This window comes from Quercus suber, unplaced genomic scaffold (genome assembly GCF_002906115.3).
Source record: "Quercus suber isolate HL8 unplaced genomic scaffold, Cork oak 2.0 scaffold_258, whole genome shotgun sequence".
In the NCBI taxonomy this organism is placed as follows: Eukaryota; Viridiplantae; Streptophyta; class Magnoliopsida; order Fagales; family Fagaceae; genus Quercus; species Quercus suber.
Window position 1 is genome coordinate 728,180 of NW_027069714.1, and position 71,824 is coordinate 800,003.

The 71,824-nt window shown below is 39.9% G+C and overlaps 5 protein-coding genes across 9 annotated transcripts; 3 read left to right on the plus strand and 2 right to left on the minus strand.

Moving 5' to 3' along the window:
* Positions 1 to 7,211: 7,211 nt before the first annotated feature.
* LOC136070774 (uncharacterized) lies at positions 7,212 to 7,835 on the plus strand. The gene has a single exon (XM_065781197.1). The coding sequence runs from the start codon at positions 7,212 to 7,214 to the stop codon at positions 7,833 to 7,835; it is 624 nt and encodes a 207-aa protein (XP_065637269.1).
* Positions 7,836 to 18,392: 10,557 nt separating this feature from the next.
* LOC112000313 (probable aminotransferase TAT2) lies at positions 18,393 to 50,886 on the minus strand. 5 transcript variants are annotated; one of them, XM_024032412.2, is made up of 8 exons: positions 50,727 to 50,881; positions 22,983 to 23,355; positions 21,328 to 21,667; positions 20,993 to 21,211; positions 20,442 to 20,501; positions 19,897 to 20,052; positions 19,711 to 19,804; positions 18,393 to 18,667 (listed from the first exon to the last, which is right to left on the minus strand). In XM_024032412.2, exons 2-8 carry the CDS (start codon positions 23,237 to 23,239, stop codon positions 18,540 to 18,542), a joined length of 1,254 nt encoding a protein of 417 aa, XP_023888180.1. In that variant the 5' UTR covers positions 23,240 to 23,355; positions 50,727 to 50,881; the 3' UTR covers positions 18,393 to 18,539. The 5 variants fall into 5 exon arrangements, with proteins under 5 accessions (XP_023888180.1, XP_065637262.1, XP_023888181.1 ...); XM_065781190.1 differs by lacking the exon at positions 50,727 to 50,881 and adding an exon at positions 23,690 to 23,773; XM_024032414.2 differs by having other exon boundaries at positions 18,505 to 18,667; positions 19,711 to 19,776; positions 50,727 to 50,886.
* Positions 26,941 to 27,888, plus strand: LOC112000309 (uncharacterized). Its single transcript, XM_024032408.1, has one exon. The coding sequence runs from the start codon at positions 26,941 to 26,943 to the stop codon at positions 27,886 to 27,888; it is 948 nt and encodes a 315-aa protein (XP_023888176.1).
* Positions 39,955 to 44,301, minus strand: LOC136070775 (uncharacterized). The gene has a single exon (XM_065781198.1). It carries the CDS (start codon positions 44,299 to 44,301, stop codon positions 39,955 to 39,957), a length of 4,347 nt encoding a protein of 1,448 aa, XP_065637270.1.
* Positions 50,887 to 53,972: 3,086 nt separating the features above from the next.
* On the plus strand, positions 53,973 to 55,553 carry LOC136070776 (uncharacterized). Its single transcript, XM_065781199.1, has 3 exons — positions 53,973 to 54,510; positions 54,646 to 54,893; positions 55,335 to 55,553. The coding sequence occupies exons 1-3, from the start codon at positions 53,973 to 53,975 to the stop codon at positions 55,551 to 55,553; spliced, it is 1,005 nt and encodes a 334-aa protein (XP_065637271.1).
* The last annotated feature ends 16,271 nt before the right edge of the window (positions 55,554 to 71,824 follow it).

The window sequence follows — 71,824 nt, forward strand, 5'->3', positions numbered from 1 at the left end:
CGCATAAATTAACAACTCGACGAAAGCTGTCCATTTGGCTTTGAGAACGCTGAGCACCCCCTGATTTTTCATTCATAGATAGAATTTCATTAAAATCTCCGCAACAAAACCAAGGCAAATTAAATTGATTACAAAGGAAAGAAAGTAGTTTCCAAGATTCTTCCCTAAGATGGGTTTCCGGGTGCCTATAGAAACCAGTGAACCTCCAAGAGAAACCATTCCCAGACTCAATTATAACTGCATCAATGTGGTGTCGTGAAAAACTCTTGATTTCTAAATTTACATCCTTAGACCAGAGCAGAGCAAAACCCCCGCTTCAACCTCGGCTAGGAACAATAAGCCCATTTGAATAACCCAGTCTGAATTTTACAATCTCCATACGTCTGTTCTTTAATTTAGTCTCCGAGAGGAAGACTAACTTGGGATTTCATCGCCTGACATAATCGCCAAGCGCACGAACTGTCCGGGGGTTCCCAATTCCCCGGTAGTTCCAGCAGAGGGAATTCATTGCTTCCGGCGGTGCTGCTCAGCAGTCACCGCCGATCTCTCTTGGTTGTCATTTACATCAGTATGGACTGAGCTACGTAATATTTTTTGAGGCTTACCTTCATCTTCCTCCATAAAATCAAGTCTGCCTGATCTTTTAATGCCTAAAAGCCCAGACACGTTTTGTGTTTGTGGGTTAGTCTCTTGAGGTTTTTTCCCTTGGGCCCTGGCTAATCTTTTCCAACTTCCTCTTTTTGGGCTCAGAGGTGCGTTATTTGTCTCAAGGTTAATGGGGTTCTCTTTTAAAGACTTCAATGGGCTAGTAACTTCATGGGCCTCGGTGGGGGAGAGCTTTGATTGGCCCACTACAGAAGATTCTTCTCCCACGTTCTTTCCGGATTCATAGATTTTACGAAGATCACTTGCGTGCTTATCAGAAAAAGACTCAAGGCTCAAGGAGCGTACCTTGTCAGTTTTTCCGGATTTTTCTGTTGACTGCTCCACTGATGTGCCATCTTGTCTCTGGTTCAAATTCAAAATTTAGGAATTTGAAAAATCTGGTGAAGCAGATGGACCCGCCCGTTTCGCCTCCATGTCCGTCGGAATAGAAGTCGATGGAGTTTGATGCTCTCCAGAACCTTCATCTTTCCGTTCTTCAACCCCATTACTATTGAACTTTCTAACTTTTTCAGAGCCAAACTTGGGACTTCCATTTGCTCTTAACCAGTCCCCGTACTGTCTGGGGGCTTCAGAATTACTTAGGAACATAGTGCAGTGTTTCTCATCATGACCAAGAATGCCACAGTAAAAACAAAAACAAGGAAGCCTTTCATACTTAAAAGAAACCCAATATTTCTCCCCATCTGAATCGATGATATTTCCACCCCTTCGCAGCGGTTTATTAATGGGTAGATCCACACGTATTCTCATAAACTTGGCTTGCTCCGATAGCCAAGATCGTTTGTCCGTCTCTATATATTCCCCAATTTTGCTGCCAAGATCTCTACCAACCTCCTCAGACATACTTTCAAAGGGCAGACCCCATATTTGAATCCAGAATGGAGAATGAGTGAACAAAATATTATTAACTGATAACCCTTTTTTCCACCTGCACAAGAGTAATAGATTGTTGTCAAAATTCCATGGACCATTGCGTTCAACCCACTCCATTTGGTATTTGGAATTAAACTTGAACTGAAGAATATTTTTCCCAACATCAACGATCCTTAAATCCGAACCCATCTTCCAAGCTGATCTCAAGGTACTTTTCAAAGCTCTCATATTTTGATGCCGATCAGCAAGAAGCCGACCAAACAAACTCAGAGCACACTCCTCTAATAGATCTGATCTGCCAGTGGTTGAGATTGAGATACTTTCTTCTTCTTCTTTGGTGAGCTGGAGGTGCTGAAAACCATTGATGATTGATTGATCCATATCCATGGAGGTAATCTAGCCCCCTGGGCTTAGGAAACCCAGCGAAGACCCTTAACAGAGCAGGGAGAACAGACTCGTGCAAAGCGAGAAGAAGACACTCGTGCGTGCGAGAGAGAACAGACTCCTACGGAGGGAGAGAAAAAGAGCTGCTTTTACATACATGCGAACTTTATTAAGTAGCAATTATTATAGAACAAGAGGATCTAAAGTCTTATCCATCTACAAAACATCCGATCTATCTTGTTGTTTCAAGATGAAAAACTATCATATTTTTATCTTACAAAATATCTAAGACCATATACCGTTTTTCACACCATTTGTTACAATTATCTAATTGTGAGCAATGGAGAAAAAATGGTGAGTAAATGTGAAAGTGACAAATAGCTAGTCACAGTTTGCTACAAAATAATTATGGAAAAGAGTCCAGTAAAAGTTGTAATTATAGAATAACTCTTTATCTAATTCTTACAAGGCGAGATATTGTCGTATGAATTAGAAATCACTAGGAAAATGCTTGCTTTCTTTCTTTTTAAAAACAGTGAGTTACAGGAAAGTGTTTAGTAAACCACAAAATCAAGCTAGCTAACACAATAAAGTACATATTGTCGCAGCAAACTACATCCCTTCCAAACTCAAAATTTTAAAACACATCCCTTCCAAGATTATTATTTTTATTTATTTTAATTTTAGTATTCTCATACGCATGTTATCACAACAAACTAGTTTTAACTAGCAAAAATATCATATGCTCTGGCCTACTTTGTGGAATCCAGCTTTCAAATAATCTATTGAATCACTGTTCTCTTTATATGTAGTTTTTGTTTTTTTGCTGACTTTTTTTTTTATGAAGATGATAGTGTGAGATTATGTCACACATACTTATCTCTAAACATCTCTTCAAACTTTAAAGTTCTTAAGGCACCAATAGGATTTTAAAGTTTGGAGAATCATTGTTGATAAAGGGTGCCTTTCATTGTCTATTGAGAACAGAGAATTATTGATGCCAGCTTATAAATCATTTAGATACTTTGAAGTAGGATGTTTGCTTATAAAACATGTTACACGTACTATATATATGTACAGAAAACTCTCACATATGAACTATGCATGCATAACACAAACTTACAGTATAATTCACTTGAAACGACATGCTACTAATGATTTTCAGCATCAAAATTGGGTTCAGCAGGCTTCTGTGGCAGCAGTGGTAGCAATCTTTGTGGCACTCTAGTTATGTGTGCACCATTTTGTCGCAAGGTTCGAAGTGCATTTGCAGCAAACCTTGATGCATAAATAGTAGCACCAAGACTTGGCGAGGTCCCAACTTCATTTGCCAAAGCATCTTGCAGTCTGTCTTCTGCTTCACGCAAAGACTTATCAAGCTAATGTAGAACAGACAGCACATGCTTTCTTGGAGCAGCAGGAGCGTAGGAAGTCACGACGCAAGATCAAAGGGGGTGTCAGTAAGGGCCATCAGGGGTAACAGTGTCGAAATTGCATGAAATTTGGTAGATTGAAGGGAAACAGTGTTTTGATCCAGATTCATGTCATGAATGTTGCCAAAATTTAGGCAAATTCCTTCATTAAGGCCCTGAAAACAGTGTTTTTGCTATTTATAGTAATATTTGTTTTTCCTTAATAACTTTTAGTTTAAAAGTCAGAATAAGGTCCCGTCTGTTTTGGGATGACCCTTAAGGTCAATAGTTTATGATTCTGCATTTAACTCAATTTTTTCCATTTTTGGTAAAATTCGGTAATTTTGTCACCTAATTGCTTAATTTGTGCAAATTAAGGTTTTAAATGTTTTTTCTCCATATTTATATGTTTTGTAGCCATCAGAGGCAAAGCAAACTATTATCAATAAACATAGAAGTTTTATCAAATTTTCTTCTGGTGGATTCAAGAAAACCCCTCGTGAATTCAAAGTTTATTACCAGAAACTAACAGTTTAGTTTCTATTCCATCAAGAGAGTATTGTGTGTGCTTTTCTTCAGGCTTCCGCGACATCAATTAGTATCAGAGCCTTGACTTACCCTGATCTGATGGCTAACCGACGAGACGGTGACCACTATAACAATGACGGCGGTGACAATGTCAACAACCCAGTCCTTACTAGGGCTGAGTTCCTTGATTTTCGTGATGAAAATCAACAATTTCGTGATTCAACCCAGCAGACTCTAGACTAGATTCAAGAAGCACTTGCCACCTTGCTTAACCAAAACCCTAATCGCGATGACGGAGAGCGACTTGATAACCGAACGCGTGGCCCTCTCTATCGTGGTCCAAATTAGAACAGGCAGCAAGACTACAATGAAGAAGACAGTGAAGACGAGTATACAGAGAGAGTCCTTGGAAATCATCGTGGTCCCACAAGGGATAATGGCTGAGAGTATCAGGAGCAGAGGGACTCTCGGATGAAAGTAGAGTTACCATCCTTTAATGGTAATGTCCACATTGAAGAGTATCTAGATTGGGTCAGTGAAGTGGAAAAGTTTTTCGATTATATTGGTACAGCAGATGAGAAACAGGTGTGTTTGGTGGCCTGCAAATTAAAGGGAGAAGCATCTGCCTAGTGGGATCATGTTCAATTAAGTCGTACTCGTGAAAGAAAGCTTCCAATATGATCATGGAGGAGAATGAAAAGATTAATCGCAGATCGGTTCTTACCACCAGATTACCAGCAAGAGTTATTCAGACAGTACCAGGATTGCAAACAGGGTACTCAAACAATTAATGAGTACATGGAGGAGTTTGACAGGTTGGCGAATCGCAATGATTTAGAGGAAACTAAAGATCAACGGATATTCAGATTTGTACACGGGTTACGAGTTTCCATCCAAGATCAGGTATCCTTACAAACCCTATATACTTTGAATGAGGTTGTAACCTTATCCAAGAAAATAGAATATCAGCATCTCAGGGCAGGTTCGAAGTTTTCCAACTGCAGTTTGGAGTCCTCTAGTTCCACTGCCAACAAAGGTAAACAGCCCATGTTTACACCACGATCACAACCCGTGGTTAGGAAGAATAGTGGTGTCAACCAATCCACAATGGCAGTAGTAAGTTCCATAGCCCAGCCGATAGCGAATGCCAACCTCTATGCTAGGCCAACTGGGACTAAGCGCTACAGGTGTGAAGAACCAAGACATCAATCTAGTACTTGTCCTAATTGAGCCATAGTGAATCTGGTGCTGGCAGAAGAAGGTGAGGTAAAAGGTGAACAGGAGGGTGAAGAGGTGTATAATGATGCGGATTCGTATGCCTATGATCCTAATGAGGTCCAAGAGGACAAGGAAAGCGTGCCATTAAGGTGGTCTTTGGTGATTCAGAGGTTATTGCTCACACCAAAGGTGGAATACGGTGATCAGCGGAATGAGATCTTCCGAGCACGATGCACCATCAGTAAGAGGGTCTGTAATCCACCTTGAAACAGTACTTGTAATCCGAAAGATCCAAAAATAATGATTCCTTGCAAGTTCAATATATGATGCATTATAGCAAAAGTGTTAAAACAGAGTCTGGGCATTTCATATCTGATGCAATTATTAGCTTGCCTTGGGTCCATATCCCCATAAATCATTGTCCCCTTGATCCCACATTCAAAAACTAAGCCCAAAACCAATGCCATTTATTCCTAAGTGCAGATTGTTTGACCACTTTTCCAATCTATCACCAAAAAAAAAAAATGTTATTCCAAAGTGTCTATTCCTAGCTTGATATGCAGAAGCAAAAAGGCAATGGTCCCCTGCATTTTGTCAACTAACAAGTTCCACCAAAAACCTTTTTCTCATTTTTGCAAACTCAAAAGACTCTAAGCTCAATATTTCCATAACAAAATGAGAGTCTAAAGCATGACCTGATGATATCTTTAGGCAAGCATTTACATTAATTTCAAACTGCTTGTAATAGAATAAAAGTAAAACTGTACCCTAACACCATTAAATGTTTCTTTGTTGCTTTTCCCTCTAGCATTTGTGGAATAAGATACAGTTGAGGCAACACCAGTAATGGTTGGAAATATTTATTTACCTCATTGATCACAAGAAGGATTGCTGAACATGAAATGAAAAAAAGGAAGTGAAAGGGGGAAAATGTACAGCTACGATACCTAGTATGACGGAACGGGCTGATTATGGTTCGTGGGTTGAAAGGTAGACGAGCCCGTTATGTGCAAAGCCTATTGAGGATGAATCCGGAGTGGACGGATGAGAGAGGAACAGACTGATTGGCCATGGACCTGCTAAACCTCTTGATGGGAATACTTGTGGCCCATTCTCAGAAATTCTTAAACAAAATCCTAGTGCAAAGTGGATTCTAGAGATTACGTATATTGGTGAAGATCTTCCCTATAAGGAAAAGACTTGTCCACCACGTTTGGAACTCTTAAAGAAGATTTCTACAAGGAAAGGACTTCGACTCCAAGTAAAAGAGTTCAACTCTCGATTACTATAAAAGCCCCAATACCCTCATAAATCAAGGTACGCGTAATTAACCCTCTCTAGCACTCTGGAGTTGTAAAAGGTTCTAACTTGACCTTCTGAGGGCATTTGGCCGGCACCACACCAGTGCTCTCAGTAGGTTTTTTCTCTTCCTTATTGTGCAGGAGATTTCTGGAGCGTGTAAGCGACGTGTAATTCATTGGTGATTTTCTCAACATCATCAGTTGGCACCGTCTGTGGGAAACTCGACTTGAAGTGATCAAACGTTGCTTTATCCTTGAGACAGAAGGGTTGCATGGTGCTCACTCGCTCGATGGCAACCACCAACGACATCTAAGGAGAGGAACCACCCACAATTGCACTCGAGAGACAGGTTCGAACTCTCACTGCGGCCGTGGAGCGCCTTACCAAAAAAAATCACGACCTAGAATAACAGTTGTGTCAGAAGAACACAGCACCTAACAACAAAATGGAGGATCAAGAAGGTACCAGTGTCATGCAAAGAGATTGAAAAGGGCCTGAAGAGAGCAATGCCCCAAGCAGGCCAGAACGGTAAAACGCAAGCCTCTCATCCCTTATGAACATGACTCCACCGCCTATTTTCGCAGAGATGCAAGCGATGAAGGAACAGATGGTGGTCATGATGAACGCCCTTAAGGGACGAGTGTCCAGCGATCTTGACAACCTAGTGAACCGGACCGACTCTCCATTCACCGCCCCCGTCAATTCCTTTCCCCTACCGCATATGTTTCGGATGCCACAGATAGAGAGTTACGATGGAGTCAAGGACCCCTAGATCACTTGGAGACATTCAAAACCCTGATGCACCTACAAGGGGTACTGGAAGAAATCATGTGTAGGGCCTTCCCCACAACACTGAAGGGCCCCACGAGAATATGGTTCAGTTGGCTGACGCCAAACTCCATCAGCACTTTCAAAGAGTTGAGCGCTAAGTTCACCTCACACTTCATAGGGGGACGCAGATACAAGAAATCCACGGCATGCTTAATGAGCATCAGGCAAAAAGAGGACGAGACGTTAAGATCCTACATAACCCGCTTCAATAAGGAAGCGCTTTTGATCGATGAAGTCGACGACAAAATACTGGAAGCAGCCTTCACAAACGAGTTGCGAAAGGGCAAGTTTTTGTTCTCACTGTACAAAAACGACCCCAAGACCATATCAGAGGTACTTTACAGGGCCACTAAGTACATGAACGCAGAAGACGCGCTACTAGCCCGGGAGGAAAAACCCAGGAAGAGAGAGCGACAGGGGGACATACGGCAGGATCAAGGGCAAAAGAGACCAAGGATAGAAGGCAAAAGGGACGAAAGACGCCTTAGACCCCCGGGAGGGAGGTTTACAAGCTTCACACCACTGAACGCCCCAATAGACCAAGTTTTGATGCAAATCAAGGACGAGGGGGTGCTGACGTTCCCAGGGAGACTAAAGAGCGACCCAAGCAAACGACCTTGAGATAAGTACTGTCGTTTCCACCGAGATCACGGTCATGACACGGCCGATTGCTATGACTTGAAGCAGCAGATTGAGGCCCTCATCAAACAAGGGAAGTTGCAGAAATTCATCAACAAAGAGAGAGCGGATCCTAATCACTAAGGGTAGGCCCTTCGACGGGATAATGAGCGTCCTAGACCCCCTATCGGAGACATAAGGATGATTGTGGGAGGAGCCGCAACTACTGGCTCCTCCAAAAAAGCTCGAAAGACGTACCTCAAGATGGTCCAGAATATCCAGCTAACAGGCTCTGCACCTAATACAGCACGGAAGGAAAACCCTATCATTGGATTCTTCGAGGAAGACGCAAGGAGACTCCACCATCCACATGATGACGCGCTAGTTGTCAGCGTATGTGTGGGGGACTATAATGTTCACCAAGTATTAATCGACAACGGCAGCTCGGCAGACATTCTATACTATCCAGCATTCCAGCAAATGGGAATCGACAGAACGCGATTGATACCAACGAGTGCTCCACTTGTCGGTTTTGGAGGAACAAGGGTATTCCCAATAGGCTCAATCACACTCTCGGTAACGATAGGCGATTATCCACAAGAACTCACTAGGGATGTAACGTTCCTTGTGGTGAACTGCTCGTCTGCCTACAACGGTATTCTCGAACGACCCACACTTAACTCGAGGAAAGCGGCAACATCGACGTACCACCTAATGATCAAGTTCCCTACGAACCATGGGATTGGGGAGTTGCGAGGAAACTAGGTGGCCGCCCGGGAATGCTACATTACCATGCTAGAAATGGAAGATCACCATCAGATAATGTGTATAGAAGACCAGCAGACCGTCGCAGAACCGGTTGAAGAGCTGGAAGAGATAATACTCGATGAATCAAAGCCTGAACAAATGACTAGGATAGGGACCTTAGCTAGCCAGCCAGTGCATCAAGCCCTCGCAGCATTCTTCAAAAGGAACCAAGATGTATTCGCACGGAGCCACGAGGACATGCCCGAGATCGATCCCTCTGTCATGGTACATGAGCTTAACGTGAACCCTGTATCCCTACCCGTTCTGCAGAAAAAGTGAGTGTTCGCTCAGGAACGAGACTGAGCGATAGCGGAAGAGGTCAGAAAACTACTTGAGGCGGATTTCATTCGGGAAGTATATTACCCAGAATGATTGGCAAACGTAGTCATGGTCAAAAAGGCTAACGGGAAGTGGCGAATGTGCGTCGATTTCATGGACCTCAACAAGGCATGCCCGAAGGACAGTTACCTCCTCCTGCGGATAGATGCTCTGGTCGACTCAATGGCTAGACACCAGCTCCTAAGTTTTATGGATGCCTTTTCAAGCTATAATCAGATTAAGATGAAGGAAGCTGATCAAGAGAAAACGTCTTTCGTCACCAGACAAGGACTTTTTTCCTATAAGGTAATGCCATTCGGACTCAAGAACGCAGGGGCAACGTACCAAAGATTAATGAACAAAATGTTCGTGCACCAGATTGGGAGGAACGTACAAGTACATGTTGATGACATGCTGGTCAAGAGCCTGCATGAAAATGATCACCTAAACGACCTCCAGGAGACATTCGATACCCTTCGATCATACAACATGAAGGTAAATCCAAGCAAGTGCGTGTTCGGAGTAACGACGGGAAAGTTCTTGGGATTTATGGTATCCCAAAGAGGAATAGAGATCAACCCAGAAAAGATACGGGCTATCATGAAGCTAGAACCGCCAAGGACGGTAAAAGATGTGTAAAGCTTGAATGGCAAAGTTGCGGCCTTGAACAGGTTCGTCTCTAAAGCAACGGACAAATGTCTACCGTTCTTCTGCATCTTAAGGAAATCATTTGAGTGGACGGATGAGTGTCAGAAGGCATTTGAAGACCTAAAAAAATACCTTACCTATCCCCCATTACTCAGCCCGTCTAAACTGGGAGAAAAACTCTATTTGTACCTAGCAGTTTCGCGGGTAGCGGTGAGCACGGCCTTAGTAAGAGAAGAGGAAGGAACTCAGCGACCCGTCTATTTCATAAGTAGGGGATTCCAGGGGGCAGAAAAAAGGTACCCCCAGATGGAGTAGCTCGCCTTCACGCTGGTAACTGCAGCCCGAAAACTTAAACCGTACTTCTAGGCCCATACTATCATCGTCTTGATAGATCAACCACTGAAAAGAGCAATGAGCAGCCCTGAAGCTGCCGGACGAATGTCTCTATGGGCAATAGAGCTAAGCGAGTTTGACATACATTATCGACCGCAAACTACAATAAAAGGACAAGCAGTGGCAGACTTCATTACCGAGTACACCCAAACGAAAGACAAGGGGGCACACGCCCTCAGACAACGGAACATCCACATGGACGGATCTTCAAACAAGCAAGTTGGAGGTGTCGGTGTGTTAATTCAAACCCATGACGGAGATAAAATCAAGTGTATGATTCGGCGAGACTTCCCAACAACCAACAATGAGGTCGAGTATGAAGCATTGGTGGCAGGATTAGACCTAGCAAAGGCAATAGGTGCCGAGGACATGGTTGTACATTGCGATTCGCAGGTAATAACCAGTCAGATTAGCGGCATCTATGAGTGTAGGAGTGAAAGGATGAAGAAATACCTGGAAGAGGTCAGGAGTCGGATCGGCACCCTCAAAGTCACATTCGTCCAAATCCTAAGGAAGGAGAACGAATGTGCTGATCGTCTTGCAAAAGTGGCCTCCGCAGAGTTTATGACGGTCCCCGATCAGGTATTGTCGTTTGTCCAAAATTCCTCAATTATTAACAATGGAACAAAAGTGCAAGAAATGAATCCTGAAAACAACTAGACTACGCCGTTAATAGTATACCTGAAGACAGGCACGCTACTAGACGAAAGAGATGCAGCAAGAAAACTAAAAGTTCGAGCCTCGTGATTTATTATGATCAATGATGTCTTATACAAAAGGAGATTCTCACGACCGTACCTAAGGTGTTTAGGCCACGAAGAAGCAGACTATGTGATGAGAGAAGTCCACGAGGGTATCTGCGGAAACCATTTGGGGGCACGATCTTTAGCACACAAACTGATCCGAGCAGGGTACTATTGGCCTACAATGCAGAAGGACACACAAGCCTACGTCAAGACTTGCGACAAATGTCAAAAGTTCAATAACCTAATCAGGCAACCAACCGAGGAGATGACACCCATGACGGCCCCTTGGCCGTTCGCCCAATGGGGACTAGACATTATGGGCCCCTTCCCGACGGCAGCAAGACAGCTGAAATTCCTGGTAGTAAGGATCGACTATTTCACTAAGTGGGTGGAGGCAGAAGCCCTGGCAACTATCACGGAGAGGAACATCTGAAGTTTTGTATGGAGAAATATCATATGCAGGTTTTGGATACCAAAAGTGCTCATCTCCAACAACGGAAAGCAGTTCGACAACAAGGCATTCCAAGATTTCTGTTCGGAGCTTGGCATCAGGAATCACTACTCGTCACCCGCACATGCACAGGCCAATGGGTAAGTCGAAGTGACGAACCGGTCCTTACTCAAAATCATCAAGACCCGGCTCGAAGGGGCAAAGGGCATCTAGCCTAACGAGCTACCAAGTGTCTTATAGGCATATCGTATTATAGCAAGAACGCCCACTGGAGAAACACCGTTTAGACTAGCATACGGAAGTGAAGCTGTCATTCTAGCAGAAATAGGGCTTACGAGCTATCGAGTGGAAAGCTACAACAAAGATAAGAACGAAAAGGCTTTGCGGCTACAGCTAGACCTGGTGGACGAAGTCCGGGCTATAGCAGAGCAGAGGTTGGCTCAATACCAGAACCTCATGGCAAAATACTACAACTCCAATGTCAAACACAGAGATTTTCAAATCGGAGACCCTGTGCTACGAAAGGTGATGGGAGCAGCTAAAGATCCTTTACAAGAAAAACTTGGCCCCAACTGGGAAGGACCCTACAAGATCTCGTTATGGCAGAGGAAGGGGACCTACTGCCTCGAAACCATGGACGGACGAAAGCTATAACACCCATGGAACACGGAGCACCTTCAAAAATACTACCAGTAGAGACGGTGTGAAGATATGAAGAACATCAGCATTCCCCATTTTTCCTAGTTTTTTCATTTTCCTAGTTTTTACTTCAAACAGTTCTTTCTATAAGTACCTTTTTAAGCCCAAGGGGGCAGGTTTTTTTTAACTTATTACAAACATATGGTTTTCATTTAATTAATAAGAGAATTATTCAAACTCGACTATGTTTATTGACTATGGACGGAGATAAATTAAGTCCACAAGATGGAATCATCCTAAAAGGATAATGACTCTTAATGTCCAAATAATGGACGGACAAGAAACTAAGTCCACAAGCTAGACGGATCATCCTAAAAGGATGATAACTCTTAAATGTCCAAAGAATGGATGGATCATCCTAAAAGGATGATAACTCTTAAAGTCCATAAGATGGACGGATCATCCTAAAAGGATAATAACTCTTAAAGTCCAAATAATGGACGGACAAGAAACTAAGTCTACAAGCTGGACGGATCATCCTAAAAGGATGATAACTCTTAAAAGTCCAAAGAATGGACGAATCATCCTATAGGGTGACAACCCTTAAAAGACCAAAGAATGGACGGAGGAAAAACTAAGTCCACAAGACTGGACGGATTGTCCCAATAGAATAAGAGGAGAACGGACGAAGCACATAAACTAAACAGAATCCATCGAATAGTGTTAATATCCAAAAATATGCTCAAAGTAAAATGACTGCATTTCACAAAAATAAAATGAAGGTCAACGGACCTTGTAGAGTTCAACAAATATACAAAGAAAAAACCCAGAAGGGCAATGTTCAAAAGCCCCAAAACATGACGGGGCATTAGAAATTGTTCTGCACTTCAACAAAAAAAAAAAAACTAAAAAACTAAATTATTACAAATCTTCCACAGGTATCTCTCTCTCTTCCCATGACGGTCCTGATCCTCCTTAGCTGGCTTTCACGACGTCTGTCAACAAGAGCTTCACGGATGGGAAGGTTCTCTCAAAGAGAGCTCTGTATCTTCTGATGGAGGTTGAACAAATGTTGGCTCGGGGCAGTATAGTGACGGCTGACAAGTCCACCTCCGGTGCAAAGCTTCACCTGAGAATGGCATCATCAAAACCGTCGTTATACCAAGACTCAATTCGTGATAGGGTGTGGAGTCAGATACTCGGTATCGCGACCTCCTTCACCTTACGGGCCTCATTGTCTTTTTCCTCTAAAGCTTTCTTGAGACGATCCGTCAGCTTGATACATTCGTTCCGAGCCATCTCAGCCATCTTAAGTTTCTGCTCCTGGACGACCTTCCAGGCCTTAAGCTCGAGCAACTCGTCCTCTAGCACCTTGGCCTTCTCACGTACACGACCAAGGGTCGTCTCATGGTTGAGACACCGTCCCATTATGCCCTTCATCATTATCATGGCTTGAAAAACAATAAAAAACATAAGTAAAATATCAAAGGCAAAAAGAAAGGGGTGAAAGGACGGACCATATGACGACGGATGAGTTACCTGCGCAATACTGAAAAGGTCTGTTTCTCCCATTGCCTCCGCCGAGTGGTTCCCCAAGTCCTCGTAGTCATCAGTGGTAATGATGGACGACAGCCTCTCAAGAGCGTACTTGGAGTCCTCACGGAGTAGGTCGGGGGGCTTCTTATGGCTACTAGACGGACCCGTCATTAGGCCCTTACCAGCCCCATGCTTCACAGAGGTGACCGTCTTATTCCCCCCAGCCATCAAGCCAACAACGGGCTCCAGGGAAACCTTGGGCTTTTTGGGTGCACGATCACCCTTTACGAGCTGTTTCCTCTTAAGTGTTTGTTTGTTGGAGCTCGTCCCCATAGAGTCCGTTCCTGCTTCTTTGTTTTTGGCAGCTCGAAGTCTGATAGCCGCTCGCCTTTTAGCGTTGTCCATCTCTGAAAGAGGTAGACGGGTGTCCCAAAAAAAAAAAAAAAAAAAAAGATCAAGAAGGAACGACGGACTTACGTTGACAGGTGCGCTTCTCGTACTTAAGTGCCACTAGAGTTGGCCCGGGCCCGGCACAATACCAGTGAATGGTGTTGAGGATGACGAACTTAGCCTAGGTCCGTTCCTCAGGTTTTGTCTTTGCAAAAAATTTCTCAAGGAAGCTAAATTCCTCAAGAGTGATTTGTGGACGTCGTCGAACTGTGCCAAAGAAGACGGACGTTAAAAAACACAATAAATATTAAATAAACTTAGTGGTTGCTACACGACGAGCCATACCATATGGGTTTAAAATGCCCCAAACTGTGTCGACGTGCATGTAATCCGTTTCCCCTGGATAACACATCCAACCGTTTCCCTCGATGAAGAAATAACGGCTCTTCCAGTCTCTGTTTGAGTCTGGGGTTTCATATATCACTTTTAGGACAGGGCTCCTAGGAACAAAGCTATACATTCCCCTTGATTTATCTATCTCGTCTGGACGGTAGCAGTGAAGGAACTCCCTTATCCTAAGCCTTCTTCTACCGTCCGACATAGCTCCGTACAGGACCTCCATTGCTATAAAGACCCTCCAGGTGTTAGGAGATACCTGGCTGACGGATAAACCTAGGTATTTAAGGAGTTCACGATGAAGAGAATTTAGAGGGAACCTTAGGCCTGCCTTGAGCATCTGTTCATACACCCCTACGCCGTCCATTCCTTCATAATAGCATTTTTCTGACATGTAGGGCAGACAGAGTGGGATGTGATCTGGGATTTGGTAACGGGCCCTAAGGGTATTAAAGTGAGGTTCTTTAATGGTGGATGTAAAGGCATGCACCGTCCACTCTGGAAGCATGATGAACTCCCTAAGTCCATTAGCTCCCACGACGGATCTAACTATTGGCTCTTCGTCGTCAGCTGAACCCTCCTCTATTTCAATCATCTCCATATCCTCATTTGTTGAGGACGGGGAGGATGAAGACGGACTACTCTCCTCGCTCAGAGCGTCTTGGTCTTTGGGACCTGACGGGTATACCTCTTCGTAGTTTACCTCGTCACGGACGACCGACTGGTTACTTGACGCACTAGACATGGCCTACATGTAATGACAAAACCTAAGACTCTGACAGGTTTGGAAAGAGCGACGGGGGCATAAAGTCTAAAAAAATATATATTACTAAAAAGTAAATAAAAATTAAAAAGAGGACGGAGAGAGGATTGCTTACCAAAATTACGGAATGAACAAAAGAGGTCGCAGACAACGGGTATAAGAGTGAACGGAGTACTCTCTAACAGGTGTGACGAACTCGCTCTGACAATATTTTCTAGTGAAAAGTGGAAAAATGAGAGATGGAGGGGTCGATATTTATAGAAGATGTGCACAGAAGACGAAACGACACCTCGTTCTAAAACAACGACCATTGAAGGGGTGACACTTGGCATGGGTCATAAATGTGTTACTTCTAACCTGTCAGTGTACGGAGATAAGTTCACGGGGCTAGTTATCATAGTCAATTGATCGAGGTTTTAAAACCGTCACCCCATGGGTCCGTCTGCTTAGGTATGACAGATCCATCGGGTGAGGGGGCAACTAAAAGGGGAAAAATGTACGGCTACGATACCTAGTATGACGGAACGAGCTGATTATGGTTCGTGGGCTGAAAGGCAGGCGAGCCTGTTATGTGCAAGGCCTGTTGAGGACGAATCTAGAGTGGACGGATGAGAAAGGAACAGACTGATCGGCCATGGGCCTGCTGGACCTCTTAATGGGAATACTCGTGGCCTATTCTCAGAAAGTCTTAAACAGAGTCCTAGTACAAAGTAGATTCTAGAGATTACGTATATTGGTGAAGATCTTCCCTATAAGGAAAAGACTTGTCCACCACGTTTTGGACTCTTAAAGATGATTTCTACAAGGAAAGGACTTCGACTCCAAGTAAAAGAGTTCAACTTTCGACTACTATAAAAGCTCAAATACCCTCACAAATCAAGGTACACGTAATTGACCCTCTTTAGCACTCTGGAGTTGTAAAAAGTTCTAACTTGACCTTCGGAGGGCATTTGGCCGGCACCACACCGGTGCTCTCAGTAGGTTTTTTCTCTTCCTTATTGTGCAGGTGATTTTTGGAGCGTGTGAGCGACGTGTAATTCATTGGTGATTTTTCAGACATCATCACCCACCATTTCCAATGTAATTCACGATATTCTTCATCTCTGGCAGTACTTCAAGTGTAGCAAAATTCTGCATGTAGACAAGCTAACAAACGAGAACATATTTTCATTCGTCACTTTTTTAACTTGGTTAGAACAAATTACATGTATAAATGACACTACAGTGTCTCTTAATGTATTGAATTTATCTTCTATTGAATAAAAGTTACAAACTTCCTTTTAATTTTTTTTTTTTTTTTTAAAGAAAGTCAAGCCTTTGGGGCTCTTAAGGCTCAAGTTGTTTGTTAGAAATATTGGGCTAGTTGGCCCGCCTGAGCTTGTCGCCTCATCTCGTTTGTTGATTTATTGGGTCAAAAGTTCAGTAGGGTTAGTGTAATCTTTTGGGAATTGGGCTTGTAGAATTGAATTTGGACCAATAAGCCCTTTCAAGGCCCAAGAAAAGAGTCCCGGAGAGATATTATAAAAAATGTCTAATTGAAAAGGCATTAGAAACTCTCTTCAAACTGCATTTTCTGTACCATGAGATGCCCCTTTAGCCTGAATGTCACTATTGTAGCTTGTTGCTTGTGTTGAATCACTTGACATACTTTTTGTTTCTTGAATAAAAGCTCTCGGTCTTTTTTTTTTTAAGGTACGTGGCTTTTAAAAGCCTTTGCTACTCATATCTATCGACTATCAGCTCAAAGGTCCATTTTCTTTGCTACAATTTGTCTACCATGACTTTGGGTACGTACAATTCCAGCTACAGTTTTGAGTATATAAATTTAGTCCTTATATAATTTGCATTATCTTCATTGAATGCTTTTCTAATTTTTTGAGTAAAACTTGATTCTAGAATTCTTCAAATTTTGCCATTTTAGAAAATTATCAGACTTGTGGAAACTAGTATAAGAAAAACAGTTTTTGAAGTCCGAGTAGAAGTTTTTCTTCCTTGATGCAGGTCTTAGAACACAGTCACACACCCCATTAATATATGCTGTATACGTGCCTACGAGTGAAATTATAGGCACCAAAGTTCACACTGTTATTAGACTATTTTAAGCTTAAAAAAAACATATTTAATTAGGCTTGACGCTGATATGATGAAACCTCTTCTGATTGCACGATACTCTCTTATTGTTCGATTTAAAATGAGATATATTCATATGGAACTAATATTGCTCTTCAATCTAAAAGAAAGGAGGAAAAAAAAAAACTAAAAATATTGTGTTTGAGTACAAACTAGATTTTATGTTGCTTTTGATTGGAAATCACTCAAAAACACTTTTTCAACTTAGATAAAGAGGATATGAGTTTGGTAATGCCTAACTTAATAGAACTTTTGAAAAATGCACAAGTTTAAGATGAGAATGAAAAAAAAAAAGTGCACATATGATCAAACAAGAAATGTAAATATTACAACTCACTTGATTAAATAAGAACACAAGTACAAAGGGAATTACAAGCCTAAATTAACAAAGCCTAATGACTGCTTGCCTACATTGATAGTCATGCAATGCGAGAGGCAACAACATCCCTACAAGCATGGATTGATATCTTTTGATAGAGGTCTACATTTATGGGTGATGTTGGAGAGTTTTTTTGTATAATCGTGTCTTCCATTTTTAGGCAATAGATACCCTACAAATCAAGGAGGGGACGGTTACTTGTAGTAAATAACCATTTATAAGTATCGTCTTTTTTGCCAAATATTTCCACTTGGCATAAGTGACCATAAATATTTATTTTCCTACAAACAGACCTAAAATTACCCGTTTTAAAAAGTCTATTTTCAGTTGATGTGAAAATAGGACTATTAAAAAGTAGTTCCAAACACTATGTTTTCCCCATATTTAAATTTAACACACACACACACGCAGACACACTTCTGATAAATCCTATTTCAAATAACTAGAAATGGACATTTTCAATCAGCAATCTCTCTCAAAACACAAGGAACATCATTTGTGACATTTACTTTGAAGGGACTCTTATATAACATATTTTCTATTTTCAAAGAAAACTAGCTATCCTTGCAAAAGTTCCAAAGTAATTGGCATACCTATATTTGGCATCAAAGGGGCTCTAGCTAGTTACCAACCTTGAAGAAGCTTTGACAAAAACAGAACCTCCTAGCTAATAGAGATGGCTACTATGGAGCGGACAATGCAGCTCCAATTCTACCTAATCACCTAAAAAGGAAGAGGAATGGAGAAAAAAATCCATGGAGATTCACTGTACTGGCAAAGAATTGTTGTACACAATCATGCATGTAAATGTAGCTTTTGCTTTTAGCTTGTAGCAAATATTAATCACGTAACAAGTGAGCAAGATTTACCACATCATGTATTAGAATCAATAATATAGCATATTGATTATTATAACTGAAGCGATGTGATGTACAACTTCAAAGGAGACAGTTTACACTATACATAAATGTCAACAATATCTGATATATTTTTACTGATTAACTTTGCCCTGTATAAGTGTATAACAAAATTTATATGTCAGGAAATTTTGGGAGAAATTTTAATGACAAGACCAATGACTTAAGCATCACACTTTATTGACTTCAGTAGTTTAGTATCTTTGTAACTGTTTTGCATGTCTTTGACAAAAGGATTTCGTCCTCCTTAAACCTTCTTCAAGAAAAGAAGAATCAACAGCGAAAGTAATACGAAGCCAATTTTTTAGCCCCACAGTAATTCCTAAAAAAAAAAAAAAAAAAAAAAGGGGTTAGATCCATTTGTTAGTAGTTACTTAGAGCTTCTAGTCAGCGTACTACACTGAAAAGTGTAATGAATTCCGAGGAAACTGAACATAAGACAATTACTTTTGTTGTACTAAAATGTAATATGAAATCTCAGTGATGTTTTCTCTGTAGGATAAACAATATTTTAAAATAGAAATGCCAATTGAATGCATTCTGCGAATGCTTGATATGCCCTATTTCTCACAGGAATTCATGAACCTAACTTTTGATAAGTTGCTCAACTATATGATGTGCATTCCATCTCTGCGAGTATGTCCCACATGCTCATTTGCATGAATGTATGTTAAGCTTTAATGATAGTGTAATCAGCTTTTTATTGGATTCCTAGATGCTAAAATGAGTGATATTAAGTCAAATTTCTTCAGAAAAATAAGTTGTAATTAGACTTAGAATTACCGTAACATCTTCAACAAATGGGAACTTTGGACAACCTTGTTAAGTATGTGATTTGGGAAAGATCCTTGATATTCAGAACTTCATATAATATTTGAAAAGAACATTAATGAAGTTAATTGAAAGTACATATAAACTTTAACTTAACATAAATATAGCTATTGATGGACTCCTTTTTTGGTCCAGAAGCAAGCATGAGATAATGCACCTTTTTATCATAAGACATGAAAAATGAAATGTAATGAGAATGTGGGAATCTCATACTAGCCTCATGTATACACCTTATTGAGAACGGAAGAAATCAGAATTGAAATTATGTAGTTGGGAATGTGGAAGATTTTAGAGGTTCATAAAATCTCAGGTGTTTAAGACCATCATCCTTTAGAATATAGGGGATAGAATTTGAGTTTAGTTGAAGGAAAGAATGAGGTTTCCTGGAAAACAACGGGACCAATTCTCCCACATTAGAAAATGCAGCAGATGCAGCACAAGTAGATTTTGTTTCAGCAACTGAAAATGAATTTCCTAAGGAAATAAGAAAATATTTTGAATTAATAAATACACAATGAATGTATCAAGTCATACCTGGAAGAATGACAACTGATTCCTCTTTGGCCAGCTTGAAACAGAAATCAATATCATCACTGATGTCTTCCAGTAGCGAAATATTCAATTTCACCTGTAACATATGTAATAAATAAAAAAGCAACTACATATCTCTATGAATCCATTATTTTAAGCACGAAGATAACTGCAAAGTGTCAATCTCACCATTACTGCCATAGATCCCTCAGGTTTTAGCGGACAAGTAATGCAAGGGATCTCCTTTATGGTATCACAGAGAATATCTGACGCATTCTTTAGCAAATTAATAGTTTTCTTGAAGAAAGCCTCATCAGTTTGCTCAAGGATGCGGGGAACTGCTGCCTAACACGCCAAAATATGTATGAATAAGTAGATGGATTATAGGCACAAAGAAAATCAGCAGCTACATGTTTTTAGTTAAAGATAAAAGTTTAGACATTTCAAGGCAGAAGAATCAATTCCCAACTTATCATCACAGGTCAAATACTTTGAGTTCAAGCATTAACCAAGAAGTGGCAGCACCATAGAACTTTTTCTAACTCAAGTTCAGCATATTTATTGATACTATGGCAAAAATTCAGTTTGCAACTATGTATAAATAATTAATTTCAGTTGGAGAAGCTATGAGCTACATCATCTTATTGTAGGCAATTCTATCAATGAAAAAGAAAAAAATGTATGTTTTCATTCTAGAAATTCAAAACAAGCATATAAAATATAAATAAAAAAACCTGAATGAAGGTTGCAGGGCCCCCCAGAATATCAAAATACTTCTTAATACGCTCGACAGTCTGAGGGGAAAAAAAAAGTAGTAAGATGGTTTAGCAACAAAAAGATTTAATGTAAATTGTATGATACGAAAATCATGAACAGTTTATAATCAGCAGTACATATTGGACCACAGTTATCCAGATGAACAGAAGCCAAAAGCCCAAAGCTGGTTATTTCATATCTTTTTAATAATTAAAGCCCTTGGTTGCACCATAAATAAAGAATTTTGATTGAATGTAAACGAGAATTTGAAATAACAAATGAAACAGAAACAAAAAATTGTGTTCAAGACTAATTAATCTTTAGAACATTCCATATACAGCTATAATGCATTGCCGTGAAATGTTGTGGGAGGAAAACCATGCTAGCCAAACAAAAACATATTTTCTAGAGCAATTTACATCTCTAAATCACTTTTAGACAACTGAATCCATCAGTGAAAAGATTTACAAAGCATTATTGAAGGTATACAATGAGAATTTCACACATTAGAGAGAGATAGAGAGAGAACCTTGGGTTCCCGATACATGCCACTTGGATCACTTGTCACAAACCAACCAAGTCGCCATCCAGGAACTATCCATCTCTTTGATAGAGACCCAAGTGTGAGAACAGGAACTTCAGATCCAACAACTCCCATTGGCACAAATGGATTTTTCCCAAAAGCAAGGTGCCCATATACTTCGTCAGCAATTATAAGAATTTTATGCTTTTTTGCAGTTTCTGCGATCTAGGTGAAGTACACAAACAATGAATAACATTAAATCTTTATATAATGCCAACTATTTATAGTCACCATATGTACAAAATTTTATGGCACTTGAAGCCATATCCTGGACTACTGACCTTCTTTAGATGTTTGTAACTGTATACATTTCCACAAGGATTCCCAGGGTTTATAACTACCAATGCAACAGTGTTCTGATCTGCAAGAGCATCAACGGCATCAAGATCAACCTCCCAGCCTTTATCAGGGAGAAGATCAACATACCGAACTTCAAGATGCCTAAATCCAGCACAAAGTTCATAAATTGGGAAGCCTGGCCTTGGAAGCAAGATATTTGCACCAGGGCGGGCAAGCATTGCCAACGAAACATCAATGGCTTGTGTGCAACCAGAGGTGATAAAAACATCATCAGATGATAACTTGTATGGAAGATCACGAGACAAATATTCAGCAATTGCTCTGTTCATTTTAAAATAGAAGAAAATTAGTGAAGAAAATTCACAACTAATATATTGTTAAATTCACCATTTTCTAACAGGTTAAACTTTTGGAACAATTGATAATTTTTCATGTTATCAAAGCAAAAGATCCTACGTTCGATTTCTGTCTCCACTCTATCTCCCATTTAAAATGTCAGTAATTTATCAATTACTCTAGCTCTAATAGTGGTTGGCAGGATCAGATTGGGATAGAGATAACATTTACTGACAAGAGTATTACATAATTTGCTATTATTCATAGACAAATTTCTCTAATGAGTACAAACTCATACATTTATTTATTCAGAAGACATATTTCTCTAGGATGAATCATGCCTGCATCGAAGTTGAAGATTTAAAGGAAGAACAAGGATACTTTCATCATGTATTGCTTTAATTCAATGGACAAAACAAAGATCTAAAAATTTATTAAATTAGAAAAATAGAGAAGAAGACGTACATCCACCACAAGAAAAGAAAAAATCCCAAAAGGTGAGAGAAAGCAATAGTGACACAGACTGCTATTATACAAGCTGTTGAAATAGAAGCTAGAATAAAATAGTATTTTAAACTACTTTTGATTGCAACTCCAAACAGATAAGTAATTAGAGCTGATTGAAACAGGATCAAATTACTTGGCAAAAAGAAATAGGCTCAATCAGTTTTAAATTTCAACTGTGACAGTAATATATAAGAATCAAACCCAGATTGTTACTTCTAAATTAACTGCAGTTTTAAAGAATTAAATGATTAGTTGAGAAGAAGGTAATGAAAAGCGAAGTTTTTCTATTTAACTTCCTCAAAACAGTAAGAAATATTACGCAAATTCAATGTAATTAGATGAATTTCAAAACATGTTAGTACAATGTTTTACTGAAAATTGGTAGCAGAAGTCATAATTTGAAAGCACAAGTAAAACAATAACTAAGAAGTGTGAACACATTTGAAAGAAAAAAAAAAAAAAAAATCCCCAAAATCAAAGAGAAGTTGTCAGACACCCAGATTACATTTGAACTCTACTTGTGGAAAAAAATTAAATTTAAAGCCAAAAGAACCGATTGACAACTATATTGCAATTATAAACTATAAACTGCAACTGTTATTTTTTAATGGATAAAGTAGCTCCAAATTGAAACTGCCACAAAAATCCCGAATCTAGTGGAGAGCCACAACCCCAAGTTTATAGTTTGAAGATAAACTAGGAACAAATTCCAGAAAACTGAGGGCACGAAAAAACTGATGAAACATTACAACAAAAATTGAAAAAGGAAATAGTCTAAAAGAATAAGAATTACCTTCTAGTTTGAGGAAGACCAACAGTTGGTGCATAACCATTGAACTTGTCAGATTGGAGAGCATCAACAACAGCCTCTTGAGCAACATGGGTAGTGTGAAAGCAGGAATAAGCAGAAGGGTCGCCCATGCCTAGAGAAATCACCCTCTTGTCACTAGTTTGTTCATCAATAATATTTTGCATTAACAGGCTAAGAATGCCTTTGATGGTGATGGTCGAACCCGTGTCCACACCATGGTTGAGAGTTCCATTCTCCATGTTTATTCTTGGCTGCTATTTGGTAGAAATTAAGAGGCTAGGCTCCAATTTATATTTATAATAATTAGCGATTGGCGAACATGCACAGAGACCACTCGTTGAAGTTCCACGGCCGGCTTCGCATGCAAACAAAATAAGGCAGTTACGTGGTGGACAACATTAATTAAACCATACAATGAAGCATGAACAACGCAAACTACTCTGTGCAATCTTTTTCAGGAAGTATCTCTACTCCAACTGCCCAGCCCACTTGTTTTGTATTAACCCAAACAAACATGAATGTTTATTAATATTAGATTTAGGGAGGGCCACACACCGCCACCGGTGTGTCATCTCGTGATAAGATTTTTGTCACTATCAAGGCTTTTTATTCACAATAGTAGTAGTAAATAGTAATGGCTTGAAATAATTAATTAAAAGTAATTATATGAAATGAAATGAAAAAAGTACCTAAACAATTTATTGTGTACTACATATCCTGTTCTTCAAAATTCTCCAGGTAAAAATTGAGAGGGGAAGAAAGGTGAAGATATATGTATTTGTGGCTTAAACTTTGTTTCTTTGAATCTTATATTTGGATTAGAATCAAAAGACAATTGAAGAATAGTGGTTTTTTATCATAAGACACGGTCATATATATGTATTATTTTTTATCTCTATCTATATTACTATTTAAGGGTTTTTTCTGTTTGGAATGAACTTTTTGATACTTTAAAAATATTCCTATGCCTTTAGTTTAAGCAGGGACAAAATTAGAGGATAACAATATAATAATATATTTTTAACTTCCACTAAAACATTATCCACAAAATAAGACAACCCTGATTTTTTATATTCTCAAACAAAAACAAAAAAAAAAAATCATATAAAAAAATAAAACAAACACATTCTCTCTATCTCTTCATCATCCAAGTCTGCCGCCAAACCCAACAAAGTCCTTGGTAAGTCTCTGTTTCTCTTCCACCAGCCATATTTTTTTTCTTTTTCTTTCGTTGATTTTGGTTATTGGGTACTTTACTTTGCAATATTCTTCAAATTACTTTTGTTTTTATTTTCTCTTTGGATCATATCAATGTTTAACTCTTTTATTGACCTGACAAATTAACATTCACAATTTCCTGATTGAATCTAGCACATTTGATACTCCACTCAACTAGGCTTGATTACAATTTACAACCCTATTCTGCTTGATTCAAAGAACAAAAGCACAATACAAGCCTCACCAAGGACGTTAAAGATTGTAATACATTTTATATTGTAATTTTTCTTATCTATTATAATTTTTCTTATCAAATACGGGCAGAACAACGCTACACGAACTAATTAGATATCCCTATGGCCTATATATCGACCACAAATATTCTTTACTATAAAAAATAAAAATAAAAAACTAATGGTAATATTATTAGAATGCCTTTAATGTCTATCGAAAACAAACGGTCAAAAGTTAAAAAATATATATATATAATCAAGCAGATCGTAACGCAAGGATGTCACACATATTTGGAGATAAAGCCACACAAAAAAGGTTAAATAGTGACACAAGATTATTTTATTTTTATTTTTTTAAACCAGTGTAATGCTGATGCACAGAGAAAATTTAACAAAATAAGATTTTTTTTTTTTCTCTCTTTTTTACTTTTTTCTAAATCTAAAATACAATAATTATGGGAGTTATTAGTACTCTTTTGTTTTTTGTCTAAACATAAAATTTAATAAATACGGTAGTTATTAATAATCTTTTATTTTTGTATAAATGAAAAATATTTATGAGAACTGTCATAGATACCTAATTTTTCACACAAACTCTATCTCCCTATACTGTTTTTTTACCTTCTACCCAGCGGGGAAAAAGCGTTGGTGTAGGACGAGTTTTTTTGTAGTGAATAGGCTAGTTTTCATAAATATTTTCTCAAAAATTTTTAATTGAAAATATTTAACTCTAAACTAATTTAGAACTATCTTTCTCCAACCCATTATATAGGAATATCAACTATGTGTCATTTTAGTCACAAAACTCTTTAATAAATTAAGTGTGACTTGATTAAATAATACACATTAAAGTCTTATAAATAGAGGTATTTACCAAACCACATAAACTGCAAAAACCGCACCAAAACTGCCCGCAAAATGGCATAACCACACCGCACCACAAGTAAATATTGCACTACACTGCACCACACTGCATGATGCAGTGCAATTTGCAATTTTATAATAAGAAAACTGTACAAACCACACTCTCTCTATATATTAATATATTTAATTATTTTTAATATTAAATGTATTACTAATAGTTTAATAACCCTAGTTTTCAAAAAAAAAAAAAAAATAGTTTGATAATCCTAGCAAGTGTTGATTAGGAAAGCCAACCCAAAATAAAGAAAAACTAACTCAATAGTTTAAAACTTGGACCAAAACAAAGGGAAAAATTATTTTTGAGTTGGGTAAAAAAAGCCCAAAATTTGAAAAATATACCAATTTCAAATCATTCAAATTGCATCTTATACACCGCACTGCATATGTGACCGCAAAAATGAGGTGCAGTGCTGTTATAGTTTTGGCTAAACTTTAAACTGCACCGCATCACACCGCACTGCACTGTGATCGCAAAAATAAAGTGCGGTGCAGTTATAGTTTTAGCTAAACCGCACCGTAAAATGTGATGCTAAAAATGGCCCAAAACCACACCACACCGCACCACAAACACCCCTACTTATAAATCATCACTTGTTGCCTACTAGAGGAGAAAATGCAATTTGCTCACAAACAATTATCATTCATAAAATACATGCTATAAGTTAGCATGTATACTAGAGTGTACTAAAGTGGAGAGTGAAATTGTGAACCGATAAAACCAAATTTTTGAAAAAGAAATGTTACGTGACAAGGTTGTTAACGCCTATTATTGATAAGTAAAAAAGTAATTTAAGTGATGTATTCAAATTAGAACTAATAATTATATAAAAAAAAATTAGAACTAATAATAACTTACTACTAAAAATTTGTTGTGGGCATGCTACTTCTATTTTAAAAAAAAAAATCTATTTATATTTTTCAAAACTATCTCAAAACTCGCCAGTTGAATCAATCAAATCAATTGACTTTCACTAGTACGATCTAGAGGTGGGGGGATTAGGGTCTAGATAGGGAGAAATTATACAGTCCTCTGGTAGACCACATTACTTGTCCACCATTCCACTAAAAGGCTCCTACTTGTTTAAAATTAATGAGTCAGTAATTAGTTTTTGTTTAAAAAAAAAATTAATTCAATCATTTTAAATAGATGTAAGTCTTTTAATACAATGGTAGACCACAGGAATGACAAGTTATTGTTAGGATAGAATTCCTTTGTGCTTCTGATCACGTTCTCAATCTCACCTCACCTTTGCTTGGTTGTTGTCCACGCACACAATTGACATATAGAAATGAATGCTCATTATTAAAGATTAAAGAAACATAAAATTGATAGTGGAACAATGAAGAGTAATGTGAAAGTTCAATAGTGTAGCTCTCTCCTAACACTACGCTTGGTCCAAGGGAAAAGAAACAAATCCCTTATTTGGATGGGTGGAAATGAAGGGGAGAGAAATAAAATGGAAATTTTTTGTTTCCCTCCAAATCCGTTGTTCACTTTCCATGTAAATTGGAAAGTGATGGAGATTCAGAGATTTTAGACAGTCTCGGTAACATAGATAACGTTAATGAGTTCACAGGAAAGCTCTCGTGCTCTCTCTAAGGAGGAACAGGAGGAACTTGTGCGTAGTACGAAAAAAGTTAAAGACGTTAGTCATGTGGGCTTCCAAGAAGGGCTGGATTCAGCTGCTTCTTCTCCAAGGAATGGTAGAGATGTTTGGAGTAGAAACATGTCCTTCAAAGACAAATTGGTCGGTGATATTCCTGGTGCCTTCACGCAAGCCTTCAACTTTGGAAACCTCATGGAAGATGATGCTGATTTTGATGAAGAGGTCGAAGGTCTGAGGGAAGGATTGGTGGCAGTGAAGTTCTCTAAGGAGCTAAAACAGAAGATCCGTAGCCCCTGGTACAAAGCCCTCATAGTCAAGGTCTATGGGAGGCCCGTGGGTTTAAGCTTTCAACAAAATAAACTGTTATCCCTGTGGAGGCCGGCTGGAAGACTGGATTGTGTAGATTTAAGCCATGGTTTCTTCCTTACAAGATTTTCTTTGAGAGAAGATTATGAAGTTACGCTGAAAAGGGGACCTTGGTTTATTGGAGAGCACTTCTTATCCATAAGGCCTTGGGAACCAGATTTTTCACCGGCGACGGCAAATGTGTCTTCAGTGGCTGTGTGGATAAGGTTGAACGAACTCCCGATAGAATATTACCATGCGGAGGCATTACTTCAGATAGGTAAAGCGATTGGTAATGTGTTGAGAGTGGATACTCACACGGCCTCAGAGACTAAAGGTAGATTTGCCCGGCTTTGTGTACAGGTCGATGTCGAGAAGCCTCTTGTTACGGCCATATTGATAGGGAAACGTGAGCAGCCGGTGTGCTATGAAGGAATCCATAAGCTGTGTTTCGGGTGTGGAAGATTAGGACACCGTAAGGAGCAATGTCCGTATGTCATCCGCCAACCTTCACCGCCGAGTCAGGAAGCTAACCAATCTGATGGCGCGTCTGAGACGTAGGCATGCAACTTGCATGATCCTGTAAAAGCCAAGGAAAATGTGGGGCCCAGCCTGAACATGCATGGTAGTGCGCAAGAGGATGTACCCGAGAGTAAGTACGGTCCGTGGATTATGGTAGTGCACAAGAAACAAGGGCCAAATCAGCAGAAAGTTTATGGGACCATGATGAAGTTGGCGCATGGCCAGCCACGAGCAGGAAAGGAGACACGGTCTTACATGCCGTTAGAGTCACTAGTTGTGAGCACTGGGCCGAGTAGAGATTTTAAGAGAAAGCTAACTCCCCAGAGAACCATTGATGGGCTTCAAATCACTAATGCAATTCAGTGCTTGGTGAAGGAGAGACTAAAGCCAGCTATTGAAGTTAAAGTTACAGGCCCAAGTTTGCTTCATATTGAGAAGGACGAGTTTAGGCCTGGGAAGGAGGCAAACTCATTTAAGCCCAATGATATAGGCAGCCCAGCTGGTGTAATGCTCAAGCCCAATAAATCCAACCCGTTAGCTTCAGTTAAGGGCAAGAAGGGTAAGGCACGAAACAAGACAACTTAGTCTCTTCGTGCTAGCGCCGATGAGGGAGATATGCTTGCTGGTTCGCCTCAGTCTCAAAGTGCTCAGGTAAGGCGCGTGAATGAAGATCGCTTGTATGGAGAAGAGAAAGGCAGTGGCAGTCCGAGTACCCACTCTCAATTCCAGTTTTCTAATGGATCGAACTCTCTTGTGGGTTATCAATTCAGAGGTGGGACCAGCGGTGATAACGGCGCTTGTAACTCTGACCATGGGTGGTTTCAACAAGATATTGAAGCTGGTATGGAAGCACAACCTACTTCGACTGGAGAGGAGAGCGAGGGAGGGCGAGTTGTATCTCCTAGAGCAGGTGTGGGAGGCAGTGAGGAAGCAATGGTGGGTGTTTATGGTGGATCTGTGGAAGGTGGAAGAGATAATAGGACTGAATTGGGAGTAGATACTCCAAATAGCATCAATGGAGTGTCCAACCATGAGACAGCCAACAGAGAAGGTGATCTGGATCGAATGGAGCTTGAGGGAGGAGGTGGAGGCACTCCGTCCTGTTGATGTAAGGTTTTCTTTAGAGCACTTGATTATTATGAATATAATTTCTTGGAATTGTAGGGGCGCTCTGAAGCCCTCTTTTCAGAGACATGTTAGGGAGCTGATTCGGTGTCGTAATCCAGCAATTTTGGTAGTAATGGAAACTAGAGTTGGAGGGGAGAGGACCAAGGAAATTACAGATAGGCTACCGTTTGATGGTGCTATCCACACAGAGACTATTGGTTATGCGGGTGGTTTATGGTTGATGTGGAATTCTGACAGGGTGGAGGTTACGGCATTAGCCAACACTGAACAGGAAATTCATACCGTTGTAAAGGTACGAAATTCTAACTCTAGCTGGTTGTTTACTGCATTATATGCAAGTACTAGAATGGCAGAAAGACATGTTTTATGGGATAATTTAATTAAAGTTGCTGAGATGCATGATATGCCTTGGGTTTTAGCTGGTGATTTTAATGAGCCCCTTTTGGGGGGTGATAAATTTGGGGGTAGGGCTGTCAGTGTTAGTAGATCGCTTCTGTTTAAAGAGTGCTTAGATAAATGCAGTATGATTGACATTGGGTTCTCTGGGCCGCGGTTCACGTGGACTAATAAAAGAAATGTTCAAACTCTCATTCAAGAGAGGATTGACAGATTTTTTGTTAACCCCAGCTGGTGCCTTATGTACCCTGAAGCTAAAGTGATTCACCTGACTAGATGCCACTCTGATCATTGCCCTGTGCTGTTGGATATACAGCCAAGAGCAGTTGTTAATAGGAAGAAACCTTTTAAGTTCCAAACTTGTTGGCTATCTGACCCAACTTTTCCTAACATAGTCTCTCATGCATGGAGACAGTACCCCATGCTTGCGGATGCTATAGATTCGTTCTCTAAAGAGGCTGAAAAGTGGAATAGAACCCATTTCGGGAATGTGTTTGCTAGGAAAAACAATATTATGGCTCGTTTGAATGGTATTCAGCGGGCTATAGCGATCAGACCATCAAACTTCCTTCTTAATCTTGAAAGTGACTTGCTTAAAGAGCTTGATAATGTGCTAAATCAGGAGGAAGAAATTTGGGCTCTAAAGTCTAGAGTTAATTGGATGATTCAAGGAGATAGAAATACTGCATTTTATCATGTGTCTACCTTGGTTAGGAGAAAGAGGAATAAGATTTTGCCGATTAAAGATTCAGTAGGGGAGTGGTTGTATGAGGAAGAGGAAATTAAAAATGTCATTTGGAGTGGGTTCAACGAAGTGTACGCCTCATCTCTCTCTAGCTCTTCTTGGTCTATTCCTTTAACCACTTGTTGGCAAGGCCAATTGTCAGATGAGGAAAGGGAGAGTATTAGCGGGGGTGCTTCGGTGGAGGAGATTAAAAATGCCTTATGGTCTCTTAAGGCATTTAAGGCCCCAGGGCCGGATGGCTTGCATGCGGGGTTTTTTCACAGATTTTGGTTGATTGTTGGCAACTCGGTCATTGATTTGGTGAAGAAAGTTTTTGTTGAGAGGAAAGTGCCAGAATTCTTGAATATGACTCACATTGTTCTTATTCCTAAGATTCAAGGACCGGAGACTTTGGGCAACTATAGGCCTATTAGCTTATGCAATACAGTCTATAAAGTGATTACTAAGATTATTGTTACTAGACTGAGGCCTTTTTTGGAGAAGCTCATATCCACTCTTCAAGCTGCCTTTGTTTCGGGAAGGAAAGGCATGGACAATGCGATTATTGTGCAGGAAATTGTTCACACCCTTAGCAAGAAGAAGGAGAAAGTGGGCTATATGGCCATTAAAGTGGACCTAGAGAAAGCGTATGATAAGCTTGAGTGGAGCTTTATAAGAGACATGCTTATTAGAGCAAATCTGCCTTCTGATTTGATTGAGATCATTATGAGCTGCGTTTCTACAGTTATAACCTCAATCTTGGTGAATGGAGAAGCTTTGGACCCCATTTACCCATCGAGAGGAATTAGGCAAGGAGACCCGTTATCCCCATACTTGTTTATATTATGTATGGACTTCCTTGGTCAACTTATTCAAGAAAAATGTGAGGAAAAACTGTGGCAGCCTGTTAAGGCTTCTCAGAGTGGGCCATCCTTTTCGCATTTATTCTTTGCGGATGATTTAGTGTTATTTGGAAGGGCTGATGGGAGGAGTTGTGCTGTTATTAGAGATGTTCTTAATGAATTTTGTAGCATGTCGGGACAATCTGTGAGCATTACCAAATCAAGAGTGTATTTTTCTCCTAATGTGGATAGGGATACAAGAGAATCCCTTTGTGATATTCTTGGGTTTTCCTCCACGGCCTCTCTTGGCAAATACCTTGGTTTTCCCATCAAGCATCCGGGGTCCACCGCTTAAGATTTTAATTTTATCTTGGATAGAGTCAAACAAAAATTGGCCGGGTGGAAAGCTAACATGCTCTCCTTGGTTGGCCGGGCTGTCTTGATCCAAGCATCCTCGTCAACTATCCCTTCTTACGTCATGCAAGGCACTTATTTACTAGGAAGAATTTTGGATGGCATAGACCGGATTAATAGAAATTTCTTGTGGGGTTCCTCAGAAACTACTAGGAAAATCCACTGGGTTGGCTGGCAAAAAGTAACAAAACCTAAAGATGAAGGCGGGCTGGGTTTGCATAAGGCAAAGGGTAGAAACACCGCACTTCTTGCCAAGTTGAATTGGAGGTTTCATACGGAAGAAGATGCCTTGTGGGTGAGAGTGCTGAGGGGAAAATATTGCAGCAATAGGAGATTAAGTTCTGTGAATATGGACAGGCTGCCTTGCTCTCAAGTTTGGAGAGGCATTAAGAAGGGCAGGGAAACTTTTAACAAAGGCAGTATGTGGGTGGTCCATAGAGGCAGCACGCTCAGCTTTTGGCTGGATAATTGGACTTGTAAAGGGCCTATCCGTAGTCTTATTCATGGTCCTTTAACCCATGAAGCAAGTCAATGGAAGATTAAAGATGTTTTGGTGAGCGGAGTTTGGGATTGGAATCGAATTCCTTTTGAGCTTACACCTGAAATTAAATCAATCATCCAAGCCATTCCCATTTCTTTAGCGGATGGAGGAAGGGATAGGATAGGATGGAGAGGTAATGCTAGAGGTTGTTTTGATATCAAAAGTGCTTACTCCTTTGCTAGAGAGGTGGATGATGTGGAGGATGTGGGAATAGTAGATGCTGATTGGGTTTGGAAATTAGATACACTCCCTAGAATTAAAACTTTCCTGTGGAGATGTTCTCATAAGCTTGCCTTGCTAGAAGAGGTTTTATGGAAGATGAAGGGTGTCCTTTTTGTCATAGAGAACCGGAAACCATTTTGCATGCCTTTAGAGATTGTCCAAGAGTAAAGCAAATATGGAGTCAGCTGGGTGTGAAGGGCAATAATAGTGATTTTTGGAAAAGTAACCTGCATAGTTGGCTGCAAAGCAATGGGAAAATGAGATGTAGTCTCATTCAAGGGAAGCCACCTTGGGGAATTCTTTTTAACTTTGCTGTGTGGTGCATATGGAAGAGCAGAAATTCTTTTGTTTTTAATAGAAAAAGCCCAAACCCGAACTTATATAGGGAGATTTACAACCAAACTGCAGAGTTTATGTTTTGTGTCACTTCTCCACGTAATCCTGTCAGAAAAGTCAGCAAGGAAATTAGATGGGAGAAACCGCCCTTAGGGTGGAAAAAATCGAACACGGATGGCTCGGTTATAGGGTGTATGGAGCGGGCGGGTTGTGGAGGGGTTGTGAGGGATGAGCATGGGAATTGGGTTACTGGTTTCACAAGGCATGTAGGAGCAACCAATAGTTTTGCTGCTGAACTTTGGGGATTGAGGGACGGCCTTCTGCTGTGTAGGAGCTTAAATATCTCTTGTCTTGTTGTTGAGATAGATGCCAAAGTGATTGTGGATGTCATAAAAAATTCTGCTTATGTAAATCAGATTATATCTCCCATTTTGGACGATTGCAGGCAGTTGATGACCAATTTTTAGCAAGTTCAGCTGAAGCATTGTTTCCGGCAAGCTAACCGATGTGCAGATCAAATGGCTAGATTAGGGGCTGACCAAGAACTAGATTACATTTTATTTTCCAGTCCGCCTGTGGACTTAGCTATGGCCTTGGAGGATGATTGTAATGGGGTTGCCTTCAATAGAGTTTGTACTGAACCATATGTAACTTTCTGATTTATATGATATCGTCGTTCATCAAAAAAAAAAAAAAAAAAAAAAAAGATGGAGATTCAGAGAGATATTGAAATAGGAAATTTTAATTTTAATTTTTTTAATAATAAATTTGAAATCATTTCCTTGTATACGGAATATATACTATGGTATTGTTTGGTATTGTGAATTCATTTTTCCTTTTATTTTCTATACTCATTTTCTATTTTCTCAAATCTTGTACTCATTTTCTATTTTCAATTCATTATATATAAATAACATCCTTTTTTTTGGCAGGTTGGACCCAAGCGGCCAAGCCTAAACACGTAAGCACGTATTTGATGTACCAATCACAAGGAAATTCTATAATGACTGAAATTCTACCAATCAGTATTTGATTTTTGTCTTTTCACCTGAAACTGAAAGCTTGACAAGTTTATCCCAAAAAAAAAAACAAAAAGCTTGACAAGTGCTCTTGCTTGCAAACAAGGAAGTAAAAGCACCACGTGTCTACATGTTACACTCCAAGTTTAACACGGAACTCTGATTGGTATTTGATTTTAACTTAATAATTAATATCACATCTTTGTCATTTCCTTTTTTTTAATATATAAAAAATAATCCTTTTCTGCACATCTGAACGTGGCTTCATATTGTACAATAAACAATTATTGTCTTTTATCTCTTGAAAAAGTATTTTGTAATCAAATAATATTATATTATTTAGATTAAAATTCAATAAATAAAAAATATGTATGTAAAAATAACTACCCACTAACACATGTCTTTTATTTATTAGTGAAATAATTATTTTTTACTGATATGTCTCACTCTTATTAAATTTTAATACTATTAATATGATATCATTTGATACCAAATAACTTACCTCCCAAACTATTTGTAATAAATGGTATCAGTTCCACGTGCAGATGTGCCATTTAACAACACATTAAGGCCAATCAGTATCATTCTGACTAAAACTAGTTCCTACAATTAAATTCAGAGACGCCACATGTAGGCCCACTCTAAAAGGACATATATTGGGTCCATTTGTAGGCCTAATGTACAATCTTACTCTTGTTTGGGTTTACAACTTGACATATATATACAAAGACGTTATTGTACATTGTTGGTTGTAGTGGAGTATTTAGTCCTTGAAAGTGTTTTTAGTACATCTTTATCAATCCTATGTAACATTATATTAAAGTTGAAGCAGAGTTAGAGCCTGAATCGAATCAAAAAAAGCAAACGAAGCAGCCATAGAATGAGTTAAAGACTTCTTTTATAAAAAAAAGAAGGGTGGGGAGACAGACCTCCTAGACAGATAGAAAACTTCCGTCAGTGTATCAAAATACCTGTGGTTTGAAGGATGTTGGATATCTGGGCTTTTGGTTTACGTGGAGTATGTTTCGTAACGATTTGGGTTGGATACGGGAAAGAATTGATCGTTTGTTTACAACAACAAATTGGCTTAACATGTTCCCTAATGCTCGGCTATTTCATTTAGCTTCTTCTGTTTCTGACCATTGTTGTTTAATGCTGTGTTTCAACTAGCGGGTTAAATGTAAGAAACAAAGGAGGCTTTTTTTTTTTTTTTCGCTGAATTCAAGGAGGCTTTTTAGATTTGAATCCATGTGGCTCAAAGATGAAAAATGTTCAAATATTGTTAAAGAAATCTGGGCAGAAGGTGCTCTTCGAAGTGATGAAAATTGCTTTTCAACGTGTATGGAACAACGTCGTGAGGCTCTATCCTGATGGAACATGCAGGAATTTGGGCATATTGGTAAAAAACTGGTGAAGCACAAGATCCTACAACTTTTAGAGGCGAGATCAGCTGGGATGTCAAACACAGACGAGGTATGTCAACAGAGAGCAGAGGTGAATCGATTGCTTGATTTGGAGGAAAGAATGTGGAAACAAAGGTCTGGTAATCCTTGGTTGAAGGAGGGTGACAGAAATACCATATTTTTTTCATAAGAAGGCCTTGAATAGAAAGCAACGTAATACAATCTCACGAGTCATTGATGAATCTGATACTTGGCAGGAGAGTGATGACAAAATCTCTGAAGTAATCATTGCTTACTGATGATGCCGAAAATCTCACCAGTGAGTTGCACGACGCGTGTACGCTCAAAAACAACACCTGCACAATGAAAAAGAAAAAGACCTCACAGAGAGCACCGGTGTGGTGCCGGCCAAATACCCTCCGAAGGTCAAGTTAGAACTTCTTTCAACTCTAGAGTGCTAGAGAGGGGTTAATTATGCGTACCTCGGCTCATGAGGGTATTGGGGTTTTTATAGTAGTAGTGGGTGGATCTTCTTTCCTTGGAGTAGAAGTCTTTTCCTTGTAGGAATCCTTATGCGCGTAGATTGCGGAATCCTTTCCTTATAGGACTCTGATACTGGGCGTGGAGTACAAGCAATTTCTAAAACCCATGCGTGATGACCAAGTTATAGTCTTCATATAACCGTCAGCCTTTTAAGACGTCAGCCTGTACTTCCCGTCGGCCTTCAAGCTTCGCTCAGTAACCTAAGGGCTTCAAAAAAGCCGTCAGTTGGACTTGGGGACTTCAGCCCGTCAGTTTCGTCTTGATTTAGTCGGCGTGCATTTCATCACATTTACCTTACGTCATGTCTTGACCCGTCAGCCAGAACAAAAGCTGACGGGTTAAGTTCATGGCGCCTGTTATAATTCTTCCATATCAGTTGCCCCCTACTCCATATCTCCGTTGGCTTTACCTGACGGGTTATGGAGTTTGTATTCGTCGCTTCCTGCCACTTTGATTCAGGACAAGAATCATTACTGCTGACTCTTTTAGCATTAAATGCTAGGACAGGTGGCATGCTGGGATTGGCTCCGTGTCGGATACGCGGGCGTCGCTTCGTCTTCCGTGCGTTTTGCCTTATATATACGTGGTCCCCTCTCCTCATTTCACTATTTCATCCACTTGATTTCTGGAGAGCACATCCGTCGCCCAGATTCCGTCAGCTCTACCATCGCTCCTGCTGTTGCTTTTTCAACCGTCAATCCAGAACTCGTAAGTTTCCCTTCCTTTCTCGTCTGCTTTCAAATTTCTTCTTTTCTTTTTTAAAGTGAGGTCGTCATCCTAGGTGCTTAGTTTACACCCGTCACTTGTAGGTAGATGTCGAGTGATCAGTCGTCGGTCCGCGAAGGAGCGGGCTACGACGAGGTGTTTGGTTCAGGCTCAAGTAGTGAGTCTGAGAGTTCCTCCTGGTCGTCAGAGAGGGAGACGTCAGCACATGTTGCCGTCGAAGAAATGGAAAGTCAAGGAAACGGCGGCCAGGAGGAAGAAGTAGGCGAGGGGAGTGAAGTTGAATTAGGGGGGAATAGTGACGGGGATGAAGGCGTCGAGGAGTCTAGTGAAGGGGATTCTGTAGGTCCTGAAGGTAGCCGTCCCTTCATCCTTCCCAAGGACTGGGCTGTGAATAAATTCTCTCCAAAGATGACACTTAAAATTTTTAATGAATTACGTACCCGTTTTCAAATCCCAGACCATATTCCCATCCGTCTGCCTATGGAGGGTGAGAAGTGTTACACGGGAAGAACTGCAGACGTTGGCATGTATGACGCCATGTTTGCTGCCGGGTTGAGATTGCCCCTGACGGCTTTGCACCGTCAGCTAGCTGATTACCTTGGCATCTCAATTAGTCAGATTGCCCCAAACTCCTGGAGGATTTTTATAAGTGCCGAGGTGTTGTGGGGTCGTTTAAGCGGAGGTCATCGTCAGCTTACTTTAGATGAATTCTTCTATTGTTATAGACCTCGGCACCTTTCTTCATCAAGAGGGATGTATCACTTCGCCGTCAGGGAGAAGGATTTAAGGCTGGTGTCTGAAATGCCAGATTCCAATAGAGCCTGGAAGAGTAGGTTCTTTTTCGTAGAGGGGACGGATTGGGTGTGCCGTCAGGATGAATGGGAAACAATTCCTCATGGTTGTTTTGACAATACTTGGGGTTTTGTTAAGGAGTCAGGTCTTAGTCGTCACCTTTTATCCTCGTCAGTTTGCCATATATATTTTTTTTTGAATTTGAAAAGATACTAACGCAGCAAATTTTTTTTTCAGCTTTCGCTCGTCCATCAATAACTGACGAGCAAGAAGACTTCATCCGTCGGCTTTTGGAGATACCCATAGGAGAGCGATCGTGCCGGGACTTAATTACCCTCGATACTCTTTACACATACTGTGGGGGTCCCGAACCAACGCCCGAAGCTCGTAGGTTGGAAGATTTTGCTCGTCACCGTGAGTCTTTACCTATCCGTCAGCTTTTAAACTTTTAGTCGTCGGCTTTCCCTTATGTTTGCTTTTGTTTGCCTGTTGCAGAAATGGATGTTGCTAAGGAGCGAATTAAGGCCGCTGCTGCCCGTCAGCGGGAGGAGAAGAAAGCTAAGGGTGAGGCGACGTCTACGTCTGCCCCCAGGACCGTCGCCAAGGGCTCCCAGAAGAGGAAGACTGACGGTGTGGTCATTCGCCCGCCGAAGAGACCAGCCGTCACTCCCGTGAAGTCGCCCCCTACGTCGGGTCATGGAGCTGGGAAGGGCGTCATGACCTCTTCTGGTCCCGTCCTGCAGGGACCTCAGAGCCTGCTGATGCACAAGGACTTTGCCGTCGAGGCCATCCAAGCCCTCATAAAGCCGACGGACATGGATCCTTGCGATCAGCTAGGGACGGAAGAACTGGGGTCGTCGGCCTTGTTCGACCTTTCTCGGGTAAGCCGTCAGTTTTACTTTGACTGTCGTGCCCAACTTTTTCTTTTTACTAACTGACGGTTATATCATTTTTTAGGCTTTGGTTCGTGTGAAGGCGCTGCAGGATCGGTGCGTGGCCAAGGAGGGGGTCGTCACTCGCGTTAACAAGCACAACGCCAATATGCGAAACCAACAGGCTCAGTATAAAGAGGCGGTGCGCATACTTAACGTTGAGCTGAAAGACGTGAAGACGGAGTTGGAAGAGGCGAAGCGTCAGCGGCTCGAAATAGAAGGAAAGCTGACGGCTCTTTACGACCAGTTGGAGACGGTAGGGGCTGACGCTGTTGAGAAATTCAAGGCGTCAGATGCCTTTATCGATTCCTGTGGCAGTTATTACGGCACGGGATTCGACGACTGTCTTAAACAGGTGGCGTCAGCTTTTCCTGATTTGGACCTTTCTGGCATCAACATAGATGACGCTCGGCCCATGACGCCTGCGACAGATGCCGTCACCCCTGGTGTTGACGACCCTGTTGATTCCCCCCCTCCTGAAGAGAGTGGGGTTGTATTGGCCCAACCCGCTGCGAACCTTCCGACGGCTGCAGCCACTCCCCCTATGGTCCTGCTTGACGAAGAGGAGCCTGCCGCGAAATAGAAAATTTCTTGAAGTGACGTTTTTATCATTCTTATTTTGTTTCATTTATTATTATTATATTTTTTTTCTATGTAGAAGACAATCTTATTTAAGTGCCCCTTTGGGTACCGTTGTGTAATATTTTAACAGTCCCCTTTTTATTTAAACGCCTTCTTTTTTAAGCTTGGATTTGTTTATGACGCCGTCAGTTTGCGTGGCTTATTTTGCTTGGTTTTCTTGTATGTTCTGAAACCAAGATTGTGGGCCTTCTCACTTTAGTTGTACCGTTAGTTTTATTAAACCATTGGTTAACTTTGATGAACCCGTCAGTTTTTGATCATTTTGTTTTAATGATTGTAGAAAGTTTTGGCAAAATCCCATCATCTCGTGACGAGGTTATCTGCCTTATGGTCGTCAGTTTGTGTACTGACGGTTTCGACCTTCTTTAGACCGTCAGCCTTATTTATTGGCCTGTGTATTCCGTCAGTCTCTAGTCCGTTAATCTTGGTTGCCTTGTCCCTACCGCGGATCCGGTCATTTTTATACCGTCGGCTTAGTTTTAATTTATTTTTGGTCATTTAGACCGTCAATCTCTCGCCCATTTTTGGACCGTCAGCTTTTTAGCTTTGTCGAACTTGGTCATCTTTAGACCGTCGGCTGTTTTGCTCGTCCATTTTTGGACCGTCAACTTTTTGATTTGGCCCTTTTTGGACTCGGCCATCTTTAGACCGTCTCCTGTTTTGCTCGCCCATTTTGGACCGTCAGTTGGCCTCGTCCATTTTTGGACTTTGGCCATCTTTAGACCGTTAGTTTAAAATGATTGTGGCCTTGACAATTTTTAGTTTTTTAGACTGTCAGCTTGAGAGCTGAAATGACTGACTTGGTTAGTCTCTTTTAAATCGTCAGCTTGAGAGCTGAGATGGTTGGGGACTGGTCAGTCATTTTGAGAGCTGAAATGACTAACCTGGTCACCTTTTTTAGACCGTCAGCTTGAGAGCTGAGATGGGGTTTGGCCTATCTTTTAAACCGTCAGCTTGAGAGCTGAGGTGATCGATTTGGCCGTCAGCTTGAGAGCTGGAATGACTAACTTGGTCACTTTTTTAGACCGTCAGCTTGAGAGCTGAGATGGGGGTTTGGCCTATCTTTTAAACCGTCAGCTTGAGAGCTGAGGTGATCGATTTGGCCGTCAGCTTGAGAGCTGGAATGACTAACTTGGTCATTTTTTTAGACCGTCAGCTTTTGGATCTCGTCCACTTTGTGGATGGTCAATTTGTCAATCTTTAATATCCTCTTATTTGTAAGTAGAAACATCAGTAGTTCTAAGTAAATTCCTCTTATTGCCATGCATCTATATAAAAAGTAATTCGAAAACAAAATCTACCCATTTTGGGCTTATTGTAGCAAATACTTAAGTAGGAAAAGAAAAACTGCCCTTTGGGCTTATTGTAGCAAATATTTGAGAAGGTAGTCCGTAGGTCTTGGCGTCATTCCAAAAAGCAATTTTTGCTTTATGTGAACGTCGCCCCTACTGGTAGTATTTCCGTAGGTGTTCAGCATTCCATGGATGTGGTAGCTTCCGTCCGTCCAGTGTCTCTAGATGGTAGGTTCCCTTCCTCTGCCGTGCCGTGACTCGGTAAGGTCCTTCCCAATTAGGGCCGAGCTTCCCTTGAGTGGGGTCCCTTGCTGCGCCCATCACCTTTCTTAGAACGAGGTCCCCTACCTGGAAGTCTCTGTGTTTGACCCGGGAGTTGTAATGTTTGGCCATGCGGTCCTGGTACCGTGCAAGCCTTTGCTCTGCTGCCATCCTAACTTCGTCCACCAGGTCAAGTTGCAGACGTATGGCCTCATCATTCCTTTTTTCGTCGTGGTTGTGCACCCTGTAGCTTGTAAGGCCGACTTCAGCTGGGATGACTGCTTCGTTTCCGTACGTTAGTCGGAATGGTGTCTCTCCTGTTGGTGTCCTTGCTGTTGTCCTGTAGGCCCATAGTATGCTCGGCAACTCTTCCGCCCATATGCCCTTTGCCCCCTCAAGCCGGGTCTTGAGAATTTTTAGCAAGGACCGGTTTGTAACTTCGACCTGCCCGTTGGCTTGGGGGTGGGCGGGAGAGGAGTAGTGGTTCCGTATCCCTAACTGCGAGCAGAAGTCCCTGAAGGAGTCGTTGTCGAATTGCTTCCCGTTGTCCGAGACTAAGATTCTTGGAATGCCAAACCTGCATATGATGCATCGCCAGACGAAGCTCCGTACGTTTTTTTCTGTGATGGTGGCCAATGCTTCAGCTTCTACCCACTTGGTGAAGTAGTCAATACCGACAACTAGGAACTTCAGTTGTCGTATTGCCGTGGGGAATGGTCCCATGATGTCCAACCCCCATTGAGCGAACGGCCACGGTGCCGTCATTGGGGTTAATTCTTCGGGTGGCTGCCTGATGATGTTGCTAAACCTTTGGCATTTGTCGCAAGCCTTCACATAAGCTTCGGCATCCTTTTGCATTGTCGGCCAAAAGTACCCAGCTCGCACTAACTTGTGTACTAGCGACCTTGAACCTGAGTGGTTTCCACAAATTCCTTCGTGTACTTCTCTCATGACGTAATCTGCTTCTTCGGGACCTAAGCATCGTAGGTAGGGGCGAGAGAAACCCCTTTTGTATAAGACGTCTCTGATCAGGACGAACCTTGCCGCTTGAACCTTCAGTTTCCTTGCTGCCCCCTTATCACTCGGTAGTATGCCGTTTTTTAGGAAGGAGGTTAACGGCGTGGTCCAATCGTGCTGGGGATCGAGCTCCTGTATGTCGACCGTACTGATGAGTGGAGAGAGCTGCGTGAAGGAGAGTGTACTACTAATGGCGACCATGTGTTCGGCGGAGGCGGCTTTGGCCAAGCGGTCGGCTTGCTCGTTTTCATTCCGGGGGATCTGCGTAATTCTAACTTCCAGCTCGCTCATTCTCCTCCTTGCTTGCTCTAGATACTTCTTCATTCTTTCGCCTTTGCATTCGTATTCCCCGCTTATCTGGTTAACTATGACTTGGGAGTCACAGTAAATGATTACTTTCTCGGCTCCTGCTGCTTTTGCAAGGTCGAGCCCAGCTATCAGAGCTTCATACTCTGCCTCGTTGTTGGTAGTGGGGAATGCGAGGCGGACCATGCACTCTACCATGTCTCCTTCGGGTGACTGTAGTACGATGCCAGCTCCGCCGGCCTGTCTGTTGGAGGATCCGTCCACATGCATGCTCCACTGCGGGGATTCCTCTGCCCCCTTATCTTCGCAGTTTGTGAATTCGGCTATGAAATCTGCCACAGCCTGTCCCTTGATAGCAGTGCGCGGGCGATATTGGATGTCGAACTCGCTCAGTTCTACTGCCCATAGTGTCAGGCGTCCGGCAGCGTCCGGGCTACCCATTGCTCGTCGTAACGGCCTGTTGGTTAAGACAATAATTGTGTGAGCTTGAAAGTACGGCTTCAGTTTTCGCGCCGCTGTAACTAGCGCGAAAGCAAGCTTCTCCATGGGTGGATATCTTTCTTCAGCCCCGTGCAACGCCCGGCTAATGTAGTATACGGGCTTTTGTATTTTCCCTTCTTCTCTGATCAAGGCGGCGCTGACTGCGGCCGAAGAGACAGCAAGATATAGGAATAGTTCTTCTCCTGGTTGTGAGGGACTCAACAATGGTGGGGAAGAAAGGTAAGCTTTTAATTCTTCAAACGCTCGCTGGCATTCGTCGGTCCACTCGAAAGACCTTTTTAACGTGCGGAAGAATGGTAAGCACTTGTCTGTTGCTCTGGAGACGAACCTGTTCAGCGCCGCTATCTTGCCGTTGAGGCTTTGCACCTCTTTTACATTTTTAGGTGGTGCCATCTCCATTATAGCCTGGATCTTGTCCGGGTTGGCCTCGATGCCTCTCTGGGATACCATGAATCCTAAGAATTTTCCTGCCGTTACCCCAAAGGCACATTTTTCCGGATTAAGCTTCATATTGTAGGAGCGAAGGGTGTCGAATGTTTCCCTGAGGTCTTCTAAATGATCTTCTTCCCTCCGACTTTTGACCAACATGTCGTCGACATATACCTGGACATTCCTCCCTATCTGCTGTGCGAACATCTTGTTCATAAGCCTTTGGTAAGTTGCTCCTGCGTTTTTTAAACCAAACGGCATTACCTTGTAGCAGAACAGGCCTTGGCTAGTTACAAAGGACGTTTTTTCTTGATCTTCATCGTGCATTTTAATTTGGTTGTAGCCGGAGAAAGCGTCCATGAAGCTTAATAGCTGATGTTGAGCCGTGGAATCTACTAGAGTGTCGACTCTCGGGAGGGGGTAGCTGTCCTTTGGGCATGCTTTGTTTAGATCGGTGAAGTCTACACACATTCTCCATTTCCCGGAGGCTTTCTTGACCATTACTACGTTTGCTAGCCAATCGGGGTAGTAGACTTCTCTAATAAAATTTGCCTCTTGCAGCTTGCGGACTTCTTCGGCTATTGCTCGATCTCGTTCTGGGGCGAAGACCCGCTTTTTCTGCCGGATGGGCGGAAAGGATGGTGATACATTCAACCTATGTGCCATGACGGAAGGATCTATTCCGGGCATATCCTCGTGACTCCAGGCGAATACGTCCCGATTCTCCTTGAGAAATGCTGTAAGCGTTCGCCGAGTGGCGGGACTTGCGAGGGTCCCAATCCTTGTTGTCTGGTCAGGTACGGAGTCATTCAAAGGTATCTTCTCAAGCCTTTCGGCTGGCTCCGTTGCACTCCGGTGCTCCTCTATGTTCATGGTATGGAGGGGGTCATCCATTTCCATCATGGCCACGTAGCATTCGCGGGCGGCGATCTGATTTCCACGTAGCTCTCCGACCCCGTGTTCTGTTGGGAACTTAATCATCAAGTGATATGTTGAAGTTGCCGCTCTCCATGCATTGAGGGTGGGTCGCCCGAGGATAGCGTTATAGGCGGACGAATGGTCAACTACGAGGAATGTTACATCTCTTGTGATCTGCTGGGGGTAGTCGCCTGCTGTCACGGCCAATGTGACTGCGCCTAACGGAAACACCTTTGCACCCCCAAAGCCGACAAGTGGGGCGTTCGTCGGGACTAGTTGTTCCTTGCTAATTTTCATCTGCTGATACGCTGGGTAGTACAAGATGTCTGCCGAGCTGCCATTGTCGACCAACACCCGATGCAAGTTGTAGTCCCCTACCCGTAGGCTGATAACAAGCGCGTCGTCGTGCGGGTGGTGAAGGCGTCGCGCGTCTTCTTCCGAGAAACCGATAACGGGGCTTTCCCTACGGGCTACATTTTGCTCTGGACCCGTCAACTGGACGTTTTGGATCATCCGGAGGTATGTCTTTCGAGCCTTTTTTGAAGGTCTGGCAGCGATCCCTCCTACAATCATCCGTATGTCACCAATGGGAGGTCTTGGACGGTCATTGTCCCGTCGGGGAGGGTGTTCTGGGAGTGCTGGATCCGCTCTTTCCTTGCTTACGAACTTCTGCAATTTCCCTTGCCTTATAAGGGCCTCGATTTGCTGTTTCAGATCGTAACAATCGGCGGTGTCATGGCCGTGGTCTCGATGAAAGCGGCAGTACTTGTCTTTGGAGCGCCTGTTAGGATCCCCCTTTAGTTTTCCAGGGAAGGTCAGCGCCCCCTCGTCCTTAATCTGCATTAGGACTTGATCTATTGGGGCGGTAAGCGGGGTGAAGCTTGTGAATCTTCCCCCCGGAGGCTTGGAACGCTTTTCGTCTCTTCGGTCTCCTGTTCTGGGCCTCTTTCTTCCTTGGTCTGGTCGCGCATCCTCCTGCCTTTCCCTTTTTCTTGGCTTCTCTTCTCTGGCCTGCAACGCGTCCTCAGCATTCATATACTTAGTAGCCCTGTAGAGCACTTCCGACATGGTCTTTGGGTCGTTCTTGTATAAAGAGAACAAAAACTTGCCCTTCCGCAGCCCATTGGTGAAGGCTGCTACAAGTATTTTGTCGTCGGCTTCGTCAACCGATAGTGCTTCCTTATTAAAGCGCGTTATGTAGGATCGTAACGTCTCGTCCTCCCTTTGCTTGATACTCATTAAGCATGCCGTGGACTTCTTGTACCTGTGTCCGCCAATGAAGTGTGTAGTGAATTGGGCGCTTAGCTCCTTAAAGGTGCTGATAGAGTTGGGCGTCAGTCGACTGAACCATATCCTTGCGGGGCCTTTGAGTGTTGTGGGGAAGGCCCTGCACATAATCTCATCTGCCACTCCCTGAAGATGCATCAGGGTTTTGAAAGTCTCCAGGTGATCCAAAGGATCCTTCACCCCGTCATAGCTTTCTATATTCGGCATGCGAAACTTGTGGGGCAGGGGAAAAGAGTTCACGGCCATAGTGAAGGGTGAATCGGTACGGTTGACGAGATCGTCAAGATCGCTAGAGACTCTCCCCTTGAGGGCGTTCATCATGACCTCCATCTGTTCCCTCATTGCTTGCATCTCGGCGGCAATATGTGGTGGAGTCGCATCCACGAGGGATGGCATGCTCACATGCTGCCTTTCCGGCCTGCTTGGGGCGTGGCTGCCCTCGGGTCTCTCCTGATTCCTGTTTGGAGCGCTAGTCCCTTCCTGATCTTCTGGCTGGCCATTTGGTGCTGTGTCCTTCTGGCGCAGTTGTTCTTCCAAGTCGAGGTTCCGTTTGGTGAGACGCTCCACGGCGGCACCGAGAGTCTGAACTTGCCTCTCAAGGGCAGTCGTGGGCGGTTCCTCTCCTTGTACGTCATTAGTAGTTGCCATTGAGCGAGTGAGTACCATGCAACCCTTTTAGTCCAGGAAACGAGTGTGGCTTAGTCACTTAAAAGCGTTTCCCACAGACGGCGCCAACTGATGATGCCGAAAATCTCACCAGTGAGTTGCACGACGCGTGTACGCTCAAAAACAACACCTGCACAATGAAAAAGAAAAAGACCTCACAGAGAGCACCGGTGTGGTGCCGGCCAAATACCCTCCGAAGGTCAAGTTAGAACTTCTTTCAACTCTAGAGTGCTAGAGAGGGGTTAATTATGCGTACCTCGACTTATGAGGGTATTGGGGCTTTTATAGTAGTAAAGGGTGGACCTTTCTTTCTTGGAGTAGAAGTCTTTTCCTTATAGGAATCCTTATGCGCGTAGATTGCGGAATCCTTTCCTTATAGGACTCTGATTCTGGGCGTGGAACACAAGCAATCTCCCTAAAACCTATGCGTGGTGACCAAGTCATGGTCTGCGTGGAGTCGTCAGCTTCTAAGCCGTCAGCCTGCACTTCCCTTCAGCTTAGCGTCAGTTTCACACTTCGTTCAGCCCGTCGGTTTTGTCTTGGTTTTAGTCAGCATGCATTTTATTGTTCAGTTTACGTCACAACTTGACTCGTCAGCCAGAGCACAAGCTGACGGGTTAAGCTCATGGCGCCCGTCATAATTCTTCCATATCACTTACTATCAGAACCTCTTTACTACGTCCCAACTAGATATTTCCCAAGAATTTCTTGAGGCCATTAAACTAGGAGCGACTCCACAAATGAATAGTATGCTCATCAGAGATTTCAGTGCTGTAGAGGTTAAAAAAGCTCTTGACCAGATGTATCCTCTAAAATCTTCAGGACCCAATAGTATGTCTCCTCTCTTTTATCAGCATTTTTGGCAAGTAGTTGGGGATAGTGTTGATACATGTGTTCTGAATTTTTTAATTAATAGTACAGCACCTCATAATTTCCATGAAACACATATTGTCCTTATTCCTAAAGTTAAAAGCCCAACTAAGGTTTCAAAATATAGGCCAATTAGTTTATCTAATGTGGTTTATAAACTGGCTTCCGAGGTTCTTGCTAATAGGCTTAAGAATTTTATCCCTTCACTCATTACTAAAAATCAAAGTGTTTTTCTATCTGAGAGACTTATTACAGATAATGTGTTTGTTGCTTTTGAAGTTATGAACAACATCAGCCAAAGAAAAACTAGAAAAACTGGGTCCATGGCCTTAAAACTAGACATGAGTAAAACTTTTGATAGGGTTGAATGGAGTTGTTTAGAAAAAATCATGACAAAAATGGGTTTTCATTCTAGGTGGATTTCTATGGTTATGAGCTGTGTAACTTTTGTCACATACTCTATTCACATTAATGGTCTCCCTCGAGGGCATATTACCCCAACTAGGGGTTTGCGTCAAGGGGATCATCTCTCTCCATATTTGTTTTTGTTACGTGCAGAAAGTCTTTTATCTTTAATCCACAAAGCAGCTAAGATGGGAACTCTTCGGGGTCTTCAAGTTTGCAAATGAAGCCCTAACATCACCCATCTCATCTTTGTTGATGACAGTTTATTGTTCTGTAATACTACCACTGCTGATTGTGATGAAGTACAAAGACTGCTTATGGTTTATGAAAGGGCAACAGGTCAGCAAGTGAATAGACAAAAAAACCTCATTATGGAGGTTGCAACATGAATCAAACTCTCTCTTCTATCGTGTTTTTAAAAGTAAGTATTTTCTTGATACTTCTTTTGTGTATGCTCAAAAGGGTAGAAACCCATCCTATGTCTAGCGCAGCATTCTTGTAGCCCAGCCTATTATTCGGCAAGGGATGCGCTGGCAAATTGGAAACAGTAAGAAGGTTTGTATTTGGAAGGATAAGTGGATTCCATTCCCATCTACATATAGGATTGTGTCACCTAGAATTCTATAACCTGAAGATGCAACAGTTGATATTCTGATTGACTCTGACCACGGGTTATGGAGGGTTGATCTTGTAAGGGAATTGTTCTTAAATTTTGAAGCTGAAAATATCTTAAGTATCCCTTTGAGTACTTGTATGCCTCCGGATAAATTGGTTTGGGCTGCGATGCCTAATGGTACGTTCACAGTTAAAAGTGCCTATTGGATTGCTATGGACATGAAAGAAGCAGAGCAAGAAGGAACTTCTGGTAATGCTGGCCAAAGCTAGCTTTGGAAAACTATCTGGTTAGCTGAGGTGCCTAATAAAATCAAAAACTTTGTTTGGCGTGCTTGTCAAAATATCCTTCCGACAAAATCCAACCTTTTTTGTCGGCATGTGCTCAGTTCTGATGCTTGTGACCAGTGTGGCCAGAGTAGTGAGACAACAAGTCATGTGCTGCTATATAATGACTTTTCCAGGTCTGTGTGGGAGTCTTGTAATCTACTGGGTGGATTGTCATTGCACTTTTGCTGATGTGGTTTGGAAGCTAAGTTGTGATGTGGGATCATTGGCTATTTCTCTTGCTCATTTCATGGCAATTGCATGGAATATATGGAGGAATAGAAACAGAATTAGACATGGTGAGGAGCCGAAGAAAAAGGAAAATTTGATCCTCGAAGCGTCCAGGTTTATCTCTGAGTTTCAAGCTGTTCAAGACCCTCCAATACCTTCTGCTTATCGCTCCCAAACTAGTTGGTTACCTCCCAAGCCAAGTGTCTATAAAGCTAATGTGGATGGCGCTGTTTTTAAAAATCTTTCTAGTGCTGGAATGGGTGTTCTTATTCGGGATGATAAGGGTCAAGTTGTGGCAACTTTAAGCCAACATATTTATGCTACTTTGGGTCCTCTTGAGGTTGAAGCCAAGGCTATGGAAGCAGCTGTGATTTTTGCAAGAGATGTTGGTATTCAGGATATTATTTTCGAGGGGAATTCTCTGCAACTGCCTACATGGAACCTCCAAAGCCCCTCCTGCTGTTGCTAAATGTTCTTAATGGCATTCTGTTCCACCTTCAGTCTTTCTGTTATTTTGATTTTTCACATATTAGGAGGGAAGGCAACAGTCTGCCCATATTTTAGCTCAACATGCTCAATTTGTTGGTGATTTTGTGGCATGGGTTGAGGAAACCCCCAGTTTCTTAGAAACTGCTATTGCCTTTGATGTACCGGATTGTTTATGATTTCTATTAATATTATCTTGCATTTTCACATCAAAAAAAAAAAGTGATCTATCCCCACATACACGAGTAGCGTTCCAGGGATGCAACAAAACGTTAACTAAAATTTACATAAAATCTAGAAAATCCTGTTAAGGTAAGAAATGAATGACTAGTTAAGCCAGCCAACTAATCAAACATAGACTATAAAAGATACAATTTTAGCTCTACAGACGAACCTCAATCCCATTAGAAAGAAGTGCAATTAAACACTCTTCACCCTCCAAATAATAATCTAAATAAGAAAATGAGGAATGGCCCCCCTTTCTAGTACTTCAAAAAAATCCACAACCCTTTTCTTTCGTTATGGAACCTGCCAAACCAGGGGGAAGTGGAAACCCATGATTTTCAGGCCCAAGACTATGAGGCAAAGCATCCCTCACTCTCTTTCTTTCTATCAATTTTTTTTTTTTTTTTTTAATTTCTTTTCAATACTCTATCAACAGGGTGTCACTTTCACTTTGGAAATTTTTTCACAAATTTTTAAGTTCTGGTTGTGTCGGGTTCCATCAAGAAGAAAAACCCAAATTTTCTAACCTAAGGGTCTGGTAAAGCTTTGAAGCAGACATTCCTTAGAGTAAGGTATGTGTCTTTTGACTCTTTTCCATGGTCCTACATACCTTCACTAGATGGATTATTAGTTTATTACGTGTTTCAAACCAAACACAAATTATAACCCCATAATAATCTCGAGTCAAAGTTGCGATTGAATGTGATTTGATCTCATGGCAACGTTAAAATTCATTCTGGAGGAGGAGTGAGACCAAGGACTAACCACTAACAAGAGCATTTCCATTCAATCTTGCAAATGAGAGTTTTTAGACTCTCATTTAGCCTTGATTTCCACAAGCATTTCCAATCAAGTTAGTTTAGCACATTCTTTTGCATTCTTTGGGTGCCAAATGGTTGCCATAAACTAATCAAGGTCCTTGCAAAAAGGAGTTAATTTGTTATAATCAAAACTTTAGGGGATTCCATTTTTTTTGGAGAAATCATACGGGGTTTTTTGCGGTTTTCCTTTGTTTTTTGTTTTTATATTATTCTATCAGCAATTAATTTTCCTGCTAGTCTATGGATTTGTAAAAGCGCTCTGCTTCTATATGTTGTCGGACACTATGAGGATAGGCTGTTCAATGCGTCGCATATACTTTATTGGATTTCAATAACAAGTGGCTCAAGACAGCGGTTAAGGTTGAGTTTTTATTATTATTATTATTATTATTAAAATTGATTAGTTTTTTAGGTGTAGTGGCACATGGATTAGTTAAAAATGTATTTGTTTATTTGCTTTTATTACTTCCCAATGCAATAATATTCAATAAACTCCTTAGCAAAGCGTGATTGCACACTAAAGCCTAGTTTATTTTGGTTTTAACTTTGATCTAATACTTCATATATATATATATATATATGTGTGTGTTATATATATATATATGTGTTTGTGTGGGTGGGTGGGTGGGTGGGGGTTAAGCATTTGGCGGAGAAATTATTACATCCTCAGGGGAAAATCCTTCCCCCACTCACGGGGGGTGGGCCTTTGTGTGGGATCCATGAATAGGGCCCACATCCCTTGCGAGTGGGGAAGGACTCCACCCGAAGAACTTAATATATGTAATGTATGGCTTGGTAGGTGAGGGGAGTGGCGTGGTGTGGTGTGGTGTGGTGTGGTGTGTAAGACAAGAGTGTGGGTAATTAAATGAGATGAATTGGCAGGGGAAGCGAGGTTATTGTATATAAGGCATAGGGTGTGGGTGGTTTTGTCATCTGTGAGTTAGTGACAGAGAAGGTGGGATGATATATATATGTTTGGGAAGCTAAGATGGTTTGGAAAGATGGCATAGAGAGGTTGTGGAGTGAGGAAGCAGCAGCAGCAGCTAGGCTACGGCGTAACACTGCATGATTGCAGTTTGAGAATAAGGCCTTCTCAAATAAACCAAATTAACCAATGTTAGCAACACCCTAAAAAAAATGACAAGACAAACCTATAACTCAAAGGCCACTGGCCACATGTATGTAAGTTTACAATAATATAACCAAAATTTTGAACCAATGCGCTAAAAATAGTTATAATTTGCAACTCAATAAGCAAGCATCACATAATTAATTGCGAGCGAAATGACTTTGTTAGGAGTCAAAGCAGAGAGTTCTAGGTTTATAGTTTGTCCAGGCACTCTCCCTTACCGCTGAAGCTAGCGCATTCCAATCTTATCTTAGCACAATATAAGGATTCACACGATAATAGGGAAGCATGATCACTTTAACTTATGCATAGTATTATTGTACTAATTTTATTTTCAATAATGCACCCACTTCTTAGTTTACTGTTTTAGACTACGGTTTTACACATATAGCTCAGAGTAAAATAAAAGAGACGAAAATATATTCAGAACTTACCTGTAAAATCAATGTGTAAGAAGTAAGAACAAACTTTGCGAATGAAGCTCCCCAACCTGACCAGATTAATGTTCCTCAATGCTTAGCAACGCAGCGCAAGCGCAACTCTTCTCCAAGAGAATGGCAGGAGCAGAGTTTTTAAACAGAAACAGTTCAGGATTGGCCTATCTATCCAATAGAAAAGTCTTAGTTCCAATCTTTTAGATAAGTATGAATATTATATTTGATTTTGATGATTCATCCTAAAGCATGAAGAAGAGGACTATTTTTGGACGTCTATCCAACCTAAATTTATTACAACAGAAGGAATCAGGTGCACTCGAGCTCAGGGAGTTTGAGTAAGTGTCAACTGTCAAGGCTTTATGGTTTGGATTTGGATTATGGCTCCAACGAATAGGAAAAGGAATAGGATAGCATCAAAAATTGACATAGTTATTTTAGAAGTCCAACACATTAAATTTTTTCACTTGCGTGCAATCACATCCTCTCCAGTTTCCATTATCAACGTGGATCTGTCCTGGTACGCTAATCTTTTGTTTCCTTTCTAGTCTAATTAATGTTTTTTATATTTAGAAAATTGTACATGCACACTCTACCAAAGAGTGAAATTTTCGTTCTTTTTTTTTTTTTTTTTCCGTTGATTTTTCTCATGAGAATTTTCCATAACCTTTTCGAAATTAGAGACAAGGTTTAATCATTTGAAATGCATATCCAGTATGACCCTAAAACTCTTACTCTCTGTTTGGATTAGATAGATCGTTAAATATACAAGATTTTACAAATAATAGGATTTGCATCTAGATCATTAAAATCCCATCATTTAAAAATTTTCTTGTGTGGTTTTAATTTTTGTAGAAAATTTAATAAAATAGGAATTGTAAAATTTGAAGTTTAATCAGACATTTTAAACCAATACAGTATGTTGGTTGAATCAATTTCCATGTTGTAAAAACCAATTAAAATATTCCAGTAGTAAGTAACTAAGTACATTCTTTTCTTTTTTTTCTTTTTTTTTTATTATTAATACAAGTTCATTTTATCGAAGCTCGTCATTGCTTAAGGTTGGAGCAAAAAAGCTAAATAATTAAAGGATTGTAGTAAGAAGACGACATCTTGAATAAAAGATAAGTATCAAATTTATTTCACGTCTTCCTGAGAAATTAAAAATAAAAACATAAAAATAAAAACTAGAATTCAAGTATGCTAAGAAAAACATCAAATTAAACCCATTCTACGCCCCTTTTGAAATAGGCATCTAACACCTTGCTTTTCTCACGCTCAGCTAGAAGTATTTTTTTTCCTCCAAAAAAAGCTAGAAGTATTTTCAAAATTGGAAATTATTTTTCATTCTCTATAAAGCACAAGCTTTAAGTTTTTCATCTTTACTAAGACCTAGTATCACAGTAACCTCGTCATATAACTCTTCTAAATCAAAATTTTGTATAGGGGTGAAGTTAGGAATTTTTGTTTTGAGGGGTCAAATTGTAGTACTAATATATTAGTCAAAAGTCAAGACAAATAATCACACACATCCTAAACACACATACAAGAATAGGTCATTATTCTTGAGATATATATATATATATATTGTGGGGGTAAAAGCCCAGAGTTATGTAATGGGCCTAAGGCCCTAATCGAAGACTAGGGCATATCCGAAGAGGAGAAAATGATTAAGGAGAAAGTGATTGAGAAAGGACCCAGGTGGGCAAAATATACCTGAAAATGAGCAAAGAGTATAGTCCGAAGAGAGCGTCAGTGGTCCGAAGAGTATGATCTTCTCGGATACAGTGATTCTCGATCAAGCAAGTACCTGGATGGTTCAAGTGGCCTTCCTGACAGTTCCAATAATAATGGTAAACTTCAAGCATATATGGAGATGATAAGAACAGATAAATATCTGGAGGAAAAACTGCTACCACCACATTAAATATACTGCAGAAACTTTTCTGGCCACATTAATGTAGAGAAGACCTCTGAACAGTGCACTCTCAACCACCACCACTCACAGAGAACTAAAAAAGAGGTCTGATAGGATATATACTCAAGTAGATGCTCAGATGACTAACAAGTGTACGATCAAGATGATATAAAAGGCAATATATAATGTGAAAGATCCCCCATAAAAAGGAAGGGGAGGAAGAGAGAGAGAGAGAGAAAAAAAAAACTGTAGTACAAAGATTGTTAGAGTTCAAAAATAAGATTATAATTTATGAACTATCTCTTCGGACATTTATTCAGTCAGGCTTTATAAGTGCTTTTATGTTTATTTATCTTTGAATCCCGTGCTAGCCGTTGTTTAATTCCTATTTAGCCCAGCTCTTTCACTCACTTTTTACAAATTCATTGTCTTGGGTTCACTGGGCTCAAACTCTAGATCTTTTGGGCTTGGGCCACAAAAATTGACCCTACAATTGGCATCGTCTGTGGGAAGAGCTAGAGCAAGAATGGAAGCAATGATTGATGATGGCGGAACCAGGGCAACAGCTAGCAGAATCTAGAGCATCCCAGCACGTTGATCCTTTTCTTAACTTGGAGCAGAGACATGATCGTGAAGGTAGTGTACACACTACGCATACTGATCGAAGCCAATCATATGGTGGAAGTCACATGTCTCATGCAGAGAAAAACAAGAACATGCAACTAGAGATTGACAAGCTGAAAAGAGAGTTGCGCCATGCAAAGAGAAGGCGAACATCTTCTTACTCCGAAGATGACTCTGATGATGAGCAGGATGTCTCTTACAGACGTAGGACTAGAACATTGGTTAGTGAATCTTTCTCTTACGAAGAAGAGCACTATCACAAGCGCCAACCACCAAGTCCATCACATGGGGGTATAGGGAATGATGCTATGAGCAAAACTTTGAATCAAATCTCCAAATCGCCTTTCACGCGTAGGATCGAACAAGCAAAATTTCCTCGCCGTTTTCATCAGCCGACATTCACTATCTACAATGGGAAGACAAACCCTGTAGAACATGTGAGCCACTTCAACCAGAGGATGGCAGTCCATTCTAAAGATGAAGCTTTGATGTGCAAAGTCTTCCCCTCCAGTCTTGGGCCAGTTGCGGTGAGATGGTTTCACAGCCAGAAAGCAGATTCCATTAACTCCTTCAGAGAACTCACTCAAGCATTTGGTTCTCGTTTTGTCACCTGCTGAAGAGTGGCTAAGCCCTTAGCTTCTTTGTTATCTTTAAGCATGCAAGAAGGTGAGACCTTGAAAACATACTCAGATAGGTACTGAAAAATGTTCAATGAGATGGAAGATGACTGTGATGGAGTGGCCCTTAATACGTTCAAGCTCGGCCTCCCTACTGAACATGGTTTAAGGAAGTCCCTAATTGGTAAGCCAGTTACTAACGTGCGTCAACTCATGGACCATATTGACAAGTATAAAAGAGTTGAGGAAGATCAGCAGCAGGGAAAAGAAAAAAATAAGGTCATCCCCCAAGAGATGAGAGATTTCAGGTCGAATAGATACGGTAATAACAAGCAGCGTAGGGATTTTTCTGGGCAGTCAGGATCAACAAATCTTCAAGTTGTCAACGTTGTATTCAAAAAGCCAGTACATCAAGTGTTCGAAAAGATCAAGAATGAACCATTCTTCAAGTGGCTAAACAAGATGGTGGGAAACCTTAAGAGGCATAATCATAACCTCTATTGCCAGTACCATCAAGACCACGAGCATACTACAGAGGATTGCAGGAGCCTGTGGGATCATTTAGACCAGCTTGTCTGCAAGGGTCGATTAAAACAACTTTTGCATCATTCCAGCAGTCGAGGAGGTTAGCCAAACTCGGAGCCCCGAAGAGATGATTCTTCAAAGCCTCCTTTGGGAACTATCAATGTCATCTTCGCAGCACCATGGAGAACAGGATCCTCGCAATCCAAGGTTATGTCGGTGGTTCGGTTACCCGCAGGAGACTTTAGTCATGGTCCAAAGAGAGTTAAATCGGATATCAAACTAGTGTTAGAATTCTCGGATGAAGACAAGGTTGGGACCATCCAACCCCATAATGACGCTTTAGTGATCACCCTCAAAATTGGAAGGTATAACGTGAAGAGGATTATGGTGGACCAGGGAAGCGCGGTAGAGATAATGTACCCTAATCTCTACAGGGGACTGAACTTAAAACCCGATGATTTGGAACCATACAATTCTCCCCTAGTGAGTTTTGAAGGAAGAGTTGTTACCCCGAAGGGACAAATACGATTGTCTGTGCAAACTAGTGCAAAAGTAGTAAAGGTGGATTTCATCGTTGTGGATGTATATTCACCCTATACTGCAATTATAGCCAGACCCTAGCTCCATACACTAGGGGCTGTTTCCTCTACTCTTCATCAGAAGGTTAAATATCCATCTGAGGGACAGGTTAGTGAAATCCGGGGAGATTAATCCATGGCCAGACAGTGCTTAGTGACTGCCATCCAGCATAAGCCCGAAACTAAGTCCTCGACCAAGGTCGAAAGGAGTTTATAGCAGTTAAATCCTCGGGCATCGCCCATCGAAGATACAGCCAAAGGTGCTAGGTGTGAAAATTTAGTTAAAGTTACTATCGGAAACAATTTAGAAAAGTTCTTTCAAGTTGGATCTTAGCTAACTCTGCAGGAGAAAGAAGAGCTAACAGAGTTCCTTAAAAGAAACCTTGATATATTCACCTGGAATGCCTACGAAGCCCTAGGGGTGGATCTAGAATTCATATGTCGCCATTTGAAGGTTAATCCATTGATTACTCCTAAGAAGCAGCCTCATCGGCGCCCATCCAAGGAGCATGCTGATGTAGTAAGAGAAGAAGTGACAAAGCTCAAACAAGCTGGGGATATTTAAAAAGTTTTTATCCTGAGTGGCTAACAAATACGGTGCTGGTGAAGAAGAAGAATGGGAAATAACGAGTATATGTGAACTTCACTAATTTGAATAAGACTTGTCCTAAAGATCCATTCCCTATGCCAAAAATTGATCAGCTAGTAGATGCTACTGTCAGCCATCCTCGGATGAGTTTCCTAGACGCTTTCCAAGGTTACCATCAAATAACATTAGCCTTAAAGGATCAGGAAAAGACTGTTTTTGTCACCCCTATTGGGAACTACCACTACAAAGTGATGCCATTTGGTTTGAAAAACGCAAGATCCACCTACCAAAGAATGATAACGAGGATGTTTGAGCCACAGCTGGGTAAAATTATCGAGATTTACATAAATGACATGGTGGTGAAAAGCAAGATCATCTTTGAACATGTAAAGGATATTGAAAACATTTTTGAAGTTCTAAAGAGGTACAAGCTATGTTTAAACGCTTCCAAATGCTCATTTGGTGTGGGGTCAAGCAAATTCTTGAGGTACATGATGACTCACAGGGGAATTGAAGTTAACCTCGATCAGATAAAGGCCATCAACAATTTACAAACTCCTCGGAATCCTAAAGAAGTTCAGAAATTGACGAGAATGACCGTTACTCTGAACCAATTCATTGCTCGATCAGCAGATAGGTGTAAACCTTTCTTTTCATTGATCAACAAATGGAAAGGATTCGAGTGGACGGAAGAGTGTACTTTGGCTTTCTAACAACTTAAAGACTATTTAATTCGACCGCCAATCATGTCCAGTCCTAAGCCAGATGAGGTCTTATTTGCCTACATTACCGTGGCCCCTTATGCTGTGAGTTTGGTGTTGATACGTGTGGACCAAGGTGTATAAAAGCCAGTTTACTACGTGAGTAAATCATTGCATGAGGCAGATATTCGATATTTGCCATTAGAGAAAGCAATCCTTGCAATAATGCTCGGCACTCAGAAATTGCCTCATTATTTCCAAGCGCACACAGTGGTTGTTCTTACCCAACTTCCACTCAAAACTATACTCAGAAGTGCTAACTACATAGGAGGAATAGCCAAATAGGGCACTATTCTAAGGGCTTTTAATATCAAGTATATACCACGCACCTCCGTAAAGGGGCAAGTCCTCACAGATTTAGTAGCTGAGTTTACTGAGCCCTCGTTAGAAGAATTGATACCAACACAAGACATGGATGGAAAATCGGTTGGTGTAATCTCCTAGAAAGGCCCTTCATCCTGGAAAGTATATGTAGATAGTGCAGCAAACTAGAAAGGATCTAGAGTGGGAATAGTGTTAATATCTCCAGAAAGAATCATTATTGAAAAATCGCTAAGATTAAGCTTCATGACCACAAATAATGAGGTTGAGTATGAAGCTCTACTGATGGGAATGACTATAGTTCAAAGGATGGGAGGAAAGTTAGTGAAAGTGTTCTCGAACTCAAGGCTAGTCGTCGTACAAATACAAGGAGAATTTGAGGTGAAAGATGAACGAATGCAGGAGTACTTAAGCCGAGTTAAATGCTTGCAGTCGGAGTTTGAATCTTTTAACTTACTGCATATCCCCAGAAGTGGAAATGCACATACTGATTCTTTGGTCACGCTCGCCACATTCTCGGCGCAAGATTTGCCTGGAGTTATCGTCGTCGAAGACCTGTATAAGCCTACGGGAACAAGGAGTGAGATTGTTCAAGTTCATCAAATTAAAGCCGAGTTCAATTGGATGGATCCTATAGTTAAATTCTTGAAAGATGATATTTTGCCTGAAGAGAAGCTAGAAGTCGACAAGGTTCGGAGGAAGGCAACTAAATTCTGGTTATCCTAGGACCATAAATTGTACAAACGCTCTTACTCAGGACCATACTTATTATACATGCATCCTGAAGCAGCCGAATCACTTTTAGAAGAATTGCATGAAGGAATCTGTGGAAGTCATACTAGAGGTAGATCTTTGGCTTACAAGGCCATTACTCAAGGTTACTGGTGGTCGAACATGCAGAAAGAAGCCCATGAATATGTTAAAAAATGCAATCAATGTTAGCAATTTTCACCAAATATACATCAACCAGGTGGAATCCTTAATCCACTATCTAACCCATGGCCATTTGCTCAATGGGGTTTAGATATAGTAGGTCCATTCCCTAAGGCCGCAGGAAATAAGAAGTACTTTCTGGTCAGCACAGACTATTTCACCAAATAGGTTGAAGCTGAGCCTCTAGCCAACATCAAGGATGTCGATGCAAAGAAGTTTATCTAGAAAAATATTGTCACTCGATTTGGAATTCCCCATACCCTCATCTTGGACAATGACCTTCAATTTGATAGTAAAGCATTCAGGAATTACTGTGTTGAGTTGGGGATCACGAATAGATACTCCACCCCTGCTTATCTCCAAGGGAATGGGCAAACAGAAACTGTTAACAAAGTCATAGTAAATAGACTAAAGAATAGACTAGATAATGCAAAAGGCAAATGGGTAGAAGAGCCGCCACACGTACTTTGGACATACAGAACTACGCCTAGTAAGTCTACTGAAGAGACCCCCTTTTCGATGACCTATGGGGTTGAAGCTATCATACCTCTGGAGACTAGATTCCTAACACTAAAAACTAGCTCATTTAGTCCGACCGGTAATAGTGAGCTGTTGGAGAAGAGTTTGGATCTAATTAATGAAAAGAGAGAAAATGCAATGGTCCGATTAGCACATTATCAACAAAAGCTCAGGCAAGGCTATGATGTCAACGTAAAGTTAAAACCTCTAGAACCTGTTGACTTGGTGCTCAGGAAAGTTGTGGGCACTGCAAAAAACCCCGCTTGGAGAAAGTTAGGACCCAATTGGGAAAGGCCATATCGTATTACCTCAGGGGCTGGCATTAGAGCGTATTTTTTAGAAGACTTAGATAGTCATGTAATACCACACCCTTGGAATGTAAACAACCTCAAAAGATACTATTATTAATCGAACATTTTCTTTAATCAATATGCCAATTTATTATATAAAATTTTTGGACAAGTGTTTAAATTTAAATCCAATCATGCCTGAAGTCCTCGGACCAGATGATTTGGATTAGTTAACACTTCGTTACAATTTTTCTAAGTGTTTAAACTTAAATTCAATCATACCTGAAGTTCTCGAACCAGATGATTTGAGTTAGTTAACACTCCGTTACAGTTTTCCTAAGTGTTTAAACTTAAATCCAATCATAACTGAAATTCTCGGACCAGATGATTTGGGTTAGTTAACACTCCATTACAGTTTTCCTAAGTATTTAAACTTAAATCTAATCATGCCTGAAATCCTCGGACCAAATGATTTTGGTTAGTTAACACTCCGTTACAGTTTTCCTAAGTGTTTAAACTTAAATCTAATCATGTCTGAAGCCCTCGGACCAAATGATTTGGGTTAGTTAACACTCTGTTGCAGTTTTCCTAAGTGTTTAAACTTAAATCCAATCATACCTGAAATCCTCGAACCAGATGATTTGGGTTAGTTAACACTCTGTTACAGTTTTTCTAAGTGTTTAAATTAAAACACAATCATGCCTGAAGTCCTCGAACTAGATAATTTGGGTTAGTTAACACTCCCTTACGATCCTCCTAAGTTTTTAAACTTAAATCCAATCATGCCTGAAGTTCTCGAACCAGATTATTTAGGTTAGTTAACACTCCGTTACAGTTTTTCTAAGTGTTTAAACTTAAATTCAATCATGCTTGAAGTCCTCGGACCAGATGATTTGGGTTAGTTAACACTCTGTTGCAGTTTTCTTAAGTGTTTAAACTTAAATCCAATCATGCCTGAACTTCTCGGACTAGATGATTTGGATTAGTTAACACTCCGTTGCAGTTTTTCTAAGTGTTTAAACTTAAATCCAATCATGCCTGAAGTTCTCGGGCCAGATGATTTGAGTTAGTTAACACTCCGTTAAAGTTTTCCTAAGTGTTTAAACTTAAATCCAATCATGCCTAAAGTTCTCGGATCAGATGATTTGGGTTAATTAACACTCCGTCGTAGTTTTCCTAAGTGTTTAAACTTAAATCCAATCATACCTGAAGTCCTCGGACCAGATGATTTGGATTAGTTAACACTCCGTTCCAGTTTTCCTAAGTGTTTAAACTTAAATCCAATCATGCCTGAAGTCCTCGGACCAGATGATTTGGGTTAGTTAACACTCCGTTACAATTTTCCTATATGTTTAAACTTAAACCCAATCATGCCTAAAGTCCTCGAACCAGATAATTTGAGTTAGTTAACACTCCTTTACGTTCCTTCTAAGTGTTTAAACTTATTTGAGCAAATGCCAGCTTATGATAAATCTCTTCGGCCACGCACTCAATACAAAGTTAGTGCTCAAAAGTATTCTCCATAAATATTCCAGAAAAATTGTAAGATCTTCATATCATTCATTACTTTTAATGTTTATTAATAATTCTTACACAATCAATTTCTTCCAGTATTTGAGTAAATTGTTTGCATCATTAATATGATATCATTGTTAAGTTTGCCTATGTTATATTAACTACAAGTCAGTCATTTGCAATAATAGTAAATTTCATAACATGTACGACGAAGAAAGAAAATAGAAGAACAATTTCATTAATTAAAAAGAAAGTACATTACAATCCCTTACATAAATATATATATATATATATATATAAAAGAAAAAAAAAAACCAACTAAAAACTAATACAAGTACGAAATAAAAAAAAAAAAAAAAAAAAAAAAAAAAAAAAAAAAAAAAAAAAAAGTGGAAAACCATTGCTAGAGAGAGATCAACGTGGAAGTGATCGTCAACACCAGCGTTAGCGTTGGCGTCGGCATTGGCGTGGAAGAGCAGTGAGGGTTGGGGTTTGAGAAGCGAGGATTAAGGTGAGAGAGAGGAGAGGATTGGGGTTTGAGGGTGAGATTGACGGAGAAATGAGAAAGAAAGCGGAATAAAAATAATAATAAAAGCATATGCTACATATGTCCGTACCATGGCAAATTTGTGAGGACACTATAGCATGTTGCAAATTTTATAAAATTTGGAACATTTGATAAGAGGGGTTTTTGGTGTTTGGTGTGCTAAATGTGCCAAATATTTGGCATTTGGCACATTTGAGAGAGTTGCTACGGATGCTCTAATAAATATTCACCACATCAATAATTTGTAAAAAAATAAAAATAAAAATAAAAATAAAAATAAAGTTTGTAACTTTATCATTTTCCAATTTAATGTATAAAGCAATCCTATGTGCACAATAATTTCACAACAAATTTTAGGTAGTAAGTTGTTATTCGCTATAATATGTGTTCACTACTAACATCATTTTTTTTACTCATCAATAACAACTATTTTTTTTTATAAAACATCAATAATAACTTGTCATATAAAATTTGTTGTGAAAATTTTGTAGACATAACATTACTCTATATATTTTTCTCCCTGGGACACGACTATGGGTCTTGTAATAAATTGATGCGTAACCAATTATAGAAATCATTCAAACGCTTGTAATAAAATTTGTAAACCATTTATTGAAGGGCACGAATTATCTTCAATACTAAATCAGTTTGTAAGAATTTTTTTATAATAAAATTCGTAGTACTTTGACTGTTCTTTTTCTTTTTCTTCGCAAGACTATTATGAATAAATTACCAATTTTTATGAAACCTTTTGAAGTAATTCATCCATAATTTAATTTCAGTACAAGTTTCTTTTCGGTGTATGCCACATTTGAATCCACATTTATTATTTGATAACAATGAATTTTATCAGTTAAACTAGTTGAAAGCAATAATTAGATTCTTTTGTGATCGTATGAAAAATATACATAAAAAAGAGAAGAAGAGAAGTGATTACCAATTGGTTTAGAAGTTCACACTTTACACACACTTTGTTACAATTGGCCTACGTGAGAGACTGCGAGTGGTGGAGAAAAAACAACGGTCTATGTAATAGTAACATACAACTAATTACAACAATTTGTTAGGCGACAAACTGTGTAGTACTATCATTATATATATCAGAAGATCCATCCTGATTTTCCGAACACTCCAATGGACACTAAGTGCACGGTGCTTGTTCATGTTACAAGTGGCCACTTAAGCCTCCAAAGCTTCGGCCTTGGTGGGGCATCTTTTATGTTAAGTTATACGCAACATAGGTAATTTTTTATCATCGCCTTTACTATAAAATAGTAAATCATAAATGTAACCCAAACGTCATAAAATTTTCAATTCCAACTTCTCATCCAACAATATTGTAGTTATTGCAAATAAAAATCAGATGTACCTCTTTAAGTATTTTCAATTAGCTGCTACATACAGAATCATATAAGAAATGTATTCAAAGAAGACTAATTCCTTAAGGTTGACGTATTTCATTAACTCATGCATTGATATCCAAAAATAAATCTTTCTTAGACGGGTGAAAGATAAATATATTTTTATATGTTAACCAGCAATGTGCTTGGTAACGTAACCTGCTCGCATAATATCTTCAAGGATACCATACACAAATTGTTTTAGTAGTGTTATGAATTTGATAAATTTGGGTTAATTATATGGCATGACACAACCTATTTAAAATAAGCATTTTAATTAAAACGGATTCTAGTTAGCTTAATTGACAAAATTTTCTATCGTCGAATAAGTGATCTTATGTTCGAATTTTGTCCATCTACGTCAAAGATTAATTGATATTTATTTTAAAGAAATTTGAATTCAGTATGTGATAGTGGTTGAGAGTAGAGAGGCTGGCTAGTCCACTGTCAAAGGAGCAAAGACTCGTATAAAAGGGGTCCAAAGTTGACGTTAATGCGCCACTAATTCTACATGTCTGCTAACAGCATGTATAAATAATTATCTGAATCTCAGTTTCAGTGGGTTTGAGGAGCTCACCTAGTCTTAGGGGTCCAAATTTGTATATTGTATAATAAGAATGATCAATAAAATATTCAGATACTTGGCATGTCCTCATTATAGTCAGGCCATAAGATAAGAGAGAGCTCAAGCTTAAGCCTACCAACATTGACATGGGTCTGCACTTTGCAGTGCAATAGGGAGCAAGAATTAATATTATTATTAGGCGCAAGCTTGTGTGAACAATCAAAGCCCACAACATGGAACATAAAGCGGCTCTAATACCTTGTTTATAGTTCACAATGATGACGACTGTTCTTTTGTTATTTGTAATAAGATTACACTTTCTGCGTTAGGTATTAAAAAAAATGCAAGAATCTCTCTAATCAAGACGATAAAAGTCTCCTTTTGTGGATTAATAAATTTGTGTATTGTCCGTAAGTTCAAAATACACATACACTAAAAGCCAATTAATGTGTTAACTTGATGATAAAAAATAATTATAATTAAGTGGCCAAATACCATAAGTTAACACAGACTGGATACATACCCTAGAAATTTAATTTTTTTCCTAAAATTTCCCGTGGATCCTATGCCAGTTAAATGAAAAAGTAATTAAGAACATTAAATTATTGAACAGAAATTTACCTCTCATGCAGCTATGCTACCAAGTAGAACCTAGCTATGTATTATCATTCCTTTGTAGTCAGTAAAATGGGTTTTTCCACCACATGGACTGACTTGAGGGTACCTTTCTTGGAATTTATTATGGCCTTTAGATTATGTTCATAGAGCCCCAAACCCTATTTTGTTACAACGTGCCAACTTGACTTGGATTCTCTATCATTCACAGCAATCGTAAACAAAAGAAAAAGACACTTTGAAGCAATAATATAAGGAAACATGAAGATGACAAAAGAGCGGTGCCATTTGGCATTTGCCCTTTGGAGATGAGGTGCTTAATGACATTATTAAATCTCTGATAGCAGATGAGTATGTACGTAGGATTATAGGGTTGGTAAAGAACTCAATGAAATTTCTTTCAGGAGAGATACAGATTCCAACCTAGCAGACATCTTACTGGAATCCTGCTCTTTAGTCAAGAAGACAGAAGACTTTTTTGCAAGAGTTAGTATGACATTTTTTGTTGCATGACACAATTTTTTCTCTTTTTTTTTTCCACATTTTATTAATATCCATGATAAAAAATAATAAACAAGTTTAGGTATCCAATTTCACAAGCTTGCTTTTATACCCAGGATGGTAACTAAAGCCCAAAGGCATCTTTTTTTTTTTTTTTTATACATTATTCAACTAATCATTTATAACAGGTTGTCTAGAGAAGACAAAAATAAAAGATGCCTAGATATAAGACTTTTTATCCTGTTCATAAAAACCATGCCTGCAGTGCTAAGGTAGAGAATTCTATATAGAACTTCCTATGAACTTTTTTTTCTTGAGAAAGAGATTTTTCTATGAACTTGGTCGTATCCATTTATATTGCTTGTATTCTTCTTATATTCATAGAGAGAAAGAGAGAGATAAAACCCGATGGTAGCAGTCTCTCCAAAGGAAAACGCAAGGCTGGAACTAGGATTTTTTTGTTTGGAGGGACCAAGTTATAGTGTTAATATATTAGTCAAAAGTCAAGACAAACTATCACATATGCGAGAATACACATACACACATATAAACCTTATATTTTGATACTAAAGTATGGCATAACTTATAAATATATTGTATACAAAACTATCAACTATATCTGGCATAAGTATATTTGCTAAATAATTTTTTTGGAGAACTTATCATCTTTTAAACTCCAATGAGTATACAAAAATTATCTAGTTTGATATTAAATATGAACAAAAATTGAATTTGAGAAAACAAAATATAATCATTTGACTAACTTAAATACATACATCGTCACTCATAGTATGTGTCCTATACTCACAAGTCCCACACATTGATATATATACACACACATATATGATGCATGATAAAATTATTGTCTCCGAACTTTGAGGGAAAGACTTATAAAGGAAAACTAACTTTAGGAGAAATTGAGGCCCTGTTTGGCTTGTCAATAACTTATATCCCAACACTTATAACTCAAATCTCCTCACTCAAACTCATATCCCAATATCTCACAACTCTAACTCAATAAAACCCAAAACTCACTCATATGCTCGTTTGGCAGCTTGTTCTCACAGTTAACTCAAATTTAAATCCCAACTTTCTGTCATTGTCTGGGTCCCACATAACATTGATTGCATTGCTATGCTTTGCAACGGCCAAGTAAATACCCACGTGCAATACCTCTCTCCTCTTCACACCCTTCCCACAAAAAATCTCATCAGCTTCTCTCTCCATTCTCCCCAACTCCTTTGTTGTTTGCACCTCTCAAACCCCAAAGCCAAAAGACCACCAATTATTCAACTCCTCCATCCTTGCCCACCTACACCGCCGCCATTCTCTCCCTATCACATCATCCTCCTTCCTCATCCTTGAACCTGAGCGCCGCTACACCTCAAAAAGGACACTACAATTCCATCCACCGCAACGCCTCCACCCCTGAAACTGAGCCTAGATAGCCACCATCACACACTGAGAACTCTCTCTCTCTCTCTCTCTCTCTCTCTTTCTCAGAGCATTTTGTGAATGGGTGCGATTTAGGTCTCAAATTTGTGTATTCGAGTAAGTAAACTATGGGTTTAATTTGTTAAACTTATTTTATTCTTTTTAATTTTTGAAATCAAATGATATTAAGAAATTGCATGTTGCTGTAGGATTGGAAAAAAATTAGATGATATCAAGAAATTGAATGAGCTTCATTAGTTTAAGAAATATGAGCTTGAGATTTTATAAAGTAAGCTGGTATGCTATTGATTGACATGAAATATGATCTTTGAGATTTTATACTTCTTGAAATGATTTTCATGACAATTTTTAAGAAATTGTAAGATTTTCCTTTGGTTGCATTCCCTATAAATTTAACTTGACTGTGTCTTTTCTATCAACCTTGTGTGACTAGTGAGTGAGGTTGGGGATTCAAATCCCCTTGGGTAAATGAGTAAAATACCAATAAAAAAAAAGTAATAGAAAATAAATAATAAATAAATTATGGAAATTGTTATTTGGTTTTGACATTCCAAATTATTTTGAAATAGGTCTCAAACTTGTCTTGAAGCTGGCAGTTCCTGAGCCTTGGTACTTTTCCTGGAATCAATTATGTTGTAGATGTATATTTTTATCATTCATCGATTACAATAGCCAACATGAAGCCATTATTAAATAAATTGTGACAATAGGTCCATCACTAATAAAAGTGTTGTGTAATTGGACCTATAGTATTAATATTTATGCAGACCCATCATGGCATTTTGGCTGTCACCACTGGTAGTTGTGTAGAAAGTTTTCTATGAAGCTTGTGAAAATAGAGAAGACAATAGGGTTTTGAGGTTTTGTGAGTAAATTGGGTTTGGGAAATTTTGTTTTGCATAGCCCTTGTACACCAAGTTTGTGTTATCTGTAGCAATTATGACATAGGGGAAGAAGAACACAAAAATTTTGATAAATGAAAGCAGAGAAAGATAAAGGAGAAAGAAAGGTTTTTTGTGCAAACCCATTTGGAAAAGTTTGAAACTTGTTTCTAAACCATGGGTGCTTAATTTGTGAAGGGTTTGGAATAGGAGCTTCCAAAGATGGGTTTTGGTTGAAATCAAGGAAAGAGTAATTCAAAGTTTTTGCAATATGGAGAGAGTGTGGGGATTTGGGTGTCCTTCCTTGGTGGGGTTTGGAAACTTTTTGAGGAGGTTTTGTTAGGTGGTTTTTCTCTTTTCAGTGCCTTTAAATGTTATGTTTGCTAGCTCCAACTTAGTAGTTGCATTAATATTAATTGGGAGAAGATCATTAATGATATTTGATGAGTAGTTAAAGAAATAATTACTATTTTATTGTCAATATGTTGAAAGTGAGAAAATTTAGATTTAAAATATTAACTATACTCTATACTTAGATTATGATACTGTGTGTGATGATAAAGGGAGTATGATCTGATTTTATTATGTTGAAGAGTTGGACCAAGAAGTATAGGGAATGTTTTGACCAAGAATTCAAAGGTGAGACTTTTGGCATAACATTATAAGATTTTATACACTAAGTAGCTAACATCTTTGAACATGGTATTTAACAACTAAGCTTGGTATTTAACTATTAATAACAACTAAGCTTTATGACAATTTGGTTATACACTAGTGTCATCTCTTATTGAATAATACTTGATGAAAATTTTTCGTATGTTAGAGCATCCACAGTAGATGTGCCAAATGCCAAATATTTGGCACACCAAACACAAAAATGAAGCATTATTAGATATTCTAAATCTCAAAAATTATGCCACATTGCTACAATACCGTCTCAAATATTAGACGATACAGACAACAATTGCAAAATCAAATATTATTATTTTATTGCATTTTTCTCTCTCCTCTTCCACAGATATCTCTCTCTCCGTCAACTCTATCTCATTTCTTCTCTCTCTGTCACTCTCTATCTCTTCCCTCTCCTCCCTACTAAAGAAAGTTGCTTAAGATCACTTTCCAGTCCTCGCCGCCGATCTTGCTGCCTCACTTTCCAGTCCTTGCTGCCGATCATGCGAGTCCTTACCGCTAATCTCACCGCCTCATTCTCCACAAGTCGCCGCCTCATGCTCCAGCCCTCGCCGCCGACATCCACAACCCTCACTTCTAACCTTTAGATCTCTCTTAATCGGGTTGTGGGTGTGAGATTTGGGATGGGTTTCGATATGGGTTTTGGGCTGGCATTTTGGATCGGCGTTGTGTGGGTTGTGGGTCGAGGTTTTGGGTTGGTTGGGCTGCGGTTTTAGGCCGATCATTGGTTGAGTTTGGGTGGTTGGTTAGTTGAGTTTGGGTCGGCGTTTTTTCATCTCTAGTTTGTTGGTTGGTTGAGTTTATTTATTTATTTATTTATTTTTACCCTCTTTTGTTGAGGCTTTTGGATTTGGAATTTGTTGGTGTTGGTGTTGTTGCTGTTGATGTTGTTGCTGTTGATGTTGTTGCTGTTAATGTTGTTGCTATTGTTGATGATAATGGGGAGGAGATAATATATTATTTTAATTTGTAGTAAATATTATTTTAATGTATAGAATTGAATGATAAAACATCTGATAAATGAGATATTGTAAAATGACGTGATAAAATAATAAAGTAGGCTTTTGGTGTGTCAAAATGGCATTTTTTATGGAACATCTGCTACGGATGCTCTTAGCTATGTATTAAATTACAGTGAAAATGCCTTGTAGGGGTGGACGTTTCATCACAATGTCGGAGGCAAGTGCTAGTAGCTATAACTCCAACTATAGGGGGCATGTGTGTGACATGGATCAGTGCATGTTGCGGACATCTTTTGCAACACCATAATTTCAGTACACGATTTTATGGCTGTAGACATTGGAAGCCTGTAAGTATCAATTGCGCTTGCTATCATTGTTCTTTCATGGTTAAAGTTGCTATGCTCCTCAGCTCATGTACTTACTAGCTTTGTTTAATATACAGGGTAGCGACGAACATTATAAGTCCTTTAAGTGGTTGGATGGCATCCAATGTAGGTGTGGAGCTGAAACAACATCGATTGTCATTGCGAAATTTACTAGGCTTGAGGCCGAGACAACTATTTCAAAAAACAATGAGACGAAAGCTCGTGCAATGATAGCAGACCTACTCCACAGGGAGAGAATAGCAAAGCGTAGTGCTGAAAAAGCAAGGGTTTTCCTTCGTATGGCTAATGCGTGAGCATGTAAATATCAAATTGCTTTACTTATCTCATGGTTGGCATTTGTGGTGTTGTTTATATTTTCACTTGGTAATAAGGAGGTTGGATTACGGCAAATGTGTCTGCCATGATTCTAAATTTGGATTAGTGGTTTGCATAATGAAATTCTATTATGTGGTTGGACATGGAAATGTATTGTAGGTGTTGGGAGTGCCTTTTAGTGTAGGTGTTGGACCTGACAACATATATATTGAATGACAGACTTATTGTAACCTTATATATAACTTTGTTGTTTTGTAATGGCAACATTCTTATTTTTTGCCATTCCTATTGTTTATAATTCAGTTGTGTTGTTAGTGTATTTAAGCATCGATATGAATAATATGAGGCAGGCATAATTTAATCCAAAATATCCTTCTCTCCCTTTATTTCTAAGAGGATAGTTGCCTTGAATACGATTAAGTTATCTAACAAACTGCAGTTCACTGCACATAGTTTATAAAATCACACTATACCATTACAAAATCACCCATCATCACCAAAGTAAAAAGTAGGCAAAATGTGGACTTGACAAAAACTTCAAATACCATTGACCCTATAATAATAGTGCATAATACAATGGTATAAATACTAAATACCGAACTTATGCGCATCATACATTTGTGGTTCCAAAATAGCACAATACTGTTATAAAAATATACGTAACATCTGCTGAACATGCACCTAGTAAATGCTAATCGCTTGGCCTATGTTACCAAGTCTATAAATATCAAAATGTAAGCATTTACAATATAATTCATGTGCGAAATCAATGCCGACAGGCAACATAATCAACCCACATAGCATTGGTGATGTCATCCCTAAAGTGGGCCATACGTCTCTTTGATACTTCTGACATCTCCACAACATGCCTCTAGTTTGCGGTGCTGGTAGAAGCTCCATTGTTGCCACTACCAGGCGGAATAATAGAATTTCCTTCATATTCAACATTGTCCCATGTCTTAAACAATGCATCACTCCAGTTATTAATGCGTATAAAATTGTGTAGACAACAACATGCAGTAATCACATAGCGCTGCCTACTGCGCTTGAAGTTTGGAATTGAATTGAGGATAGGAAAACGAGCCTTTAGTACCCCAAACAATCGTTCAATAACCATCTGCAAGGAAGAGTGTCGATAGTTGAACAACTCTTTCTTGGTTGTTGGATTCCTGTTATTAGAATGGAATTCCTGGGCATGGTACCTAGTTGATTTGTGAGGTGGAAGGAAACTTGTGCCAATTGGTAGGCCTAAGTCCACCAAGTAGTATGATCCTACATGTTTATGAAGCTATTCAGAATTGGCTACGATAACTATAACAAAAACATGTAAAAATTGATAGCCTTTGAGAATAATTGTAGTATTCGTAGGTGACCATAGGAATCCATGCTTCGGATCAACAATCGCTTCCTCCAACACCTGTGAGTCATTAGCACTACCTTCCGACCCCCGCATGAACATAAATAAACTGCATATTCATGTTGCACACACACAACACATTTGTGGTTACAGTAGCCTTTCGGCTCTTGTACGCTTAAGTCGCATGTTTAGGAGGCCGAACACTCACATAATGCTATCCATTGCCCTAACACATTTCTGCACATGACATAAGTATTAATGATGTATGTACCTAGTTAAACATAATATGTTTATAATATAATTAAGTGATATATATTACCTCAAACCATGGCCAGTACTTGTTCACTTGAAGATGTTCGGGGAGGCAAACTATATCCGGATTTGGCTTAATCAAATGTCTTGCATAAGAGTGAAGAGCCCGCAACACCCTCCGAAAGTGGCCGGACATCGTCTCAGTTAAGTGCTAGAATATGTCTGCAATACACCTCATTCGGATATTGTGGCCAAGTATGTATAACAACATAGCGACCGCTTGCGTGGCATCCACATCACCCTACCCTTCCATCAAATATCCATGACCAACCAACTCATCCACTAAATGTAACAGATACGGGCGTGTCATGCGAGACATCTCAAAGCACTTATTAGGATTACTGTCAAGTTCATCCATGTATTCTTGCCCCGTAAGGATACTATCACGCATGGGCTATTTATCATGATGTCGCTGCATATAGGCGAACATCTCACCCACAGAGGATTCATAAAGTCAAACTCTGCTTCCTCTTTGCTATCACACTATGAACCCCACTAGTCATCATCATCAATATCATGACCAGTATCATCATAATCAACGTTGTTGAAGTATGATTCATCAAAATCATAAGCCAAGAATGCATCTAACCATTCACTCCTTGATGCCATTGTCACCTACACACCACAACGACATACTATTAACCCATTTTATTTTATACAGTAAACCAATGCTAATAACAAGCACTCAACAATAAACCAAGGCAAATACAAGAAATTATCATAAATATTCCGAATAATAAGTTAAGTTTGTTCAACATACATGAATGCATCAAGTCTAGAAAAAAAAAAAAAAAAAAAAAAAAAAAAAATATGAAATTTTATAAATTTTTTTTATTAACAAAATTAAAAAGCAAAAAGGAACTAACGAGAAATGATTTTTTTTTTTTTTTTTTTTTGAATTCGGACCCAAAGGCCAAGCAAAATTCACTAAAACTCAAAACAAATTACAATGCGTCTCAAGTTACTAGAGAAGCTATATCATCAGAAAAGGATTCAATCCAAACCTGTAGCTCATTGCCAAAAACAAACTTCTTGGCAAGAAAATGGCCAATGATATTGCTTATACGTTTTACATGGGAGAAAATACAAGAACGAAAATTCGCCACTACAAACAAAATGTCACTAATCACATGACTATATTCCAGATTGGTTGTGTCACCTGCTAGTATGGCATTAATAATGACCTCTACATCACCCTCGATAGAAACTTAAAAACTGCTCGGTTCCTTTGCAAAGAAAAGAGCCCTCCTACGTGCCAATGCTTCAACCACAGCTGGCGAAGAAGGAAGTTGGACTCTTTCTATCATGGCACCAATAACATTACCTGAGTGATCTCGCACAACAGCACCCAAACCAGCAGCTCCGATCATAGAGAAAGTGGCCTCATCAAAATTGACCTTGTATAGTGGAAAGTTTGGAGGGGTCCAACAAATAGGACTTACAGGCCTCATAAGGCGGTGCACTTTGCCCCCATTGGCCTTCTTGAAATCATGGAGGAACTCCTCAGCCTCCTTTCAAATCAGATTAATCAACGAGAAATGATGTTATAAAAAAGAAAAATGGAGAGAGAGAGAGAGAGAGAGAACAGCCAATGATTCTTGCTGCAACTATCGGCCACAGTGTGTGTATCAACGAGTATATAAATTTTTTTTTTTATATATAATTAAGTGTGACCATGTAGCCAACTCCTTAGGCCCTGTTTATTACGCGAGTTCAAACACGTGTTTTTAGTTTTTAAACAATATTACACGTATTTTTATATACTTCTTCACTCACACGTATTTTTAAAAAAAATTGAAAACTATTATTTAGACACACGTACCAAATGAGCCCTTAATATCTTCCTCAGGTAATAATGGTTGATTAGGATTTGCATGATTTGTGTTGTCAAGAAAATGCTCTAAATCTTATGTCTCATTTTT

What these genes read in the sequence shown, in the direction of transcription:
- LOC136070775 (XM_065781198.1), bottom strand. Translation starts at nt 44,301, where the DNA reads ATGTCGGAAGTGCTCTACAGGGCTACTAAGTATATGAATGCTGAGGAC.
- LOC112000309 (XM_024032408.1), top strand. Translation starts at nt 26,941, where the DNA reads ATGAGTTCACAGGAAAGCTCTCGTGCTCTCTCTAAGGAGGAACAGGAG.
- LOC136070774 (XM_065781197.1), top strand. Translation starts at nt 7,212, where the DNA reads ATGTGTAGGGCCTTCCCCACAACACTGAAGGGCCCCACGAGAATATGG.
- LOC112000313 (XM_024032412.2), bottom strand. Translation starts at nt 23,239, where the DNA reads ATGGAGAATGGAACTCTCAACCATGGTGTGGACACGGGTTCGACCATC. An exon ending in GCCCTGCAACCTTCATTCAG is followed by an intron (nt 20,053 to 20,441) that starts GTTTTTTTATTT and finishes TTGGCGTGTTAG; the next exon opens with GCAGCAGTTCCCCGCATCCT. An exon ending in ATCAGTTGTCATTCTTCCAG is followed by an intron (nt 18,668 to 19,710) that starts GTATGACTTGAT and finishes TTTTTTTTTTAG; the next exon opens with GAATTACTGTGGGGCTAAAA.
- LOC136070776 (XM_065781199.1), top strand. Translation starts at nt 53,973, where the DNA reads ATGTTCAATGAGATGGAAGATGACTGTGATGGAGTGGCCCTTAATACG. An exon ending in TCATTCCAGCAGTCGAGGAG is followed by an intron (nt 54,511 to 54,645) that starts GTTAGCCAAACT and finishes GGTTACCCGCAG; the next exon opens with GAGACTTTAGTCATGGTCCA. An exon ending in AACCATACAATTCTCCCCTA is followed by an intron (nt 54,894 to 55,334) that starts GTGAGTTTTGAA and finishes CTAACTCTGCAG; the next exon opens with GAGAAAGAAGAGCTAACAGA.